The sequence below is a fragment of the Macrobrachium nipponense genome, chromosome 21, assembly GCF_015104395.2.
Source record: "Macrobrachium nipponense isolate FS-2020 chromosome 21, ASM1510439v2, whole genome shotgun sequence".
Lineage (NCBI taxonomy): Eukaryota > Metazoa > Arthropoda > Malacostraca > Decapoda > Palaemonidae > Macrobrachium > Macrobrachium nipponense.
In genome coordinates, this window is record NC_087212.1 from 58,968,009 (window position 1) to 59,029,564 (window position 61,556).

The 61,556-nt window shown below is 39.1% G+C and overlaps 1 protein-coding gene across 1 annotated transcript; it reads right to left on the minus strand.

Moving 5' to 3' along the window:
* Nucleotides 1-29,747: 29,747 nt before the first annotated feature.
* Nucleotides 29,748-58,069, minus strand: LOC135198054 (carboxypeptidase B1-like). Its single transcript, XM_064225448.1, has 13 exons — nt 57,913-58,069; nt 44,740-44,865; nt 39,306-39,436; nt 38,045-38,147; nt 37,618-37,705; nt 36,665-36,821; nt 35,706-35,851; nt 35,292-35,379; nt 34,588-34,703; nt 32,494-32,583; nt 31,976-32,060; nt 31,359-31,486; nt 29,748-30,501 (listed from the first exon to the last, which is right to left on the minus strand). Exons 1-13 carry the CDS (start codon nt 57,915-57,917, stop codon nt 29,980-29,982), a joined length of 1,785 nt encoding a protein of 594 aa, XP_064081518.1. The 5' UTR covers nt 57,918-58,069; the 3' UTR covers nt 29,748-29,979.
* Nucleotides 58,070-61,556: the final 3,487 nt, after the last annotated feature.

A 61,556-nucleotide genomic window follows, 5' to 3' on the forward strand; every position in this document is an offset into this window, starting at 1 on the left:
GAAAATTTACCTATTTGCATCATTTTTCACTGAGAAATATTCACAAATTACTGAATTTTCATATCGTTTTCACCTCTAAATACAGTTTTTGTGATAAAATATTAAAATACTCAAGTATAAGCATTTTTAGAAGGTTTTTTGTTTTCACTACCAAAATAGGTAGTTCTAAGCCTTTTAAGCGGGGTTTTAATTATTTGCCAATTTTAGCTATTCTCAGGGAGTTTAGTACCCACCCACCGCAAATGCAGGGGGGGAGGGGTTTTTTACTGTATTTAGGCAGCATTTCTGGTGCACATGCAAAGTCGATTACTGCTGAGGATGACATAATCATCAGTGTATCCGAAGTGTTTCGCGCCATTTAAAACCAGCGACGTCATCATTTTGACTCGTACCACTGTTTGAGAAAGATGGTTCTCTTGATAGGCAATGAATTTTCATCTTTTTCTGCAGTTGAGGGAGCTATGAAATTATTTGAGAAGCAGAAAAATGTCATATTTGCAAAGAGACACTAAAACACATGTAGCTCCCAAGAAGAGGGTGAAAAACTTGGTGGAAAATGATGACCTTCGATACTATGAAGTCAAAACGTTAACATTATTAAAACCCCCTGATTTTTTCAAAGATGGAAAGGCGTCCCTACAGGTCCCAAGGAACTGGCCAGAGACCAAATCAAAGGCAGTAGTATTTCATTTTTCGAAATTGTTATTCAGGCTTATTAGATCCAATAAGTCTGTGGCTAATTCTAAGTTCATGATGTGAGGCCTAGTAGCTAGTATACTCGCCATAATAGCTAGTACTGAAATACCTCTGCTGCACAGTGCCGAAAATAATCGACTGTGCATGTGCACCAGAAATACCGGTTAAATAGTCAAATACATAGCCTGTTGTTGACATGGAAAAATATCCACTGCCAAAAAACACTGTATTTGGAATGTGCAATCTCTAGAACACTTAAGTTAGCATTCTTAAGATATATGGAATAGACCAAGGTTTATCTGAATTTAGACAGAAGTTTCATGACTACAATATAACACTATATCAAAATGAATGATTAAAAAAATGATATTGTTATGATACAATAAAGTTTGTTCATACTTACCTGGCAGATATATATATAGCTGTATTCTCCGAAGTCCGACAGAATTTCAAAACTCCCGGCACACGCAGTGGTCGGCCAGGTGGTAGTACCCATTCCCGCCGCTGGGAGGCGGGCGTCAGGAACCATTCCCATTTTCTGTCAGATATTTCTAGTGCCACTGTCTCCTGAGGGGAGGTGGGTGGGCACTTTGATTATATATATCTGCCAGGTAAGTATGAACAAACTTTATTGTATCATAACAATATCATTTCTGGGCTCAGCTCGTGTCGGCCTATGAAAGTATCCTTAATATCATTCTTTCTAGGTAAAATTAGCCTAAAATTACCAGAGAAAAACAAAATTAAGAAAATATCAGTAAAACTGACTCGCTCACTCTTAAAAAGAAGTGTCGGTATGATATAGGGGCGAGTGTGGAACACTACCACGAGCCAAACACCAATTAGAACTTCCCTACCAGAAATCCCCCCAAGAGAGAGCTGATACCAACGGGCGATGCAGCTTCTACTACTACTACTAGAGGACGCCACGGACAGCAGCGCCCCTAGCGGTCATCCTTAATTTTTAGCACAGCGACAAGTCGCCATTTTTCTTGTGCTTGTGTTTTTTCCTTGCGATTTATCCGCATCTGTATCATGGAACGCTCTGCAATCGCCACGGCTAAGTTAAGTAACTCATAAGTAACATTTTACTGTATTTTTGTCTTCCGGGTACCAGTATTTTCCTTTTTTATAGGTCATATAACGGTTCCCGGTTGTCTCGTGGCGGCCATGCCGCCTCGTAGAATTCCCGGTCCTCCATACTGGGACTTCTTATGCTTATGGGCTTACTTTTTCACATTCATTGTTTATTTACATCGAGTTTTAGCTAGTTCAGCCCTCCTACCATTCTCTTAGCTTGGTATTTAGGGCTATCATTATTATTTTCGGCCCAGCATCCCGGCTCTTGCTCTACATCGGCTATCGCTGGCTCCGAGTAGGCTTCTGTTTCTCGGAACAGTCTGCCTCCTCCTGGGCTTCTTTCTCTTTTACTAAAAGGTGGTCTCTTCCCCCTTTTCGATGTATTTTATTTAGGGGGTGTTAGGCTAGCCTAGGTGCTTGTTCCACATGTTGGTACAGCTTGGTTCACGTGGCCCTAAAACCACGGTTGTTGTTGCCTCGCGGCCTAGGCCACTTGCGGTCACGTCCTACAGCACCTTACCTTGCCCCTCCCTCCCCCCTCTCTGATGTAGGGAGGAGCTGGGGGACCCCTTGGTTGTTATAACAACCTCATCGCCTTCTCTCACACTCTGCGGAGGTGACCGGGGGGTTCCGCCCAGCAGGGGGTATAGGGCGACCACTATGAGGTACGGGTCTCCATGCGGGTATTGGTGAGGCGGGGAGGAGTAGGCCATCCCTCCCCCCTTTTCTCGCTCCCGCCGTGTTTCGCCGGGACCTCCCCCCCTCCCCCCCTCCCCATTGCTCCAGCCACCTCCCTTACGGTACGAAAGGAACCTTCCGTCGCAGACCGGGGCCCCTTTGGTTATAGGATATTGGCTCCGCTAGCGGCAGGGTGGGCGCTATGGATGGTCGGTTGCTTGCCTACTATATCCTTATATCTCTCCCCCGCTACCGGAAGGGAGCTTACCCTTACCTACGCACTCTTCTAGTAGACGGGGTGGAGAGAAGTTGTTTTAATTTTGTTATTTTAAGGATTATACCCTATTATAAAGATATTTTACAATGAATTGTTGTGTTATTATATTTATTTTATCAACCATCCCCGCCATTGTCCGTCGTGGGTTTCCATTACCAACCACTCCTAGTTGGTTGATTCTTGTGCCTCCGCCATTGGCGGAGCCATAAGCTATCTTCCAACCTGGTTACCACACGTATTTTTAGCGGGGCTCTGGTTTTTATCTATCTTTATCGCTCCGGCACCACCGCAGGAGCATATGATAGGCTGTAAGTGTTTACTCTGTACTCATGTACTTTTTTTCACTTACAGGCTACCAACTGCCAGGTCCCGGCCTGTAATGCGACGCTCTATGACCCCTGTGGACATGACGAGTGCAGGTCCCACGCCCCGTGTGCCACGTCGTACAATGAGACGATCGTCTGGCACCGCCCCCCCCGCAAGCCTGCGCTATATGCTACGACCTGGTCGCTCAGCTGGGAGATGGGGTATGTCCATTATAAGCTTACTTATGATTTTACTAACAACTTCTAGTTCGTAAGTTTGTTAACCCACCGTCCACAATTGGTAGCTAATCCCGCCTTTCTTTCAGGCTAGCGGTGTGAGGGAAGTCGCCCTCGCCACCCTGAAAGCGTGGGTGGGCGGCTTTGGGAAAAACGCCGCCAAGGGCCAGCCCTACATATTAGATAGGAAGCTGGCCATCCAGATCTTCCCCGCGGGCAAGTCGACGGGCTACGTCGACCCCTTGTCCGCCGCCCCAGTGATAGCCTCCATCCAGCAAGAACTCCAGCATTCGTTTGGGGTCGTAGCCTCCCAGGAGTCAGTTCCGGACGTCGCTGCCCTGGACCTGAACCTCGAGCCGATGGCGGTAGTTAGCGAGGATTTGTTGGTTGAGGTAGGTTTGTCGGGCGACCCAAGGGTCTTTCCTGGGCGCTCCTGGATCTTCTCCTGTCCCTTCTTCTTCCGCCTCTTTCCAAGGCTTTGCGGGATCCGAGATGACCCTAGCCGCCCTCCCGCTCTCTCTGTACCTCCTAAGGAGAAGGGAAAGAGAGAACCGAAGACCATTGTCTAAGTCGACTTCTAGAAGTCGTCTTCGTCTTCTTCGGCCAGGAAGTCGTTCGACTTCATACGCCCGATGCGGTGAAGGCTAAGCCGAGCTCTTCCCAGTCGAAGAGCTCCAGAAGCAAGGCGTTCGCAAAGGAGAAGGCTCGCGCTACCACCGAGTTCGCTGCCTTTCACCCGCCCTCCACTGCCCCCCCTGCCCCCTCACTTCGCCGGCTATGGGCCGGCAGGGGGTGGCAAGCAAGCCAGCCAAAGCAACCTGCGTTCGCCTTCCCTTTCTGTCTCAACCAGGGATGATGGAACAGGTAGGAGTGTTGGTAGGTTCCCAAATTTCGGCATGGGGAACACGTTTTGAGCAGATGTTCGCGCAATTATCGAACAGTCTGTCTCAAACTGGACAGTCTATCCAGGACCTCTCTAATAGGATGAGAGAGAATGAGGACCGAGTAGCAGGGCTATCTCAGGCTCCTCCCCCAGTCTCCCCTGCATCTAGCACGGGGATTCTCCAACTTCCGCCTACGACTCCTTGCCAGCTTTCTCTATGGAGAATCCATGGAGAGTAGCGGCTTACGCTCCATTTTAAGGACGGGATGATTTCGATCCCGGAGTTTGGTACTCGAAGGATTGAGGACTTCGAGTTCTACCCTCCGGGTCTGACGCAGCCTTTCATCGGGTATGCTAGGCTGACGCCAACGGCTCTTACGAGAGAGGACAAGATCTCGAAGGAGTCAGTTCTCTACAGTAGGAGATCACGCCCAGCGAGAATGGGTTCACTGCCTTGAGGAACTGGGAGTGTACTAACACTAGACTCCAGGCCTACAAGAGTCCCTTCACTATTTTCGCGACGGAAGAGGAGGTCTCTCTTCCGTTCGCCCACGAAATTGGTGGAGAAGGCTCTTCAGGCAGTCCTCAAGGATGAACCCATTCCACAGTTGAGGGAGTCGGAGTCTACTTCTCCACTCTTCCCCCCCCGCCTTCGGAGAGTTATGGGAAAAAACCTGCCAGATACATTTCACGCTGGGTAAACTCAAGCCGTTTTTTTTTACTGCGCCATGGACCAGTTCGGTGAGAAAATTACCTAGGCTGTGCCGGATTCCCTAATCCAGGCAGAGTTCGATGCGCGAACTAGTTTGGGCAGGTCCCTCAACTCTCTTATCGTTACGGAAATGGCTGCCCTTTCCTACGCTAACGAACCGCTGTTCAAGATTCTGGCGAAAATCACAGTTTCAGACGGTTCTGTCAGACGCTTTTGACTTCTTCCAAGCCAGGAGGAAAACTGCCGAAGCATGTCCTTCAAGAGTGCACTATCAGGCATGAGCCTAATAGACTCTTGGCTGCGAGCATGTGGGGAGCGGATCTCTTCCCAGAGTCCGCAGTGAACGAAGTCCACCATGAAGCTGCTAGACTCAACCAGAGCCTTAGAGCTAGGTGGGGTATTTCCTCTAGAGGAAACAGGAATCCGTTCCCACTGCTGGCAAGAAACCAAAGAAGGCTGGTAAGAGGTTCCAGCCATATAAAAACTTCAGCATCAGCAGCAGTTGTGCAGGCAGTCCCAGTTACCCAACAGGGACAACCTGCCACATCTAAACAGACCCAGCCTTTCCTCCTGGTGCCCCAGCAATCTCAACCTTCTACTTCTACGCTATCTCGCCGGCCTTTAACCCTGCTTATGAGACTCAAGGCTACTCTCAACCGATAGGGTAGGGCGAGAGGTTACTTTCGTACCCCGTGGCGCAGGAAGGGGCACAAGGAGTAAGCAGTTCAGAGGAGGGCGTGGTGGCCAACCCGCCCATCAGCAATGAGGCTCCCCAGGCCCCAGGTAGGAGGGAGGCTGTTTCCTCTTCCGCCACAGGTGGGGGTTCAGCAATTGGGCACAGAGCATAGTGTCCAAAGGACTAGGCTGGAGTTGGATCAAGGATCCCCCTCCAATCAAATCATTCATCAGGTACCGTCAAAGGAATTGATAGATTACGCGCGGAAGAACTCTTCAGAAAGGAGCTATTGCGAGAGTCAAACATCTAAAATTTCAAGGGCGCTTATTCAGCGTGCCAAAGAAAGGCTCAACAAAAAGAAGGGTAATCTTAGACTTGTCAAAGCTAAACTCTTTCATTCGCTGCGACAAGTTCAAGATGCTTACCCTCTCTCAGTAAGGACCCTACTTCCGCGTGGAGCCGTCACATGCTCCATCGATCTTACAGAGCATACATCATATCCCTATAGCCAGGCACTTCCGCCCATTCCTAGGATTCAGGCTAGGAAATCAGACATTATCATTCAAAGTGATGCCCTTCGGTCTGAATATAGCCCCCAGGGTATTCACAAAGATAGCAGAAGTGGTTGTACAACAATTGAGAGCTCAGGGAATCATGGTAGCGGCATACCTCGACGATTGGTTGATCTGGGCATCAACAGTCGAGGAATGTCTCGAAGCTACCAAAAAGGTATTCACTTTCTGGAACATCTGGGTTCCAGATAAACAAAACGAAATCCAGACTTACTCCGGAATCTCATTTTCAGTGGCTAGGAATCCAATGGGATTTGTCTTCCCACAATCTATCAATTCCAGTGGCCAAACGGAAGGAAATAGCAAAATCTGTCAGGCAATTCCTCAAATGCAAACAGACATCAAGAAGAAACCAGGAGAGAATCCTAGGGTCTCTTCAGTTTGCTTCGGTGACAGATATCCTTCTGAAAGCAAGGCTGAAAGATATAAATCGATTTGGCGGTCAAGAGCAAACTCCAAATATCGAGACAAGTTGTCAGTAATTCCACAGATCCTCCGCAAACCAACTACGGCCTTGGTCAAAAGTAAAGAACTTAGCCAAGAAGGTACCCCTTCAATATCCCCTCCCAGTGTTAACCATTCACACGGATGCTTCCCTGTCCGGGTGGGGAGGATACTCTCAGTTCAAACAGGTTCAGGGGACTTGGTCAGTTCAATTTCGCCAGCTCCACATAAACGTGTTGGAAGCAATGGCAGTATTTCTTACTCTGGGGAAGAGACTGCTTCCAACCCCCCGAAGGAAAGTCTCATCTAAGGCTAGTTTGTTTTGGACAGTGCAGTAGTAGTTCACTGCATCAACAGAGGAGGGTCCCAAATCCAAGCATGTGAACCATGTCATGATAGCCATCTTTGCATTAGCAAACAAACACAAATGGCATCTGTCTGCCACTCACCTGGCAGGAGTAAGAAATGTGATAGCAGACGCCCTGTCCCGGTCAGTTCCTCTGGAATCAGAGTGGTCTCTGGACGTCGGGTCATTCCAGTGGGTAAGCCGAGAGTCCCAGGTCTCCAAGTGGATCTCTTCGCCTCACAAGCGAACCACAGCTCCCTTGCTATGTGGCCCCCAACCTGGACCCTCTGGCTTATTGCCACGGACGAGCCCTGTGTGGATTGGAATCAGTGGAGGAGAATTTATGTTTTTCCTCCAGTGAATCTTCTCTTGAAGGTCCTGGACAAACTAAGGTCTTTCAAAGGGATAGTAGCTCTGATTGCACCGGATTGGCCCAAGAGCAACTGGTATCCTCTTCTTTTGGAATTGGGGTCTCCGACCTCAACGGATCCCCAATCCCAAACTGTCACAATCAGTACAAATGAGGACTGTGTTCGCTTCCTCAAGAACTCTCCAGACCCTAACTTTATGGACTTCATGAAGTTTGCGGCTAATAAAGATGCTGACATTGATCCACAGAACATTCTCTTCCTAGAATCAGATAAGAGAGAGTCAACCATTAGACAATATGACTCAGCTGTTAAAAAATTAGCATCTTTCCTGAGAGAATCGAACACCACAACCATGACAGTTAATTTGGCTATATCCTTTTTCAGATCCTTGTTTGAAAAAGGTTTAGCAGCTAGCACGATTACCACTCACAAATCGGCTTTGAAGAAAATCTTTCAAGTAGGTTTTCAGATAGATTTGACTGAATCTTATTTCACATCTATCCCTAAAGCCTGTGCTAGACTTAGACCTTCTCAGAGGCCTACTACAGTTTCATGGTTCTTAAATGATGTCCTCAAACTAGCTTCAGATACTGACAACTCATCTTGTACGTTCATTATGCTCCTGAGGAAGACATTATTCTTACTAAGCCTAGCCTCAGGAGCTAGAATTTTCAGAACTGTCGGCTCTATCCAGGGATGCGTCATGTGGAATTCCTCCCATCAGGAGAAGTTCTACTTGCTCCGGATCGTAGCTTTTTAGCCAAAAATGAGATCTCTTGCCAAGGTGGGCTCCTTGGAAGGTTATCCCACTTCCACAGGATCCTTCTCTCTGCCCAGTATCAACTCTTAGAGCCTTTCTTTCTCGTACTTCTTCTAGATCCTCAGGTGCTCTCTTTATGAGAGAAAAAGGTGTACTTTATCAGTTAAAGGCATTAGACAGCAAATCCTTTACTTCATTAAACAAGCCAACCACCCTGAGTCATTCCCAAAAGCACATGATATCAGGGATAGCCACCTCAATTAATTATTTCCAACATATGAACTTTGAGGATCTTAGGAAGTATACTGGATGGAAATCCCCGACAGTCTTTAAACGGCATTATTTAAAGTCCTTGGAATCTTTAAAAGTTTCAGCAGTAGCAGCGGGAAACATAGTTTCCCCTGATACTGTTTAGTAGTTGTAGTATTGATCCAGGTCTCCTTTCTACCTACTTCAACCAAACATGCCTCAACCTATCGTCAGGCTACTCAACATCATAGCCTTAGCCTGTGGTATCTATATAGTGGATTGTCCCTTATTTTTTTTGCTAGGGACAACCACCCTTGTACTGATATGTACTCCCAGTTGTTTCCTACCCTTATTTTTATGCTAGGGTAGGACACAATATGTTTGTATATTCACCATTTTGTGTTTGTGATGATCTTCAGTTACAATGTGTTTGTATATGTTTGGAATTAATTGTATTAATGATGGATTTGAGTGTACCTATCCTTATTTTTATGCTAGGGTAGGACACATGTATGTATATATTTTGTAATTATATATTCTTAAAGTAATTATAAAATCCCAAATTTACCTTATTTTACATGCATATCTGTAATTTTATTTATTTACCATTTAAGTACTTTTTAGTTTACTAACATTCTGTTATTTATTATTATAATAGTTAGTTTAAGTTGCGTAATTTGTATGCTGTATTTGATTTACTTATATTATATCCATCATTTTAAACTGTTTTTCATTATTTCCTTTTCCATCTTGTCTGTTTCTCTGGTACTCTTTCATAGGCCGACACGAGCTGAGCCCAGAAAAGGATTTTGACGAAGGAAAAATCTATTTCTGGGTGATTGGCTCGTGTCGCCCTATGAAACCCCCCCTTTTTTATGGTTTGTTTTCCCCCCCTTGCAGGACAAGATGTATTTAGTTTTAATTAAGGATGACCGCTAGGGGCGCTGCTGTCCGTGGCGTCCTCTAGTAGTAGTAGTAGAAGCTGCATCGCCCGTTGGTATCAGCTCTCTCTTGGGGGGATTCTGGTAGGGAAGTTCTAATTGGTGTTTGGCTCGTGGTAGTGTTCCACACGCGCCCCTATTCATACCGACACTTCTTTTTAAGAGTGAGCGAGTCAGTTTTACTGATATTTTCTTAATTTTGTTTTTCTCTGGTAATAATAGGCTAATTTTACCTAGAAAGAATGATATTAAGGATACTTTCATAGGGCGACACGAGGCCAATCACCCAGAAATAGATTTTTCCTTCGTCAAAATCCCTTTTGTTCATGAACCTTACCTGCCAGAGATATATATAGCTGAATCCCACCTTCCCCCTTTGGAGGAAGGGGGAGACAGACTCGGATTTTGGAAACAATTCCATTTACATGATTGATATCTTGGTTCCTTACCTGTTAGCATAGCTGACTTCGTGAGTACCGTCACCCAAGTCTGCTTCTGCTTTACTAGAGACTCCAGCAAGGTAGTGACCTGCGATGCTGTTGAGTTCTAGAGGATCTCGTCAACGGGGGCGTGCCCACAAAACAACTAGATCCTACATTATAGACCTCCAATTTTTTTTGGGTAATGCATTCCTAGAGGTGCCAGCAAGGACGTGACCTGTGTAGCTGGTGCGCTCTAATGAACTGCCACGGGGAGCGTGACCACAATGTGACAGATCATATAGGTGTTGATTAGACACCGAATGCTGTTAATGCTTCACTGGAGGTGCCAGCAAGGACGTGACCTATATAGCTGGTGCGCTCCAGATGATTTGTCAACGGGTGCATGACCACAATGTGACAAAAACATTTTACCCATATTATGAGGGCGAAGCAAAAACATTACCACCTGACCTAGCCTATCTGGTTAAACTTCGTATAACCAAGGCTAATGGAGGGAAGTCCGCCTAAGGCGGCCGACCCAAGACCACAATAAACAAACACCTAAATAAGAATAATAAACTAAAAATAAAAAATAAAAAGAAATAAAATTAAAAAGTCCAAACTAACATATTATTTCCTAAATGATAGGAAGAGAGCTACTCTCTGTACCAATATAGTGTTCTGCTGCGACATAATGGGGCCCAAAGAGCAACAGTTTCTCGTAGGTAGTCCTCACTCCCGAGGGTAGTGAGAGGCAACATGAATTACTACGCCAAAATGTGGCATTCAAGATGTCATTAAGTGCCATGTTCTTTTGAAAGGCTACCGACGTAGAAATAGCCCTCACTTCATGCGCATCACCTTCAACATTTTCATATCATTTCTTGACAGGATGAATGCGCTTCCTTGATGGTGTCCCTCAAGAAAAAAGCCAAAGCATTCTTCGACATTGGTAAATTTGGCTTCCTTACCGAACACCACAAGTTATCCGAAAGACCTCTACCATCCTTAGTCTTCTTTAGGTAGAATTTAGAGCCCTGACAGGGCACAAAAACTCTCTCTGGCTCACGCCCAATGATTTTCGGGCCATCCCCTTTAATTTCGAAGGTCCTAGGCCAAGGGTTGGACGGATTTTCATTTTTTTGCCAGGAACGTTGGGCTCAAGAACAAACCGCGTTATAACCTTTAAAGCCCACGTATTTGCTAATCGCTTTGTACCTCGCTGACTCTCTCGCCGTCGCCAAAGCAGTCAGGAAGATAGCTTTTCTAGTAACATCCTTCAGGGAAGCTGTATGCATAGGTTCGAATGACTGGACATGAGGAACTTCAGAAACTACATCCAAGTTCCAAGACGGCAACCTGGGTTGTTGAACCTTTCGTTGTTTCAAAAGATCTCAAGAGATCGTGAAGGTCTCTGTTGTCCGCCAAATCCAGGCCTCTGTGCCTAAAGACAACTGAAAGCACACTCCTATACCCCTTGATTGTAGAGACTGCAAGTTTTTGATCCCTTCTCAGATACAAAAGGAAGTCAGCAATCTGGCTCACAGAGGTCGTGGTGGAGGAAATGCGTTCTTCTTGCACCAACTCCTGAAGACTGCCCACTTCGATTGGTACACTGCATTGGATGAAGCTCTTCTTGCACTGGCGATAGCTTTCGCCACTGACCTAGAAAAGCCTCTCGCTCTGGCCAACTTTGGATAGTCTGAATGCAGTCAGACTCAGAGCGGAGAGATTTCTGTGGTACCTCTCGAAGTGGGGCTGTCTGAGTAGATCTGTCCTTACTGGAAGCGTCCTCGGGAAGTCTACTACGAAGGCCATGACCTCTGTGAACCAGTCTCTCGCCGGCCAGAACGGGGCGATCAAAGTCATTCTCGTCCCTTCCGACGCCGCAAACTTCCTCATGACTTCCCCTAGGATCTTGAACAAGGGGAAAGGCATACAGGTCCATCCCCGTCCAGTCCCAGAGAAGTGCGTCTATCGCCACTGCCGCTGGGGTCTAGTACTGGGGAGGGGCAGTACAGTGGAAGCCTCTTCGTTCTGGACGTCGCAAAGATGTCCACTAGGCGGACGTCCCCATAACACCCCCCACAGCTCTTGGCATACCTCCTGATGCAGAGTCCACTCGTTGGCAGAAGTTGACCTCGTCTGCTGAGGAGATCTGCCCGGGACGTTCTCTACTCCTGCTACAAACCTTGTAAGGATCGTGAACGTCCAGTGCCCTTGCCCACAGCAAGATCTCCTTTGCCAGTGCAAAAAGGGACGAGACTGTTCCTCCTGCTTCTTCAAGTACGCCAGAGCTGTGGTGTTGTCTGAGTTGACTTGGACTATTCGATGAGAGACTTTTTCTTGGAAAAACTGGAGAGCTAAAAAGATGGCTGCCATTTCCTTTAGGTTTATGTGCCAGGACACCTGTTCCCCTCTCCAGGTGCCTGACACTTGCTTCCCCCCATAATGTTGCTCCCCACCCCGTGGTGGACGCGTCAGAGAACAACACTAGGTCGGGGCTCTGATCTTTGAGAGACACACCCCTCCGACAACTTTACTGGATCTAGCCACCATTTTAAGTGATGTTTTACCTCTCTTGAAATTTTTAAGCTCATATCCAGATTCTTGCTTTCTTTCCAATTTTCCTTGAGAAAAATTGTAGCGGTCTGAGGTGCGTCTCCCAAGGAAACAAACTTCTCCAGCGAGGAAATGGTCCCCAGCAGGCTCATCCATTCCCTCACCGAGCACGAATCTTTCCTTAGGAAGGCTGTCACTTTGTCTAAACATTGCTGCTGACGTCCCTGGGACGGAAAAAGCTCGAAAAGCCACTGAATCCATCTGAATCCCCAGACACAAGATGGATTGGGTTGGGATCAGATGTGACTTTTCGAAATTCACCAGTAGTCCCAGGGACTTCACCAACGATAAAGTTGTTTGAAGATCCTTCAGACACCGCGTTTGAGTGGAGGCACGAATGAGCCAGTCGTCCAGGTACATAGAGACTCTGATATTTGCAAGATGAAGCCACCTCGCCAACGTTCTTCATTTAAGTCGTGAAGATCATAGGGGCAAGTGCTCAATCCGAAGCAAAGCGCCCTGAATTGATAAACTGTCCCTTTTAGGCACAAAACCGAAGATACTTCATCGACTGTGGATGGATGGGGACGTGGAAATACGCGTCTTGAAGGTCTAATGAAACCATCCAATCGTTTGGTCTTAAGGTCCCAAGAACTGACTGAGGTGTCTCCATCTTGAATTTCTGCTTCTGTACGAACCGATTCAGACTGCTCACATCTAAGACTGGTCGCCAACCTCCTGACTGTTTCGGCACCAGGAATATCCTGTTGTAGAAGCCTGGAGATTCCAGGTCTACGACCTGTTCCACCGCTCTCTTTTCCAACCATCTGCTCGAGCAGATCGAAAAGTATTTGTTGCTTCTCCTGATGGTAAATAGGGGATAAATCCTTGGGTGTCGTGCACAGTGGGGGAGGTTTCAAGAAAGGAATCTTGTACCCCCGCTTGATGACGTTGAGCGACCAGCTGTCCGCCTTCCTTTCTATCCAAGCTTTTGAGAGTCGAAGCCTGGCTCCTACTGGTGGCTGAAGGATATCTGGTTCATTTCTTTCCTCTGATCTTAGCCGAGACTCTGCCTCTGGAACGTGTACTTCCTCGAGAAGATGTTCTCGAGGAAACTCCACCTCGAAAGGGCTTCTACTTCTTGAAACGGTTGCGCCCGTGCCGACGTAGAAGAAACAACCGTACGCTTTGCCGACTGAGCTAGGAGGTCTTGGGTAGCCTTCTCTTGTAGACTGACAGCCAGATCTTTGACCATAGCCTGAGGAAAAAAGATGGCTCGAAAGAGGCGCATACAACAATTCTGCCTTTTGAGAGATAGAGACCGCCTTTGCAGTAAAACCACAATAGGCCGCTCTCTTCTTCAAAATCGAAGTGCAGAAAATGCGAAGCCAACTCCTCCGACCCATCCCTGACGGCCTTGTCCATGCACAGCAACAGCACGCTGGACAGCTCCTCGAGGCTAAGCGAATCAGGACTACGGACCGGTTTTTTATCCAAGACCCCTAAACACCAATCCAAAAAGTTGAAAACTTCTATCGTACGGAAGAGTCCCTTCATATGATGGTCCATCTCAGAAAGGGTCCAGGGCACTTTCGTCGTCGACAAAAGGGATCTCTTCGGTGCATCTACCAAGGTAGCGAAGTCACCTTGGGACGACGAGGGGGCTCTAAAACCTGATCTCCTCCCCTGTCTCATACCAAAGACCTGCCTTCCCTGTCAGTCTTGAAGGGGGGTAGGGCGAAAGCGTTCTTTGTTTCGGGCTTTTCTTGACTCCATCCAATTCTGCATTTTCTTAAAAGCCCTTTTTGTTGATAATGAAGTAGCCATCTTCAACAATCCTGGAGTCTTGATAGCCTTAGACGATAGCAATTGTGAAGGAGGCGACTGCGGGGCTTCAGGTTTTTAAACTTCTCTTCAAAGGAGGTTCGAAGCAATTGAACCAAAACCTGGTAATCTGAAGATACTGCTGATGATTGTTCTTCAGTTAATTCCTCCTTTTCGTCAAGTTTTCTTCTTCGATTCATTACTATCCTCCGAATCTCGGCGAATGTCTGAAGAAACATTACGTCGTTGCGTCCAGCTGCGCGCCATGGCCTGGCGTCAAGCCGAGCGTCCAGCCGAGAATCCTGCCGAGCGTCACGCTTGGCATCCAGCCGAGCGTCCCGCGGCGTCGAGGCCGAGCGCCCAGTCGAACGTCAGGGCCTGGCGTCAAGTCTCGCTGCCGCCTTAACGTCGTGCTCTTGCAGACCCTCGTGCACCGAACCTTCTGGAACGGCGACCGGTAACAGTTGGAGAAAAAGCTGAGGCGATGAGAAGGAGGACTGCCTGGATCTCTTGACTGGCGATTTATCATCCTTCCTCCTGTTGACGTGAATTATCCTCTTTCTTTGCAACTAATAAGCAATTTGATGTTGCAAATTCTCAATCTTCTTCGAATTAGGGCTGATCCTGTGAGAAAGACGAGGGCGAGGGGGAAAGCCCTCCTCCTTCTCACATGGACCGCCACAGGTATATCCTTAGCGCAACCAGGGCGCTCAAAAGCATTGTCGTCAAAAGACATCCTCTCCGGCGACGATCGCAACACAGAAGAAGAGAAAGGACGTGAAGCGTCTTTCTCCCTTAGACCAAAGTGCCGGTCGCCTGTGCAACATCTTGCACCTTTGCTTTCTTTTTTCGGTGGAGAGTCTTTCGAATTGTTTCTGGAGACGACCGCAAAACAGAAAGGGGCTAAGGGATGTGCAGCGTCCTCCTCTGAGGAATCAAAGGCGGCGGCCGCTTGTGCGACATCTATCGTCTTTGTCCTCTTCAAAGGGCGCGATTGCTTCCGAAAGCTCCAACAGCCGCGCGGGGAGGACGATTCTGATGACGAAAAGACACTCTTTCACGATCCGTTTACGAACTTTGGTAAGCCTGGGAAACGCCCCAGGTCTTGCCGAAGGAACGTCAGATCGTTTGTCCGACCCCCCTTCCGCAACACTCGGAGCATTATCACTACACACTGCTATTAACACCTTCTAATGCTTGCACTTTTTGATTCCAGGCTACGCAAAGATTCAAGAATCATTGATAGGGTATTACCCTCCACAGACACTAATGTAGGGCCCGAAGGCATCACAGGTTTAGGAGGGATAAATTCCACTGGATGTGTAACTGGTGTTACACTCCTTCTTACCCTATCTCTTTCTATTTAGACACATATGATTCATACGCCTTCCACGCAGAATCAGACATACTCTCACATTCATTGCAGCGCTCATCAGACACACAAACATGTTTCCGACAATAGCGCACACTGTATGAGGGTCTACCGAAGATTTCGGTAGCCTCACCTTGCATTCTTCACCACCCACATTACTCTGGCACTAGTCGAACTAGATCCAGACATCTCAAGTTAAAGGAAAAATCAAGCCAAATTCAAAATCAATCCACAATTAGCGTATGCCTAACCACCGGATCAAATCAAATAACCAAAAATCAATCGGGATACTCAAGTGACCAAAAGAGTTCCAAAATCCAATGACGGAGGTGCAGAAAACACTTGTTGGCTGCACCGGCGACAGAAAATATCTGACAGAAAATGGGAATGGTTCCTGACGCCCCCGCCTCCCAGCGGCGGGAATGGAAAGGTACTACCACCTGGCCGACCACTGCGTGTGCCGGGAGTTTTGAAATTCTGTCGGACTTCGGAGAATACAGCTATATATATATCTGGCAGGTAAGGTTCATGAACAAAACATTGCTTAGCCTACTTAGGGTATAAGGGATTGGAAAAATGAATAGGGTTTTTCCGAGTGATTCGGACAAATCTGACAGATTTCCACTGGAAATGGGTGGTTAACTAATTCCACACATCTGAGATAAGTTATCACGCCGGATAACTCACAATCAATCAATCAATCCTTCAAAGTACCCAAATTAATGCTTACAGTGCACCACATGATGCACACTGATGGCCATACCCCAACCCCCTCCCCCAAAAGGGGTTGGGGAAAGAGGATCAAAGAGAACAAATTACCAAGGTGTTTAAGCATGCAAATATTGTTTCTTTATCATCTACGGTATCCTAAGTCATGTTTGGTGGAGGGCCCGAGATATAGACTAAATGACCGACCAGCAACCAATCCCGGAATGCGGCCACCTTCCCGAAAAAGTATACTTGAATTCGCTGCCATGAGCATCACAGGCCTGTAACAAGGGGGGAGTCAAGGGGCGGGTCAAATGACCACCCCCTCAAAATTTCTGGAAGTCCATATTTTCTGTTAACCAAACTCAGTACTTTGAATAACATCTAATCAGGTAGAAGTGCATAGACCACATACCAAATTTTTCTTCTTAACAGGTATAACTATAAAAACATTTTCAAGTATTTCATCTTATATATACCTATAAATGCAATGACATTTATAGGTAGTAGAAAAGGTCCAGTTTTGGGAAAAACGAACCCACCCATAAAAAAACTCTGGGTACAGGCCTGAGTCAAGAGTTGTGGCCCATCCAGGAGCAAACCGAGACCTGTACTAGGCTCCTCTCGAAGTAATAGGCTAAGTGTTTTCTCCTAAATTACAAAATAATAGCATAATTCAAGCGCTTTTTCAGGAAGTGGCCGTATTCCAAGAGGGGTGGCCGTTATGTAGCTGCTCGATCGTTCACCCTATAACACTAAAAAGGTGCGACCCTAAAAGTGCATTAGGTTAAGTTGCATAGCCTAAAGGTTATATTGCATCCCTATATTTCACTAATAGGGGGAACAACCGACTGGACTAGCGGACCCAGTTTCCACCGCGTGTGGATCTACCCTCCGAAAAAGTACTTTAACATGTCCTGACACCAGAGATGGGCACCAATCATGAGTTGTTGGTGGTGAGAGCAAGAGCTCGAGACCTCTACTTGCCTTTTGAAGTAATTATTTTCTCCAAAGTTGGAAATTAAGGTCATATTTTAAGATTAAAGAGGTTAATGAAAGTCTGGCTCTACGCAGTGCACACATACCTCCATGACGCTTTCTAAATTTTTACTTACAACTCCGAATATTTAGAAGATTGACGCCATCTCGATGTTTGCGGAGTCGCTTGTGTCAATAGGCTTCCCATTCCATGTGCTAAACCTGCACACTACTTGTACCCATACATGCTGGGGCACTTCACAAAAATCGTAAACAAAAACACCAACCACTGCTTATCAAGGAAACTATGATTTTTTGGTAGAAGAAGAAGAAGCGTGCACTAGATAATATTATTTAAATAAATAGTTAAACGGCAGTATAAGGTCATGAATTGCATAAATTTTTTACATATTCATGATTATTAATTTGAAAATATTCGTTGTTGAAAAAGTAAATAGATTCCTGACTCAAATATCAACAGTTTTGCTGTGAACAGTACCTACAGCATTGTTCGCGCTCTTCTATTTTTTATCAGTGTTGCCAATTGGTATGTGTTTACCCTCCAAACTGGGTATAAGACTTACACAAAAACGGGGAAATAAGTGAAATTAGCATATCTATTTGTAGTATATATACATATTAGAGCAATTTTATCATTATTGCATAACTATGACAACTAGAATTCATGGAGACAGCTTGTAAATCCATCGGCATATGTGTGAAGCTCCACTAAATTGGCAACAATGAGTCATTTTGCCGTCTGCTCATATCTACTTTAGAAATATCTGTAATTTTTCAGGGTTAATTTGGTTGCTAAAAAGGGATAATAGACATGAATTAAATAAACATTTTGAAGTAAAGTAAAGTTAAACTAAATAATATTGAGTAAAGTAAACAATTAAGAGAATGAAGCTTTGCACCTCATAAACTGTGTAGTCGTGTGCTGCCCGCAACTGTGTTTGTGGAGTAAGCGCTTAGGAACCAGGAACCACAATGTAGTTCAAGTGCAATTTGGAGTGAATTAAGACCAAAACATGTATAATTACAATCTAATAAGCACTGTGGAGTTTCAGTTGTGATGGCAGTAAGGATAAAACCACCGATTACAAGGTAAAAATGAATTTCGGTTCAAACCACGACCCCGGGAATAAGAAGTTTCATACTTTCACTAATATAGGCAATATGTTGTTTTATTGTGCTGATTACAACTGTAATCTTGAGTAAGATCAATAAACGTTACATATGTACGCTAACATTGTTCAAATGAAGGCTGAGAAGGCTGGAAAGATGTTGGATCCTTTGCGGTTACAAACGGCACCTCAGTTGGTGGACGCCATATTGGATTTAAAACCTGCCTTGAAAACATATTTTACGAAGACCTCACATGTCTATTTTAGTTCGTAGGGCCATTTCATATATCACATTATGTTGACAAAACTTCAATCTTTTGAATAGTATGCTTAAAGATGTAATTGTATTCTTGTTTCACCAATCAAATATCGAGTGAATAAGGCTGATCAACGCCGATGAAGATGGATCCACTGCGTTGTTTCCCCTAGACTTACAGTTACAAAGTTTAGGTGGAAAGGTAGGCTATTTACTATGGTCTTGTATTCCACCATTTTAGAACCCCAACATCTGACTGCAGCTCCGATTAATGTTAGACTTGGGGTGGGAATTATATGCCTAAGGCCTAGGCCTAATGGTTAACCACCCATTTGCAATGGACTCGCGAAACTCTACTTTGCTTTTTTCCTCAATTAGGCTTTATAGCAGCCTTCACCTTACTTTTGAAGCAATACAATAGCCCAGACAACGGGATGTTACCATGAATATTATAATCATAAATGAATAGTTAGGTATAGGCTAACTGCCGGAAAGCTAAAGTTCCATAACTTCCATGGGGTCTGGTACCGAGTGCAGTTACCAACTAATGCTATTGCTACCTACGGTAGTTGTAGATTAGGCTAGCCTTATTCCAGCACGGGTTTTAGGTAGTGGCCGTATGCCAGCACGGGTTATAGTGGCTTTATGCCGGCACACCGTCAGAGTCCTGGGGCGTCAAATAGACACACAAATCGCGGAACAACAATCACATACACTAAACATTAGTCTCAACCTTGATTGAGAAAGAGAGAAACCTAAAATAATCTGGGGTAACAATGGCTATGTGTAGATTCTAGATATTGATAAGAAGCGTTTTTGAAGAATTGCTGATAAATGTACGACAAAGATTTGACATTATATCGTCATCATTGTCTCCAGCGTCATTCATGGTTATCTTGTGCTCTGTCTTCCACAAATTCCCAATCATCCTCAGCCAGGGCTTCCAAGAGAGAAAAGTGGAAAGTTGCTTGAAACTACGTCTGAACTAAATTACCATAAATCGACGTTGACTACCCTAAATTGCTGAAGCGTTTATATATATATATATATATATATATATAGATATATATATATAATATATATATATATATATATATATATATTCTTCCATCTTTCCACCCTCATCCTAAACTGCGAGATTTTTTTATCCTGCTACATCTTTCAAATATTTTTACTGGCAATTTCCGTTTCATCGCTAAATGACCTCATAGGTCCTAAGGCGCTTGGTCTTTGGGCTAAAGTGGGAAATTCCCGGCACAACAATCTTTTCATGATGTTTGTGTACTAATATATTTTCGTATGTTTTCCTAAGAAAATTACTGATATTTTTTTTCAAATTGTGATTTGCTTTCTATCAGGTAACCGACAGGCTTTTTAGCGGTATTTGACCAAACCTTATATACATACATACATACATACACACACACATATATATATATATATATATATATATATATATATATATATATATATATATATATATATATATATATATATATATTACATCTTGTGATCTATATAGTACATTTCTTGTATATGACAATTTGCTATACTTGTCCCGTCAGAATTAACGATAGGTTAGAAAACATTGTATAATTGCTTTATAATCATATAGCAAATACGTTATGTTGCTCTGCATTCTCTAACAGCACTTAGTGATAAGATGTGTATTTCATTACTAATAGACCCTGGATAATACAGGAAAATGTGGCGGCGCCTTACATTTTATACAGAAGTAATGTTTAGTAAATTTAAAATTTGGCAAAGATTAGTGCCTTAGAGTGGGTTTCAAAATGATAAATGATTACAAATTCGATTACTGAATATGTAAATTTAAAAGAAATAAGATTTAAGTTACTGGTATTCTGTTGCAATTTGTAACTACGCATATACATAAAATTCATGAACTATCTGTACAAATGTGCATACTATATGAGACCATATTCTTCTGAAATTGGAAACTACCAATTAAAAATTCTATTGTTACTGAAAATAAACAGCGTATAAAGAATATAAAAGATTTCAGTCTGTTTTGCAAATTGTTGCTTTATATACAAGTAAATTCAGTTTTCTGTGACATCAGGAATCAACAGAGCAGGAATAGCATTAAAAGTAACAATTGATTCTCTAATTCGTATTTAATGAGAGAAATGCTGATGTCGCTAGGAAAAGGAAGAGATAGACATGCATGCTGAAATTCATTTACCAAACTAGATGTGTCGAAAGGATAAATTGAAAATATGAAGGAAGTAAAACAAAATTCCGGAACCACAGAGACAATAAACTTAAACACAAAGGAGAAATAGACAGGCAAGGGAACCGTTTCGTAGGAAAACCAATCTACTAGTATAAGGTACTATCTATTGAAGGTGACAAAGTTAATCTGAGGTAATGTTTATTTTGGCTATCAAGTTCAACGACGCTGTCAAGTTGTCAACTGAGTTTACCGATAGTGTTTTCGTTTCGTGGTAATCACCAGCATAATATATGTATCACAAAATGGACAGCGGTTAAGTAAGTGTCGTTGAACATGTGTTTGTCAGCAGGATGCTGAAGATAAATTCATAAGATATCAAAGCTAAGTTCTGCCGTATTGTTACTTGAAGTTCGTGAGCTAAGGATTAGGCCTAGCGTAGCTAGTTGTACTACCTAGGTAGTACCTATCCAGCACAGCCTAACAGTTCCCAACAATCGGTAGTTTGTATATTTACTCCTAGGCTAATTAGCCTATGATACTAGTACTACTAGGTACCTAACTCTGGTCTGGTGTTGAATGTAACAGAGAGCTAGACGACGTAGGTAACTAGGTACTAGCCTAGTACCTACTCAGTTTCTGCAGTACAGTTGTCCAGTCTGATGGGCTAAAGTTCGTTTACGGTCCGAACTCCAGCCCCACGTGACACATTTTTTTCCGAGATTTCACCCTGTTTAGCTAGTTCTAGTCCCGAGGGCGTCAACTGTATTTTGCCTTGTTTAGCACTAGCCTCTGGGAGATCAACTGTATTTCGCCATGTTTAGTACTAGCCCCTGGGGGATCAACTGTGTTTTGCCGTTTAATACTAGCCCCTGGGGGATCAACTGTACTATTTTGCCTCTTTTATAATACTAGCCCCTGGGGGATCAACTGCCTTTTACCATGCCCCAGCCCCCCTGGGGGATCAAATGCAATTGGTTTTTGTAGTATATTTAATGAATCTGTTATGTGGAATTGGAGTTCAGACTGGAAATGAATATTATTCTCCAGATATTTTAATTTTTATAAAGCTTAGAGCTACATTGGTATATGACATTATGGTACCATGCATTCCAAAACTGATGAAAGCCAGTGTGGTTTTACTGGTACTTTTTTTATGAGATTCTGACTGAAATGATTGAAAAACATAAATATGCAGCAATGTAAACTAGGAATTCCACAGAAATGCTCTGGGGTGCTGTTTTTAGTACCCAGTAGCTTCTCAGGGAGGAATATAAAAACAAAGACTAAATTTTTCAAGTTGTCTCTGTAAATTTCGCAAATTATCTCACCAGTACTGCAGTGTATGCACCCTTTTCTGTATAGTTCAGCAAAAAAATTTCATTGATAAATGATATCTTCGTGCAAAACTTTCGAAGAATTACCTTGTGAACTTCCTAACCTAGCCTCACTTACAGTGTCAGCCCCCTGCCTTATTTAACCAGACCTTAAAGCAGGGCTTTTCAACTTTTTTTTTTTTTCACCACATCCTTCCTAGTTTTGTAATGTCTGTGATGTAGGCTACCCCGTCCACTTCATATAAAGGAAGCAAATCAATGTCAGAAAAAAATTCCATTGTGTATATTTGACAGTACTACTACTGTACTGAAGGGAAGTAAGTACCTACATAACTCATCCTGAACATAACCAGTATTATTGTAAACAAAGATTTCCATAAAAGATAAAGAATTTATATTATAATATATATTATAATAATATTTAATAATTTAAATAATAATTAATAAAAATTTATTTATTTTTTAATATTAAATTTAAAATATTTTTATAAAATAATTAATATTATAATTAATATTATATTAAATAAAATTATATTATAATGGGTATTGTTTAATGGTAATATACATATATCATATTTATATTGTTTTTTAATATAAAATAAAATTATAACAAATTATAATAATAATTTTAATTTTTTTTTAACAAAATATTTCTATGCGGTAAATTTTCAAGGTTATAATATTAAGCTGCAAAAACAAAATATATTACCATTACATCAGCAGCAAAAGGAGTTAATGAGATTGCTGAAACTGTCTTTCATCAACTAGCCAAGTCAGCCAGAAAGCAGTTTTTGCTAAAGCACATCAAAGGCCGGCTTCCACATTCATTCGAGACCTTGGTTATGATTTTATGACAAGTAAGCTGGAAACCTCAGTTTAATATAGATACTATGTTGATGGGAAAAGCAACTGAGAATGTAGAGGTTCCTCTGCAACATATGGATATGATTTGGATATTTTACATCAGAACCTGACTAAAGACTTTTCTCAAATATATCACAAGCACTGGAGCTATTAACAAGTTCAATAAACTCTTCCTTAATAACATCATTAACAAGAGCAACATCTGTATGGAAAGGGTCTCTAATTAGCTTTAAGTTTCCTTCAGACACTCCTGAGTCAGGAAAGTTTCTTGTCCATTTCATTTTGCAGTGTGGAAAGGCAATCCACTCTAATAAGCTTAGAATCTGAAATACAGTAGAGGTGTCCTGTCCTGTCAGCAAGTGGGCGGCCAGGCCCCTAACGCTAACAACCTGTGGATAGCACGTACCCCCTGACAGACTCTGCCAAAGAGGTATGGCTTATTACTGGGGTTCCCCCCATTTGGTAGACATGGTTGATAGTAATAGGTTAATCAAGCATTTATATTAGAAATGAATATCATAATTGCAAAAATAATTAAAACTCATCAAATTACCGTATTTCACCAGATTTAGAATGAATGCATTGTTGTTTGCATTGTTGCATTTAAGCAAATAAAGAAGTCAGTTTGTGAGATGGGTAAGTAACATCATTTCTCAGCTTCAGTTGTGCAGAAATAGTAATACCCATTCACTAAAGGGTAAGTGTAATTCAGAACTAAATGAAAGTGTCATGACTCCATAGTTAACACAGGAATGAAAAAGTGTACTTTTTATAAAAGATGAAAAAATAATGTAAATTTAGCAACTACTACATCCGGAAACAAGGAGGAATTCATTCTTTCACACTATATCAGACAGCAAACAACCTGCTTCTCTGGGCAGAACGGAACCAAGTAACACTCCTCACTCGTTTCGTTCAGGGAAGGATGAACGTCCTTGCAGACAAACTAAGCCAAAGAAATCAGGTCCAGATGACGGAGTGTATGTTGAATTCTCATGTCTGCGAAGCCCTGTGGAGACGGGAAAATCATCGGTGGATCTGTTCACTACAGTGAAAAATCACTGCCTGCCCATATTTCGCTCTCCATGGGCGACGGATGCGATATTGTTAGACTGGTTGAGACTGGACGTATATGCGTTCCCTCCTTTTACAATGATCGGGGAGGTGTTCAATAATTTTACGGCTCATGAAAATACCTCCATGAGTTACAAGTTCAGTTGATTATGGGTTATCTTGAAGGTCAAAATGTATTGGACTGGAGTTGGATTGACAGTCTGGTGTGGGTGTCTGGGGAGGCTTGATTGGCTTTCAAGTGAATCAAGCCTTTCAAGTGGATTTGCCTCTATATCCGTACCATGTTGAAACCAGTAGTGTGACATGGTGGATATTGATTATAAACTTTGGTAAATTGGGGATTTTTCCTTATATATCTGGCCATCAGTTATACAACGTTCTCAGAAAAAAAGCAGACAGCCATGATATATGACAAAAAGTAAGGAAATTGAGTAGAATAAATACTCTCGTAAAAAAAACTTTATTGAGAATGTGAAAAAATATATAAAATTCATTACGTGAGGGAACTGTGTAGTTTTCTCCTAATACTCCTTAAGCTTGAGTTACTTAGTGGTTCCATAAGTTATCTCGAAACAATAAAAGAAACCTCTTCACCCACAATTAAGGTTCATATAAACAGCAGGTAGTCACAATGTAGCGTATTTTAAATGTCTGTAGTTTTTTCATTTAATAATGTGGTTTTAGGATGGTTGTAATCCACGACAAAGCGTGGTGTAAATTAATTCACTACCTTACTGTAACAATTGCAGTAGATATGAATAATCTAACACAAGGAAATATTTTTCGTTGAAAGTGACTTGGGCGAAGGTGAGCAGGCTCTGTAATAAATCTTTTGTGACAGTGAATTAGGTGCCTGAGAACTAGAAGATTCACACCTACTGTAAACGCTAATGGTGGCAAAATTACATATAGTATATATATATATATATATATATATATTAAATGTGCTATATGTTGCATATTTGTTCTTTTATAATATGCTCATAGCATTAATCAAGGTTAGGTCTCAATGTGTTATTATCTATTAAATTCTCATAATATCATATGATATGATAGTCAATTATTTTGAAATTGGTTATTCATACGAAATTGTGAGTTTTTTTTAATAAGTAGAAGCAAAAATCATTCCCTGGAGATAACCAGCTAACATTTTTTTTTCTTATTTTCAAGTAATGTTGTTCTTGGTGTTAAGGTACGTGGGAAGTAGAAATGCTGCATAGACGCTGTTAATATTTGAGGAGCTGTATGTAGTGTATGAATTAAAATTAATTGTTGATATGTTCATTCTTTATTTGCACACTGGACATTTTTGACCAGTGAAATGTAAAACTTGCAGTATTTTAGGAATGATAATGTCATCATCAAATTTAGTAATTCGTTGGTAAAGTCCAATTTGTGCTGGCGGCTGAAATACAAGAGCTCGAAACTCAGCTTTGTTATTTTACCTGCATTGTGCGTATATAAATCGGATTTTATACTCCAGCATAACCATTAATCCATGTCAAGTTGCATTCACCTTCGATAAGAGTAGCGTTGGAAATTTCGTGGTCCGTGAATTATTGTCTTTGGTGGGCGGCACGTATAGATCTGTCTAAATACTGTGCATATATGTGCAGAATGTAATAAGCTTGTATATTCTCACTTATCTCCATTGTTATATGCAACCCTTGCTATCTTGAAAGAGCGTTATCTGTTGATTTTTGCTAAAGGTCGTCCAATGCCTTGAAATCCGTGCATGGTACGTACGGGTGATTTAATGAAAACTTTGGTTGTAGTTACTGGCCAACCGTTGTTGATACAGGGTAGTTTGTCCACTAACAGTAAAAGCAAATTACATTGTTCGATGAATAGACTTTATGCCAAATTATGTAAGTAAATTCTTGTATGTCCCGATTTTATTGATAACTTAAAAGGCGAAAAGGGTCGGACAATCGCTAATATTAAATTTTGGCCAGGAAGGCGATGACTTAAGAAAACGTCGTGCTTGCACATAAGACTACTCGGGAAACAGTTTAGTGAACGGGTGTGTCACTGGTTAGCTTCAGCCATTTAGATGAGAAAATGGATCTAGGTTTCTTTATATATATATATATATATATATATATAATATATATTATATATATATATATATATATGTGTGTGTGTGTGTGTGTGTGTGTGTGTGTGTGTGTGTGTGTGTGTGTATGTATGTATATTATTTTTATTTCGTTTATTTGTATATTCTTATAATCTATTGTCACTTACCGGATTTCTGGTACTCTCAATTTCTTCATGTAAGTCAGTTTGTCCTGCTAAGTAAAGACGTTGAGTCCGAAAGATCTTTGCAGAAATCCATTGTTTATATTTCTTCGTGGCTTAAACCTTTATTTATGGAATTTATCACGTTCCATGAACTGATTTAACTGAATCACGAAAGTTTGGAACGTGATAAATCCATAAATAAAGGTATAAGCCACGAAGGAAATATAAACAATGGAGTTTCTGCAAGATCTTTCGACTCAACGTCCTTTACTTAGCAGACAAACTGACTTACATGAGAAATTGCGAGTTCAGGAAAGGTCGTATAAGTGACAGATAGGGATTATAAGGAGATTAGTACCTAGAATCCAACACACCTGGAGAATGAGTAACCTTTCCAAACAAGCATAAACATGTGTACAATTTAAGAACAAAAAGATTAAAGTCCAACTGCTCAGACACAGGAACAAGACAATTAAAGGGCGACAGCTGACCACATTCAGATCTTTGGTGAACAAGAACTTAATTCACAAAACATATTAAGCATACATATATATATACAAAGAAAATATCTCTAAGGCAACTAATTTGTATTTAAGTCTGTAATTATATCTTTGAGGTCATTCATAAACATGTTACAAATACAAGGGTCTAAATGAAACAGGCCACGACTAATATTAAAATTACAATGGGAAGTAAGTTGCATTATGGCAGACTCTAAAACATTCCTTTTAGTGTGTTATTATAGGAAAAACAAGGTTGACCTTGTTTAATGATTTAATGGCAAACTGAGAATATTTAATATATGTGAAGGATAACATAAATCTTTCCCTATTTTTCTTGAGTATTCAATTTCTTGATCCAAATATTGGGGACTAACAAAGCACAATGCTCGTAAAAACATAGAAGAAAAAAATTATATTTTGATGTTAAGATGGTGGCCTGAATATAAATGAACATAAGTTAGGTTGTTGGTTGGTTTCCTTTAAATACTGAATTTACATTGAAATGGTTCTCTATGTATCAAAACATCTAAGAAAGGGAGGCAATTATCTTTTTCCAATTCTAGAGTAAACTTAATCGATGGTCCCTGGTTATTTAATTTAGAGAGTAAATCATTTACATCAATACCAGCAAGCAGAACAGCTAAAATATCATCATATCTATACCACTTTACAGGAATATAAATTATATTAGGTAAAAAGCGTTTTTCACAGAATTCCATGTACAAGTTTGAGAGGAGTGGTAATAAAGGGTTGCCCATTCCCATGCCGAATATTTGTTGATAAAATTCACCATTGAATGTAAACTTACAATCAGAAATGCACAACCTAGAGATATTTTCTTTGTAGTATATGTATGTTTAATATGTTTTGTGAATAAGTTTTTTGTTTACCAAAGATCTGAGTGTGGTCAGCTGTCGCCCTGTATAATCCTTTAATTGTCTTGTCCCTGTGTCTGAGCAGTTGGACTTAATCTTTTTGTTCTTAAATTGTAAAATTGTACCCACGTTTATACTTGTTTGGAAAGGTTACTCATTCTCCAGGTGTGATGGATTCTAGGTACTAATCTCCTTATAATCACTATCTGTCACTTATACGACCTTTCTTGTACTCTCAATTTCTCATGTAAGTCATTTTGTCTGCTATGTAAAGGACGTTGAGTCGAAAGATCTTGCAGAAACACTGTTGTTTATCTTTCCTTTGTGGCATATACCTTTATATATATATATATATAATTATATATATATAGTATATATATATATATATATGTATGTCATATCACATTACCGTAATTCATATACATACATCGAGCTACAAATGTCGTTTAATATTCTAATTTACTCTACCTCGGAATTAATATATTTTCATATATGCTTAACCGAAGGGGAATTTTATTAGGACACCATACAAATCCAGGATGTCAGTGAAGCTATTTACCCACTCCACTTCACTGACGTCCTGGATTTGTATGGTGTCCTGGGTTTGCACCCGGGCGCCGACAATTCTATTATCGCCTAATAAAATTCCCCTTCGGTTAAGCATATATGAAAATATATTAATCCGAGGTAGAGTGAATTAGATATTAAAGGACATTTGTAGCTCGATGTATATATATATATAAATATTCATAACTTTTTATTTTAGATTAGTTTTCTCCTTATGTTTATATTAGCTTTTAGTTTTCCGTAGAAGAAAACCATTGAGGTGACTATTTGTCTGTCTGTCTGTCCACACTTTTTATGTCCGGCCTCATATCTTAAAAACTACTGAGGCTAGAGGGCTGCAAATTGGCATGTTAATAAGCCATTCTCCAATCACAAAACATGCCAAATTGCAGCCCTCTAGCTTCAGTAATTTTTATATTTTTTAAGGTTAATACTAACAATGATCGTGCGTCTGGCACCGTTATAGGTACCAAAAACTCAGGCCACCCTCGGGCCGTGGCTGAAAGTTTCACGGGCTGTGGCTGAGGGCCTCTTACAGCAGTGTATGCTGTACAGAAAATGTGATTGTGCGGAAGAAACTTTGGCTTATTTTTTACTTGTTTATTGTAGTCTATAATAGATTTCATTTCTTAGTGAGAGTGTGCCTTTTGATTTTTTTTTAAAATAGCTGTTATTTAATTGTAAAGATTTTGGATTCTAGTTTAATAATAGCTTTTTGTCCCTGGGAAGAGTTATATTTCTACACGAATGTAATTACATCATTATTTTAAAAGTTACATTTGTTTTCCCGTATGGTTATATTAGCTTTTTATTGTATTCTATAATAGATTTCTTTTGCTTATTTTTTATTTATTTATTTATTTTATAGATTCCATTACTGTAACAATGCCATTGCCTAGAAGATCATATATATATATATCATATACTCATATATCTATATATATATATATATATATATATATATCTTATATATAGTATATATATATATATATATATATATATATATTATATATATATATATATATACACACACACATATATATATATATATATATATATATATATATATATATATATATATATATAATATCTACGTACATGCATGCATACACATATAAGTACGTATGTATATGTGTGTGTGCATGTTTGTTAGAAACTGGGTATCACATGAGAGGGATAAATCCAACAGTAAATGACCCCATATTAACCCAAGACCCTAGGAAAATGCTCGTGGCTTATCAGTAAGAGAGGAGTAATAGAACTTGAGGAATATGAACATGAGGGAGGGTATGAAACAGAGACGGAAATCTATGAGAGGGAGGGGGAAGGAGTTAAATTTGGAAAAATCAAAAATACAATGAATAGTGTCTTAATTTTTCTTGAATGGCAATAATTTTTATATTACGGTGTCACCATCGTCATAAAACCTTGCGCACTAAGTCGGAAGTTCTTGCTCAGCCACAAAGGCCCTTTCGTGAATATTTAAAAACAAGGACCCTGTAAACATGAATATACAAGACCAAAATCCAGCTGACTCAGTGAAGATCAGCCTTCAGTTAAACAAAGCAAAGTATTATTTGAAGAGTCAAAGGAATGGTTTGGAAAGAAACGTATCGAATAAAATATATATATTTCAGTTATGTTGGGAAGAAATCTAATGCAAAGTACTCTTGCCATATAATAATGAATCATTCACGTAGTACAGCATTTTAAACTAACATAAATAATTTTTTCACATCGTCATGCTGTTTCCACATCTCCAGTGCCAAGTTATACGAAAATTCAAAAAGTAAGTGCATTCATTGGCCATCTTAAACGAAAACTTCGCAGGACCGAACGCAAGTTTTACTTTTTATCTTCGTCACTCTCTTCGCTGCTTTCTTCAGAGCTACTGCCCTCTTCACTGCTCCGGTAACGTTTTCTGTGAACTGGTCTGATGAGGGGCGTTTGCGCTGGTCTTGTTAACGCAGTTGCAGCGACGGAAGCAGATCCAGTCGGCGACAAAGGTACTCGATTAACAGGGATAATTTGGAAGCTGCTTCCAGATTCGCCTGACTCTGTGGCGACGGAAGCAGACCCAGTCGGCGACAAAGGTACTCGATTAACAGGTATAATTTGGAAGCTGCTTCCAGATTCGCCTGGTTCCGCTGGCAGCTGTCCGATCGTCTCCACAAATTTTGATTCTTCGGATTGACCCTCAGTCGTAGACTCTACTGATTCTTCTGGTTTCTCCTCGGTTGAATCTTGTGTTGTTTGAGGTTGTGTGTTCTTTGGCAAATGTGGCTTCCTTGTTGAGTCTAGTTTCACTCCCTCTTTTCTCAGTGTCTCTTTGCTCAAATAGTTGAGAGCCAACCAGGCGTCTGTTACCTAATAACGAAAAATTACTTACTCTGCACTTGCCAAAGTGAACGACAACAATATATTTCTCTTTCTCTAATACGCAAAAAAAAAAAAAAAAAAAAAAAAAAAAACTCAGAAAACCAAAGGTGGTATTTGCAAAATACAAAAATCATACATGTCAGCCTCTCTGCTGCTTGATGTTATTCACATGAGCCTAAGAATTTGATTTCCTTTCCGTTACTGGTTATCGTTAATTATGCAACATGATTTATGAAAGAGGGCAAAAACTTTTGGTATCATTCCATCCCGACTGGCAATTAAATCCCTCAACCCTCAATACGAGACTTTCATGAAGTTACTCAAACCAACTAAATGACTGAAGATAAAAAGAAACTTGAGTGAATGCTGAATTGACAAAGCTAACAACTAAATAAGGCAAACTTTAGCAATATATTTGCAATTTTTATCACTAATAACACTTGTTATTTCTGCCACAGAGGTACTTAACGTCTCATAATCTTTTTGATAAAATTCAGATACCTACAGTAGATTCACATCAACCGTGCAATTGATGTCTATAGGCCCGTCCCTTACGACGCTCTTGATTGGCTGTTGATAAGCCAGTCACAGGGCTGGAAACTCTCAGTCTCTCTCGAGAGTTCACATGGGCAGGATGTGTGTTCCACTTCTCCTGAAGTATACGTTTGAAAGACGTATCCCTCAGGAGAGGAGGCACACACATCTGCCTATGTGAACTTTCTTGAGAAACTGAGAGTTTCCAGCCCTGTGACTGGCTTATCAACAGCCAATCAAGAGCGTCGTAAGGGACTAGCCTAGACATGAAATGCACGGTTGATGTGAATCTACTATAGTACAATACTTACTGCTGGGATGATTAGGTTTTCAGGCAAAATAAAGCCGCCAACGCCTTCGTCCCTCAATTCGAGGGTGTAGACTAAAGGAATCTTCAGTTCACCGGCAGCCCAATCGTCAGAGGCTCCTGCCGCCGGATCTAAGGCCATCGGCAAGGAACACGATGAATTATTTTCATAATTTGAATTTTTTTTCATTTTTTCAAAACTATTCTTGAGGTTTTTCCTTTGCACGCCTTGAAATATTGTCCATTATTTTACAGTTTTTCACCTAAATTTTCTTTTAAACTTTTTCGGTTTTTTAACCTATGTACCTCTTTTTCTAGGTTCCCCGAAAGTCCTAGTTATTATTAAAATCTAAACATCTTGGTAACTAGCTTAAATTATGCTTGAAAGCGTTAACATTTCCCCATTAAAATTGTGTGGATAACATAAAGACGAAGAGCCTCATGATAGTGAATAGATAAATTGGGGGTGTGGGTGGGGTGGCTGGCCGTAAATTAAGCCCTGTTATTAATACTAGCTCAATTAGAATAGGATACCATAATCACTACAATGTCAAGATGTTAGATATCCGCTCCCCGTGAAAGGTCTCCAAAGAGAGGTGACTGACGTCAGAGCTTACTTACACAAAAGTTTGGCAGCTGTTCCAACGCTGAAGATCGTCCCGTCGTTGTTCTTGATTGCTCGAGCCATGCCTTCGCCACTTTTTTGCTTGGAAGCAGAAGAGACAGAATAAGTCAGAGCTCACGGAAATGAGCTTAATATTAAGACAACAATATATTTACCCTTCTCTGAGTGGACCTTGTATTAACTTCCTTCAAAGAGAATTGCAGTAGGAGGTTAAAATCTAATGTGACATAAAAAATATACTGGGAAGTCTTAGAGAACGAAAGAAATTATAATCCACGCATTTCAGAAAAATCACTTTTTCATTTATCATGTATAATTCCCCTTTGATGATGTTCCCGAAGTAATGCGAATTAGATATTAAACGACATTTGTAGCTTAATGTCTATACATAAAATGTTATGGTGATGTGATAAACACACACACACATATATATTTGTACATGTGTGTAAACAGAACGTTATAATAAAATGTAAAGATAAACTGTAGTCAATAAAAAAAATCGCAGGAATCATACCAATTGTGGTTCGTTGAATCTGTCCCGAACTGTGGTGTATCCCCAAGGGTAGAGGATATATTGTCCGTAAGAATGTATAGTTATGTAAGCCTGGTAAAGGAAAATAACAGGACATTACTGCCTACCCTGATAATAAAAATAGTAATAATAATTGAAAAAGAAACCCACAAAATCACTGTGTAACGTGTTTACTTCTAAGTATTTACATTTAATTTTACTCCACACTTGAGTAATTTCAGGCCCTATCTGTGGCCCATTTTCAAGAGATGAAAATGGACCACAGATAGGGCCTGAAAGTACTCGAGTGTGGAGTAAAATTAAATGTAAATACTTAGAAGTAAACACGTTACACAGTGATTTTGTGGGTTTCATTTTCAGTCTTCAGAAGAAAACTGAAAGAAGTTTTTGTTTGATTCAATAATAATAATAATAACAATAGTAATAGTAATAATAAGAAGAAGAAGCAAAGATGGCAGGGCTGTACTTACCAGGAAGCAAATGTGGAAGAGGTGAGTGGTTGATAACAGCTTGTAATGAAATGTTCGATTATGTCGACGAAGAGCTTATACAAGTGTAACAAAAGGGCCACAAACCAATGGAAAGAAAAATGGGAACACGAAGAAACGCGTGGTCAGTACCAGAGGTGCATACACTCAAGATGTACTGTAGCTGGAGATGGCAGTTGGCAATGCAATGGAATGGCTTACTAAAGAAAACTCAAGGTGTGATGATGGTAGCACAAGACCAAGTACTGCAATGCCTCGCATGTAAAAGATAAAACCAACGGCCATAAATGCGAACAGAATATGGAAGCCATTAACCACATCACGAGTAAATATCCAGCACTTACTCAGATTGAATGCAAAAGAAGGCATGACGTTGGCAGATCTACAAAGAAGACAGCATAATTGTCATATACAAACTAATGGACTCACCATTTACAAGAAAAGTGAAAAAAAAAAAAAGAGATACTCTGGGATTATGGTGCAAAGACTGACCATGTGAAAAGAAACCCAGAAAGAGTCTTGACAGATGTAGCCTTGCCAGTGACAAGAGCGAAAAACAAAAGCAGATAAAAAATATATAAGTATATCAAGATCTAAAGACGGGAATCAGGTGATATTAACAAGCTGAAGTGGAAGTAGTACTTATCGTCCTAGGAGCACTAAGACTAATCCCAGAGGACCTATGAAGAATTCTGGATAGGACTGGAAGAACACATCTCGAACCAAACTTGCTTGAGGAATTCTGCAGCTGACTGTGCACTAGAAGGCTACCTTGGAATGTGTTGGAATCCTAAGAAATAGAGTAGTGGGGTCAAACCCACAGACGGTAGTTTGCAGTCCAGATCCACACTGGGAGATAAAAATTCTCAAGGTTGTAAAGAGTAAAAGAAAATCTAGCGTGGTTGGGTAAAAGTAATATTTACACACACACAAATACACGTATCAAAATGACCACGCGAAGTTCAGGGAAAATTTGAGAGAAAATGACAGGAAAAAAAAAATTTCAAATAAAACTGCAAATCACATAAGCAAGAGAATGGAAACAAACTGAAATGTAAAGATAATAAAAACAACTGGTTATTTGTAATGATGCGAAACGTTCCGTATAATTCCATTCCTCATTGGAAGTATAAACTTGAATCATAAAAACTTTCCATAAGGCTATAAATGAATCTTGGCAAAACAATCATGGTAACAACATTAGGAGGAAGTGTAAAAGAGGGAACAGTTCACGAAATAAACAATAGTATATAAAATTTATACAATATGACAGCTTCTCAGTTATCGAAACAGAATAATGAGATTCGAAAACTTAAGAAAACGAAAGCCAAATAATCCTAAAATGAGAACACAGGATAAAAATGCGCATTTCCAAGAGGACAAGACGAAGTTCAAGAAAGCTACTCATCTCATATCGACCTCTTTATTGCTCAAGACAAATGATTTAGCGAAATAAAAACCTTATGAAAAATAAATAGATGAACAGATATAATGACAGTAATTCGTGCATTACGGCAATAAATAGAATTTATAATACTTATGATCAATCCGATAGATATAAAGGGACGTAGCATTTCAAAAACCTTACGTGTATGCGATCCTTCACGGCAACCATGGCTTCTCTCAGAGCTCTGCTCTCCGGTTCGCTGAATGGCTGCCTCCCCTTGTAGATGGACGAACAGGGAGAATTGCTCGATCCGGATTCTTTGAAGAAGCGCAGGAAAGAGAATGGCGATTAGGCAAACCAAGTTGAAATTGAGGGAGGCCGAAGCAGAATTATCAGCAGCGTGTACGTAGAGAAAAGAACTTTGAGTAGCCTAACATTATAAGAGTGGACTAAATATGGGAAATAACAATTGTCAATAGGTTATGTATTTCTACTTTCATTTATTGATGCTTTCTTGTATACCTAGGGAAAAAAGCAGGAAGCAGACCTTGAAATGGCCTTTTTTTATAGCCTAAACTTTTCTAAACACCTCAATCGTACCGACTTATAAAAAAAATCCAGTTACCTTTCAACTTTTTTTTACATTAAACTGTAAAACAGGTAAACAAATACAAGCAACAACTATTTCTATATTGTGTACAACCAGTGTACATCAGTGAAATTAGGACTTAAAGAACGAGGCTTCTAATGTATGAGATCGCTCAGCGGACCTCAGCATATCGAAATGCGAGGTGCAAGACACTGGAATCTGCCAGGAAACTGACGCTGGTTCTTACACCTCTCATCTGATATCTCATGTCTTACGAACACTCGCTACGATAAGCACCACAGCATGTTGTTCTCACCTCCCCAGTGGTATCCGAAATTCCTGTTGAGGTCAGTCCCTGAGCAAGACCGGGTTATTTGGGCTCTATTTTTTCGCCACAATCGATCCTGAAATGGAAGCCTTTGTGAAAATAAAGATGACTGGATTTCGATGAACGGGACAACCGAACGTTCAGTCATTCAACAGGCGTCGCCGTTATCAAGGTGTCGAACATGGTTTGTTATTGATGATTCTTATCATGGTGTGAAAATTGTGCCCTAGGTGATCACAGTCGCCCGCCTCTTCTTGCAAAGAATATAGAGCAATATGTTTAAGGGAGTTATTGTGCCCACAGTTTGACATAAGGAGTTTAGACCAACTATCAAGAAAGAATTACTAATGAACACCGTAGGGCCTTTTCGCTCTTTAGTTGGGCTGGAAAAGAGTAACTTACGTGCGTCCAAGTGTAAGCATATCCGTCAGGATTGAGTAGAGGCATAATCTGCCACTCGATGCCTCTGGTCAGGTTAGGTGACTCTGACAGCCTCTCAATCAGGTACATGGCAGCAGCGGGGCTGATCCATTCGCGGGCGTGGATGCCTGAGAAAAAGGACATAAAAGCCAAGATTATATATATATATATATATAATCCTATCACATTTCCGTGATTCATATACATATATCGAGCTACAATGTCCTTTAATATCTAATTCGCTCTACCTCGGAATTAATATATTTTCATATATGCTTAACCGAAGGGGAATTTTTTTCTCGATAATAGACTTGCCTGGACCAGGGCGCGAACCCATGATCCTTACAAATCCAGAACGTCAGTGAAGCTTTTCCTACTACACCACCTCTCGCGTGGTGTAGTAGGATAAAGCTTCACTGACGTTCCTGGATTTGTAAGGATCATGGGTTCGCGCCCTGGTCCAGGCAAGTCTATTATCGAGAAAAAAATTCCCCTTCGGTTAAGCATATATGAAAATATATTAATTCCGAGGTAGAGCGAATTAGATATTAAAGGACATTGTAGCTCGATATATGTATATATATATATATATATATATATATATATATATATAATACACCACACACACAGATATATATATATATATATATATATATATATATATATATATAAATGTGTTTGTGTCTCTGCCTGCGTCCAAGAAACTATGATTTTAAAATTTTGGAAATAACTAGCTGAATATTCAAATATGCATATCAATAATTCCGTGCTTCTTTAAATAATCTCATGGCCAAAAAGGCTATGAAATCAAGACCATCATTTTCAGAGAGAGATTTGAAATGAATGTAGCATTTTTGAAGAAATACCGACACAAATAAATATTCGCCACTGAACTTAGCACAATAGCAAAATTGCAAAATTTTGAACCAGTCGATACTAACCCCCATCGATGAAGATAATGGGCTTGTTGCCATTCGTCCTAATGTTTCTTGTCATGGTGACGAGGTAAATGGGTCTGTTTTCAATGCTGGTGCCAATTTTCTTCAGATTCACAAGATCCGGATACTTGTTGGGCAGATCCTCTATGTAGGCTAGTATCTGGACAGGAAGAAAATATAAAAGAAAAGCTGGTTTTCACAGTTATCTCCTCCTCCAAATATATCTGTCTATCTATCTCTTTCTCTGTATGTCTAGCTATCTGTCTGTCAATCTATTAATCTACTGGTTTATTCTTCTTTAGAGAGTGGTTCCAGATTGTCCGATTGGACAAAGCGGATTGCCAAATACTAGAAAAAGCTTCATTACACACACACACACATATTATTATATATATATATATATATATATATATATATATATATATATATATATATATGTTTAATGTTTAATTGCGATTATTCTGAAAATAATTGTATAGTGCTTATAGCAGTGATACAAGCCTCACATGAGCTAACCAAATAAGAGTTTTTCTTAAAATTGAATCTACTCTTTTAGACCGCTGGCGCATATTTAATGACTTTGAAACTAATTCCAGTGATTCTCTATAGTGGAAACAAGACGGCTTTCTAAGGCAGATGGCTATGAATCCTATTGTTGACATTTGAACCAGTCGTTGGGATAGTTGGTGACATCTTCGATCTGCAAAAAGACACGTTTTCACACATCACGACATATTCGTGTTAGGGCAAAATGGCAAAAAAAAAAAAAAAAAAAAAGCTATAAAGCTCTGATAGGTCAATTCCGACATACCGAAGGAGCAAAGAAATGATTCAGAGAAAATTTCCCAAATTTCGAAGCCACCCAATAACAGTGTGGGAAGGGGACAACCATTATCTGGTTCCCCTGCCTCCCGTCACCTTTCCTTGAAGATGAGCACCTTGAGGAAAATGCTCACCTCATCGACGTCCATGTAACGATCAAAAGTGACTTCACCATCCGGTAGAGCTTGGGCTCGCAGGGAAGGCAGCTCCATTTCAAGTTTCCTGAAAAGTTGAAATAAATTCTCACTTGATGAAGTGGATGGAAGCAGAAAAGAGATAAACATTAGTTAGATGCCGGGGCTGTGATATTCTTTATATATATATATATATATATATATATATATATATATATATATATATATATATATATATATATATATATATATATATATATACTATATATTATATAATATATATATTTGTGTGTATTGTTAGCATATATATATATATTATGTATATATATATGTGTGTGTGTGTGTGTGTGTTGTATGTCTTGTGTGTAGCTGTCGGTTCAAATCGCCTGAAAAACTTATTTAAGATTCTTTATGACTTTGTACTCACTTTCCAAGGTCCTGGAAGGTTGTTGAAAATCTTAAAGTGTTTTCTTTGTGCTTTTTTCTGAGCTCTTCTAAGGCCTCGGGCGATGCTGCTACTTCCGCTACGCCTGTTGGAATGGAGGAAACCGAACTCTTAGAGAACAGAACAAACCAGAGAGAGTGCATTTAGTCTCTCTAAGTCTTTAGTTTCTTTTTCTGTCTAATAAAGTGAAACTAATTTTGCTATATCAACAGGAAAGGCATTTTCTTTACCGGTGCTAACCCTTAGTGGCTTAGCATACCCGTGTAAAAAAGCAAAGGCCGTTTAAAAAAGCAAAGGCCGTTGTCAGAAATCTTGTAACTCCATATCAGGGTCAAAATAAAGTTTCGTCTGGTAAAGCAGCCATTTTCAAGAAGAGAGAGTGAGTCATAATTAGCACTGCTGATCTTGTTTCTCAAGATGCTGAAACTTCCCTGCCCAGCTATCATTGAGGTCAATCTCTCTCTCTCTCTCTCTCTCTCTCTCTTTTCTTGGAAATGGCTCCTTTACCAGACGAAACTTTATTTTGACCCTGATATGGAGTTACAAGATTTCTGACAACGGCCTTTGTTTCTGTACACGCGTATGCTAAGCCACTAGGGTTAGCACCTGCAAAGAAAATGCCTTTCCTGTTGATTGGAAAAAGATAATTTAGCATATATATATATATATATATATATATATATATATATATATATATAATATACGTACATACATACATACATTCACATTCTTACATACATATGGCTGAATTCTTTAGGCATATGTATAACAGAGTCGATAACAATTATTATATATATATATATATATATATATATATATATATATATATATATATATATATATATATATATATATATATAATGTGTGTGTATCTTGATTTGCCACATTGTCAAAGTCACTGTCAGTCATTATTTCTAATCCAGGCCGGTGTTCAAACCCTCTTACCGAAGAAGCACCCTTGGGTGTAAGACATTCCTAAGATTTAGTGGATTCGATATATACAGATTAGTTTCACCAAACACCTAAAGATCTTTGTTCAGCACAATAAACTTTCCTTCTGAAACCGATTAAGTCCTCTTGCAACAATCTGAATCACTATCACAAATCCCTAAGAAATACGCTCCACTTCTACGGCATTTTGAATTTTCTGTCATAAGAAGAATCAGGTCAGTCTCGGGCAACAGACTTATCTGAGTCAGCCAACTGACAGAAAGGGAGAACTGTAGGAGAAAAACGTGAATACCTTTGTCTCTCCGCGTCCTGAGGATTTCTAGATAAGCAGGCGCCTCCATTTCTTCCAGTTTCTTCAAAATGTCGACGGCAGCGTTGTCATCACCGCCATCTCTGTCGAGCAGCACTTCGATGATGCGCCATCTACAAAAGGATGACCGAGACGAGCTCTCCATTATATTGCAGTAAGACAGTTCAAATGGGAAATTTTAATTGTTATTTCCATTCAGAAAGGATCAATGAATTGTATGCGACCATACAATCAACAACACCAATAGTGATAAACATTAATTATCATAATGATATGAATAAGTGAAGCATGACAAGAGGAAATAGAAGATAATATACATTAACTGAAGTCAAAAGAAAACAAACAAACTGGTCTGTCTTGGTTCACATGAATTACCCTCCAAGTCTTGCTCACCATACCCCCACCATCAGTGACTTAGTGATGAATGTCAATTACTCATGCGAATTGGACTGATGGGGAGACCGCCGAAAGTTTCTCTTCCTTCTTTGTGCACGATGAGAGGTGAACATTCTTACACACACACTAACATATATATATATATATATATATATATATATATATATATATATATATATATATATATTTGTGTGTGTAATTTATTCAGTGGGGAGGTTACCTACAATGGGTTTACCCATAGCGTGCTATGATTGTATACCATTAATGTATTTTTATACAGCAACTTATCATTTGTTACCATATTGTATCACCATACACGAGATACAAAATGTTTTGTGTAAGCTATTGACCCAAGGTGGGTGTTACAAGTACAATATCCATCTGCATAGGTCAAATAGGCTAATACAGCTGTATTTAAGATGAAGGTAATGGTAATGAAACTGATATTTTACTACTTGAATCCATTTTTACTGCATTATTATGAAGGTATTATCGTCGTCATATAAAAAAGACTGGTTATTCTTTATTTTCTTTTAAGATTACATTCTGAGAATCAGCTGATTGAGGAATACTACTGATATAATTAGGAGAATCTTTGTTAATTACTAAAAGAAACTGGTTATTACTGGAATTATTATTTTTAATTTTGTACGTAAATATTAAATGGGTATACAAAGGTAAGCTAACATTCCTTATGTAATAGTAAATCCCTCAAAATTGCAAAACAGCTGGTTTCCGATTCCTTTGTTTAAGTTTAATCGATGTTTACGTCAGTTTTTGGTGAGCGGTGTTCAAGCAATATACTGAGCATGTTTTGTTAAAGATAGGGGTGAAAAGGTAGATAATTGCTTTTTGCATAAAGTTGTCAGTTTAAAGTGTGTTGGTTATTGTTTATAAGGATATTTAGTGTTTGCAGTTAGGGCCTTGCCTCTATTAATCCTGGTAACAGGGAGATTAATACACACACACACATATATACATATTATGTGTGTCATTTTATATTTTCTCCTCCCAAGTGGCTGACCTTACTGATTGCCAACTAATCCACACACGTCACTAAACAACTTTACACAAGGGATATGTTGTGACACGCGACAGTTGACAAGATCGTCCGTCACCTTCCTGACCAGTTCATGATTTTCTTACTTGGAAAGCCAAGACTGTGAATACGTGAAATCGGGATGACTGTGGCCGTAGACTTTTACAGAACAAGAGCCTGACCTATAAAAATATGTATCTGGTCTTTTTGTCTAGATTTAATTCTGTTTTTTACCGATCTCGAAATGTTCTTTAAACGGGAAACTAAATTAAACATTCAACGTTAAACAGTGCGCCTTCATGTTTTTGTTTACCATTGATTTCAAAAATAGTCTTAAAAGAATGATCTGTATTAAAAGATGACAATTTTAATGTTGAATAATAATTCAAAAAAGGAAAATTTTTCGGTTTCTCTAAACCTTGTCTCCTTATTTGATGTGTATGAATAATTTATTTACCATCGACACAACTACATATCAGATATACTCTCCATAATACAACCTTTCATGAGGAATACCATTCTAAACATCGGTGCTTTAGGAAAATAATAAAATAAATCTTCAATGTTCAGTCAAATCGTATTCCTCATGAAAGTTTGTCTTACGGAGGTATATCTAATATGTAGTTGTGTCAATGATTCATATATACCAAATAAGGAAACAAGGTTTAGAGAAACAGAACATTTTTATTTGAGCTTCCTCGGGGAGTAACCTTACAAACTACACTGGTGTTGCTGTTGTTCTCGTTCTGGGGGGGTGGGGGCTGGGTTTAGGAAAGCCTTGTGAAAAAGCCTAAAAAGGTTTGATAAAAGTGTTTCGCGTTGAGTTAAAACAGGAATTTTAGAATAGGATGTTTATTATATAGAGTGAAAAAATAAAGAATAAATAATGTGCATGTTAAACATTACAGAACAATTATTTCTAATAGGATATAATGTGTTTATTTTAATATTTGTGAAACAACGGGTTATTTGACCGTAGATTTTAGCATGCACTTCGAGTAAGCTGGAGGTCGGATCACGCTTTAATGGAATTATTATTCAACATTTCACCTGTTAATACAGATCATTCTTTAAAGTTAACAGCAGTACAGAAAGTTTATTTGTCTTCATTAGTAAACATTTGACTTATTCAGTAAGCAGAAAGGCTGAAGTCTATTGGCGTCCATTTTCGTAAAGGATATATATATATATATATATATATATATATATATATATATATATATATATATATGTGTGTGTGTGTGTGTGTGTGTGTGTGTGTGTATGTACACACACACACACACACACACACATATATATATATATATATATATATATATATATATATATATATATATATATATAAATATATTACATGTGTGTGTATGTTTGTGTATGTGTATGCATCTGTACTTGCGTGTGGATGTATAGCTAGAACGAGATCCTATCAGAGAATGGACGCCAATAGTTTGCAGCCTTTCTTTTTACTGAATATGTCAAAAGTGTACTATTGATGACAAACAAATTTTTTGTACTGCTGTTAATGTGCATCACAACATCAAAGGTCAACAGCGAATATCAAATGAAAAACTCGCACTAAATGGATACACTATGAAAAATATAGTTTTGTTGTTGTTGTTGTTGTTGTTGTACATTTTACTATGTTTTCTGTTTACTTTGAAACTCAAGTGAATTATTATAAGAATTACCTAACCCTCAAAAACAAGTTTCTTCGCCCTTGAAAATATACTAGCGCTACAAGGTGCACAAAAAGTAGTCATAAATATGTTGCATCAGTTACGTCTGTCTTTGAGTTGTTTGGCTTTACTGGACCGCCCGAATGATAGAATTTACTGAGTTATTGACATCAAATCGTATGAACACTCCTCAACGGTACTTTCGGAAAAGTTTCTGGCGTGCATATCATGGTATACATTCCTTTGTGCTTGAAAGACTTTGGGACTTCTTGGTTCTTTGCGTTTGAAAGACTTTAGAAGTTCGTTCTTTGTGTTTGAAAGACTTTAGGACTTCGTTCTTTGAGTTTGAAAGACTTTAGGACTTCGTTCTTTGTGTTTGAGAGACTTTAGGACTTCGTTCTTTGTGTTTGAGAGACTTTAGGACTTCGTTCTTTAGGACTTCGTTCTTTGTGTTTGAAAGACTTTAGGACTTCGTTCTTTGAGTTTGAAAGACTTTAGGACTTCATTCTTTGTGTTTGAATGACTTTAGGACTTCGTTCTTTGAGTTTGAAAGACTTTAGGACTTCGTTCTTTGTGTTTGAAAGACTTTAGGACTTCATTCTTTGTGTTTGAAAGACTTTAGGACTTCGTTCTTTGAGTTTGAAAGACTTTAGGACTTCGTTCTTTGTGTTTGAGAGACTTTAGGACTTTGTTCTTTGTGTTTGAGAGACTTTAGGACTTCATTCTTTAGGACTTCGTTCTTTGTGTTTGAAAGACTTTAGGACTTCGTTCTTTGAGTTTGAAAGACTTTAGGACTTCATTCTTTGTGTTTGAAAGACTTTAGGACTTCGTTCTTTGTTTTTGAAAGACTTTAGGACTTCGTTCTTTGTGTTTGAAAGACTAGGACTTCGTTCTTTTGAGTTTGAAAGACTTTAGGACTTCGTTCTTTGTGTTTGAGAGACTTTAGGACTTCGTTCTTTGTGTTTGAGAGACTTTAGGACTTCGTTCTTTAGGACTTCGTTCTTTAGGACTTCGTTCTTTGTGTTTGAAAGACTTTAGGACTTCATTCTTTGTGTTTGAAAGACTTTAGGACTTCGTTCTTTGTTTTTGAAAGACTTTAGGACTTCGTTCTTTGTGTTTGAAAGACTAGAACTTCATTCTTTGAGTTTGAAAGACTTTAGGACTTCGTTCTTTGTGTTTGAAAGACTTTAGGACTTCATTCTTTGTGTTTGAAAGACTTTAGGACTTCGTTCTTTGAGTTTGAAAGACTTTAGGACTTCATTCTTTGTGTTTGAAAGACTTTAGGACTTCGTTCTTTGAGTTTGAAAGACTTTAGGACTTCGTTCTTTGTGTTTGAAAGACTTTAGAACTTCATTCTTTGAGTTTGAAAGACTTTAGGACTTCAATTTTTTGTGTTTGAAAGACTTTTTAACTTCATTCTTTGAGTTTGAAAGGATCTGGGACATCATGCTTTGTGTGTGAAAGACTTTGCGAATTAGTTCTTTGAGTCTGAAAGACTTTGGGACTCCTTTTTTTGTGTGTGAAAGACTTTGTGACTTCATTCTCTGTGTTTGAAAGACTTTGGGACCTCAATCACTAAACGACTCTCTCTCATTTGTGTAATGCTGAATGGCTGTGGATCCCAACGTTGAAGAAATTCGTGCTTTGCAAAATGTCTGAGAGGAGAACGAATCAATATCAATAGTAAGTGTAGGGTACTTAATAAACAACTCTACATTAGCACTACATATCCTTGCTTGAATATAGGAAACTTACTCTCAGTGGGCTATCTTTATTCATCTGTCTTTGTCTAAATCCCATGAAAGATTTAGTTGATAAAAAACTGTTTGCAGACACTTTCAGACATTGCGTTGAGTATCGAATAAAAAAATCTACTGCTTTTAGCATTGTTAGACTGATCAAATTGGTAGGAAGACGTATTTATATGCTCCTCATTCCGTTAGTTTATTCTTCTCTCAAACCAGATGAGGCTTGTCTTTGAAAGTGGCCAAAATCCGTTTACTCTCAACTCGATAGTTACTGACCAAACGGACTTGGGAAGAATCTTTGTAATAAGAATACTTATATATTTCAGAGATCAAAACTGAGAAACGAAGGAAAAGCATCAGTTAATTACTGTAGGCCATCGTAAGAACAAATATCAAATGATATACATAAAAGCTCCTACGAAGCCTTGTAGATAGAAAGAAAAATATGTGAAAGAAAGAAGCACGATTACACATCTGGACGTAATCGCATAGAGAAGTTGAATTAAGGCACCAGAGAGACGAAGTGTCACGAACTGATCTAAAAACCAGGAACAAACCCATTATAATTAGCCCGAGGCTCGACATTCACTGCCAATGACGCGGTGACAGACGTCAACATCAACATGGCGAAGATCACAGTTCTTGCTCTGGGCGCCCCCGTTCGTCTTCCTCTTCCTTCCATGCTGTCAAGATAAAGAATTACAAAATTAGCTATGTATGTCGTCGTTGATTTAATGATTAAATGATAAGCGACGCAATACATTAATAGGGAGTTTTGTAGATTTTTTTATATTGCAGGTTTAATGTTCATATCCGAATAACAATATCAGTTATACAATTGTACACTCGGCAAGGAAAGTTAAGATACAGTTTTTTTAAATAATAATGCCACACCTGGCAACTCTAGAAAGGGGGCGGAGCTTCAAAATCATAGCGTTTGTTGCTTTCTAGATTTCCATTAACTTTACACCATAAAGATTCTGTAGAGGTCCTATAATCATTTATACTTGAATGTAAAAACAGGCTCTATATTATTCATTAATGTTAGTATGGTAACGTCAGTTCAGGGTAGAATATCGATCATCCATTTTTAAAACCTACTGTGAAACCTTATTTATAGGTAATGTTTGACACTAAACTGACGTAAAATTCATAAACAATTGAAGACGGATCTTAAACAATGAGAAAAAGTGTTTTAAAATTTTGGGCAGTACTTGTGGAAATCGTGAGGAACAATACAGTAAAGAATGAAATATTATGACGATAGAGAGAGAGCGCGCAAGCATAGGACTATCGATATAGATACTTAATTCATTACATTTACTTTGAGAGATTAAGTGATAATATTTTTTCAAATGTTTCAAAAGTTGGGGGAGAGAGAGAGAGAGAGAAACTTGGAAGAGAGAGGGATAGAGAGAGAGTGCAAGCATAGGTCTATCTATAGAGAAACTTAATTCATTATATTTACTTTGAGAGATTGAGTGATAATATTATTTCAAATGTGTTTTTAAAGTGGGGAGAGAGAGAGAATTATAGCATTGGTGACGGACTTGTGACTGGGAAAGGCAGAAGAAAGTAGCAGTGAATCGGTGCACAGATACCTGGGAAACAGGTTGATATGACTGCCAAGATCTTGCTACACTCTGCTAGATGAAATTTGAAGGATCATATTATTCAAGTTAATTTTCTTAGAAATTCATACCCTAATCTTGATTTCATTCGACAGTTGCCGTAACATTCAAAGATTGTAAAAAGACGTGGAAAATTTTAGACACAGGCTGCGGTCATTCGTATTTTCGAAAATCGGGTTTCATCCACAAATCATTCACAAAAAAAGCTGTGTTAAGTAGAAATATTTATTACCACAAATAACTCAATATGTATTGCACAGGCAATTAAAGTTTTATATCGTGCAAAAAATGCTGATGTGTTGGGAGATCTTTCAGCCTCGCGGCAAAGAAATGCAGTCGTGTAGGGCTGTAGGATACTACGAACTGCTTTGTAATGGGAGCATATAGCCAGAAAACCTTTGAGCTGACATGCTATTTTAACCTTGATAAAGATTTATGTTTAAAGACAACAGCTTTGTAAACAGCAACTAGCATTCGATCCATGTCAACGTCAAAGTGGGAAATCTGTTACGTAAGCCAGTATCCAGTGACTTGCGCTTTCCCGCTCGGAGTTCTAGGGCTCCTCCTTACATCATAGAAAACGCTCTTGCAGATGCAACTAGATTTGCTCAACATACCTTAGCCGTCGCAACATTGACTGCCATTGATGTCAGCTAACTTTAATCGTGTTGCAATACAAACATGAGTTTGTAGAAACTAAAATAATTGCATTCACCACTTACGATGATGCAATAATATCCCTGTTCATGAAGGGAAATGAGTAAATATTGTCGTCGTGATACATAGTACTACAATCAGAACTTCACATTCTATCTATCAGATCTCTGTGAACGAATCCATCTGAGAAATTCCAATTACTTCGGACATATATCGTGTTTTTAAGTATCTGGACGGTTTTGTTTTGCAGTTTTAACTTATATGATATAATTTGCAGTGTATTTTGATATTCTAGAGTAAATTTAGCAATATTATGTCTTTTCAGTAAAAACAAATGGGAAATCCGATGAACTAATGAAAACTGTATCTTCACTTTTCTTGTCGAGTGTACAACACCTTCCCCCACTCCCATCCTACCTTCTTACTGCACAGAAGCTAACTTAAGCAGAGTTTGAAACCGTAAAAAAATATATATGTTTTTACTATCTTTAATTTTATTACCGCTTAATCATTAACATTAGAATTTTAAGTATCAGGGCAAAAATGTCCTATACAACTGTTGCAGTATTTCAGAAAATTACTGATAAACCTAAATTTGGGTAAGTCCTAAAATTCTAAGAATATCAATGGGTACCCGACCGAAAACCTGTAAATAATTGGGTTAATACTTTTTTCTGACGTGCTTTGGTAATGTCAATCTGTCGGGTCATGCAAAGTCAGAATAATGAGTAAATACATCTAAAATGCATGATGACTGTAACCATGGTTTAGAGAGGGGCTTCGACCATAACCTTTCGTTTTTCAAGAGACGAAGAGACAGTTCCTTGTTGAATCAGGCCCCATTCTTCCATATTCTTCGCCCTTCTCTTCCCTTTTCTCTGACGTCTCGATTAAAATTATTTCCAAACTAACATGCAATAACTTAGGCATATAAAAAATAGAATAATGAAAATCAAACAGGCTCCGACTCAATAGCCCATGCATTGCACAAAACAGTACAAGAGCGAAATCTCAGACCTCAGAGGAAAATCTTTTAGAAAAGAAAACAAAAGATAAAAGAGACTAAAACTAGATGCCATAAACCTTACGAACGATGCCTCGAAGAACAGGATAAGATAATAACCAATACTCAAATTATAAGCCGGTTTCAACATCGAACGAAATTCCCATGGCTTGACAACCTATGAGGATCCCCCCCCCCCCACCCCCCCTCAGAGAAGAAAGCATGAACGTCAAAATATTCGGAGCTAAGTCAATTCAACAACGCACTTAAAAAAAAATATAAGTACAAAACCATGAAAGGTTAACCAGAAGTCTGTAAGGTGGCGCTAATGTTCGATGTTCCCCGCAATGCTGAAATGAAAAGTGATTCTTTCGTAATCGATGGTGGGGAAGTTCCTGGTTCACCAATACGGAGACGTTTAAAGAAACGGATGTTTAAACTTATTTTACTTTACTTATTAATATTCCGTCTTTGCTTTTCTTAGAATGATTTTTTAATCTATTTATTATATATCTGTTTGTGGGATGATAATAGAAACTAAGACGTTTTGAAAATGACTCAAGGCTGGCTTTACTCCACAAGATAAGCCAAACGTTAGACGTACCCCCATATCCGTACATTGCCACTACAAAAGGCATGAGGAATTTGCAGTAGATAGGAGATTAAGAAATCCAGGTCTTAAGTGTGAAAGGTCTAGGCAATATGATCTATCATGTTAAGAGGAGTTCATTCCCATATAGTTTTTTCATCTTGAATATTAAAGTAAATATAAAAAGAAAGGTAACAGTTTCCTTGCTCTACTAATGGTCTTCGTTGACCAATTATGCAGTAAGGTGTCGCATAGAGCCAAGGTTGCTAGCCTTAAAACCCAGTTCCCGCATTCTTACGTCTAATATAAAGGCAAACCATTTTCTAAAATTCTGAAGATACGTTTTATTTCAGAGATAGTTGCATGACTACATACATATGAGTTATTGTAATAAATCTTAACAAGAAATTGTAAATTTACTTGAATTACATCATTCACGTGATGACATAGTGGGGAAATTGTCTCTGGTTCAAGCTTAGCCTCAGCCACGTGACCTGTGATCTTTCCTAAGCATATTCAGGGCCAGGAAAGAAACTTGCTCGCTGCGGGAAAGAAATGTGTCCCGTTGACCTTGAAGGGGGAAAAAATACCAACTTCTTCTACCTCTCAAGTGACCTTTACAAGGGAGCGACGGACATCTTATCTTGCACCGCTTACGGGGATTGAAATAAGACTCCAGCTTGAGGTGGTTAGAATTCGTGGATTTTTTGGGGCTTTTTAATCTCTTTCGGCTTCACCTGGAGCACCAGGGGATTTTACCCAGTGATTGCAAGACACACGTCTTTTGCAATACGCGACAGGTTGCCGTTGCCTTAATTCATTCCAGAAAGGTTGAGACCTTAGATGCTTTAGACTCCAATTTTATAGATATTGACAGGAATTAAGTACCAAGTCAGTGGCAGATGTGCAAATGGAATGGATAGAGTGAAAATGTTCATCAAGGGCACACGAGCATCTAGGCTTGTCTTATATCTTCGGTTGCCTTAGAGTTATACCTCAGACTTTTTTAACAGAAGAGACCTTGAGTAAAACTTCTACACAAGGTTTGTTCTATTAAGAACTTCTACGCAAGGTTTTTTCTGTTTCTGTTAGAACTTCTACGCAAGGCTTCTCCTGTTAGAAGGCATATTAAGAGATGGACAAATAGACTTTAATATATATATATATATATATATATATATATATATATATATATATATATATATATATATATATATATATATATATATATATATATATATATATATATATATATATATATATATATATATATATATATATATATATATATATATATATATATATATATATATATATATATATATGTATATAGATATATATATATATATATATATATATATATATATATATATATATATATATATATATATGCGATCGAGTGATCATGAGAAACCCTCTTGCTTGTATGCTTTGTATACTTTCCAAGATATTTGATAACGCCTTTCGTACAGCACTTCGAGACATCGAGAACTTATGATGAAAACTGTTGAGTCTTCCAGCATACGGAAACATCCAAACACTTAACCTGCGTGTAAATTCCAGATGTAAATTATGAGTGGAAACATATATAATCAAAGTTCTAGTTACCCCAAAAAATAGTTATAGGTAAATTTTTTTTGCTAATCGGTGTGTGGTGGTTTCATATAGCCGGACCATCTAGAGGCAAGGCGATAATACTTCAATCGTATCTATGTCACTTTTGAAAAATGCCTTATTTTTTTAAGGGTTCATGCGTACAATATTTTGCTAGCTAATTCATGTTAATTCTCATTTTAAGTCATATTAGCTACCATCGGCCATAGGACAGTTAGTTGAGTGAAACATGTAGGGAACTTGTTCTTTATCCAAGATGTTAGATATTCTTGTTGGGTTAATATCTGCACATTTGACTAAATGAAATTAGTACCAAAAACCAGATGCTGCTTCCAAGAAACATTCTCAAACAGAGCACTGTCGTTGCAGCTTAAGAATATCCCATTTATGTTACTGAAGCCTCGATTTAACAAAAAAGGATCTCAAAGTCTCTAAAACTGGTTTGCATCATCCAGAAGGATAAACTAGTAACTTTTAGTATCTCCGTGTGACACTGAACAGGAACTTTCAAGGTATACGGGCGTGCGCACTGGCCTTGCAGGCAAGTAGCCTACGACGATATCAGTCATAACCTGAGGACGCGAGAACGAGGATAATGGTAGATTATTTAACAACATAAAGTCTGGACTTTGGATCCAGAGCCTCTGAACGATGTATCGTCCCTTTCCCGAAGCTTCTTTCCGAACACTTGAAAGGAAAACAACCTTTAGCTGCAGTCTTCCTTTATCTAGAAATCTCCAATTTCGTTAGTGCTTGTTTTAAGCAAATGAATGACTTCGAAACAAAGAGAGGCCAAGAATGTCTACCAGCAACGTTTCGTCAAAATTGACTTTAGTACCAAGTACATGTTTAGTGGAGTATATATTATCAGTGCCTTTTCATGCCATGAAGTTGAATACTAACAGATGGACCCAACCAGAAACAAATAAGATGACTATCGGTCTCGCAACGAAGCCATCGCTTAAACGGTAATTTCCCCATAGCACTCATACAATTGCGCATTCTATCATCTCATAATTGACAACCACTTATCAACAAACGGACATAAACAACATCGAGTACAACGTGAACAAACGAATCGGGAAACAGCTGTTATGTGGTTTTGAGGATTTTATTGTAACATAAAATATGTTAGTTTACCTTCGTATACCCACTTTTCATTTATGTCCAAAAATAAAAATAATAATTTCAGTAATTATGTTTGTTAGAAACTAAAAAATGTTCCTCATAATTCTCTCGATAGTAGGCTTAAATCAGCTGATTCTGAGACCGTGAACATTATCCTAGCTTAAACAAATGCATATGACAAGTAGCTTTTTTTATGCACAATTCAGTGATAATATATCATGACAAAAATACAATATAAATGGATTCAGTGAGTAAAATATCAGTTTTATTTACCTTAAATACTCGTAATAGATTATTTGACTTATTCAATGAATACTGTAAGTGTAACACCTAGCCTTAGGTCAATGGTTCACACAATACACATTTTATATCTCGTGTATGGTAATACAATATGGTAACAACTGACAAGCAAGTTACTATATTAAAAATGCATTAATGGTCATAAAACCATGGCACCTTGTGGTAAAGACAATTGGGCTACTTACCCAACTGTCATTTACTAGAGAGAGAGAGGGGGCGGGTTGCCTTTTTTTCTGTGTAATTTTACAGTATATTTTGTTACAAGTATTGGGAAAAAGGTAGATAATTGCCTTTTGCATAAAGTTTTCAGTTTAAAGTGTGATGGTTGTTGTTTATAAGCATACAGAGTGTTTGTAGATATGTTGTAATGACAAGATTAGGTAAGGAAAGGTTCGGAGGTGCCCTTCACCAATTGTAGATTTTTATTACTTGCCCTTATGCGGATTTCGCCCTTCTCTAACAGGGGCTTGGCTCTATTAATCTTGGCAATCGAGAGATTGCTCCTTCAATTTGAGCCTTATTTCATTTGGGTTGGGAGTCTTCCATGAATCCAATAGTTTGTGAATAATTCTATAAGAAATGAGATGGAAATAACCAGAATGTCTTCAACCATGTAGTATATAATATCGGCTATCTTATGTGTGAAGGGATAAATCAAAGCACCCATAGTGTAACCAAATGCGCGTTATCATTCGAGCAGGTGCCAACTGATCTGTTGTTTAAGGGAAAGATCCATCCCTGCCTTCCCTTCCCGCTTCTTTGCCCTTCATAGCATATTTAACAAAATAATACGACATTCATACTTTTGTAGTCATCGTTTCTCTTTCCAAGCAAAGAGCGATAAACTTCCAGTCACATATCATCCATAGAAAATAGTTTGGAGATGCAAAAGTGAATTTCTTGTAATTTACATTTTAATCCTGGATTGAGGATTATGAGTTTGCACTTAATAAACTATCATTAAAACAGTCGATTTAATACTGTAGAGTATGCTACGAGGAAAATCTCTGCTTCTTATATTTTAAGAATTTCTCAAGTAATAGAAGCATAAAACGCGTATCTTATTTGAGGCTAGAATACACTTGATTTTATACCTGATGGTGAACATATGCTTCATAATCAGGATCAACATAGTTTGGTTTTAAAAAGCTGCTCAATTTTTACACAAAACAGTTGTAGCTCTACAAAATCAAAAGATCTCAGAAGCTCAAAATCCAATCTGCCCTGAAATATAAAGACAAGCAGTCACTCGGTTTTAGAAACAAAATAGCAGTAAAATCACAACCTGTTATTTTGAGGAAGAATAGGTCTAACGAAATTAAGAAGATGAAGAAGAAAGAAGGAAGAGGGCGAGACCTTTCCTTCCCATTTCACCCAAGTGCGTCTAGTTTTTGCAACAGCGGTCGTAACTGTCGCTTTTTATGGCGAACTATCCCTTTTCACCAGGCGTTGGTCCGCGAGTGTTGGAGGGGTACCACATTTCTTTGGCGTTGCTAAGATGGTTACGTGTGACAAAAGAAAAAAATGTCTTGTCCTGCCTGGAAGGTCAGCCGACGACCTTCGAACAGATTATGCCGATTATTGAGGCAAGCCAACTGTGTTGTGTTGTGAGGAAAGTGAACTTTTTCCTGACAAGTCTTCATTTTTATTTTTTTATTTTTGCGAAGCGATAAAAAAAATAATCAGATTTTTCATTCATCATTGTATATCCACAATTTACTCAACTGCTTAGTATTAGCAAGCAATTTGACATACTGAAAAATCATAATCTTGACAACATAAAATTCTTAACTTAGGCAATTAATGATTCGAAATACATAATAGCTATGGTGAAGTAGTCGACAGCAAGGGAAAACATTTCTCAAAACTGCATAGCCCTGTACACAGGCAGAACCGCGGATACACAATGAAAAGTTCAGACAGCACGACAGACAGACAGACATAAGTAACAGCAACAGCTGCCATATTAAGAGAAGCAGACAAGGAGGACGAGAGAATGCATAACGGGAGAATATAAAGTATTCCAATTTCTTCGCAAAGGGCCACCGACAGAGAGAAAAACACGACTATGTTCCAGTGTTTGCAAATAACAAAGGAATAAAAAAGAAATTATCCAAGACTTGTAATCCGGTTTTACAAAACAAAAATGACCATAAGGGAAACTCGAATCAGGAAGAGCCCATATTCCTAAAAGCTAACTGCATCGCCCCGGCTTCTGAAAAGCAAAAAGGATAATGATTTCGACATGCGTTCCGTCTCCCACTTTGATTACACACACAGAATATAATATAGATATTTATATATATATATATATATATATATATATATATATATATATATATATATATATATATATATATATATATATATATAATGTATACATAAAAGCTTATCTCACCAACCCCACAAGGAAAAAAGATTTGATTAGTTTTATGCAAAATTTGTTGCGCCCTGGTTTAGCTGGTTGAGGTGAGTAAAGCAGCACATACTCGTAGAGCTGAGAACGATACCCCCCGAAAGTATTTCCTGAGAACTAGGATGAAAGTGAAATCTGAAGCCACCCCTCCAGATAGGAAAAAGGAATACTGTGTGTGCATATATATCTAATTAGGCCAGTCAAGTATAACGACTGTGGTGGTAAGCATTACTACTTGGACGATGTTTCCTTAGGAAGTGCCGGTGGCTAGGGATTCTAATGTATCTTGCCCCTCGATGAGCCTCTTTTGAGCCCAATTACAGTCACATCGTCAGGTCAGTCTATTTACCGAGGATAACCTAGATTCCTACACATTGCTGTCCTGGGAAGTGACATTGGTTTGAGGTATGTTGCCCCTCGAGGCAGAAGAACGCTTAGGAAAGAGTTTCCTTGGACTGAGGAAACACCCCGAATGGGCGATAAACCTCCTCTCTTGAGGTCAGTGACAAATCATGTTTATCCTGTGGGCTTGTAGTGGGAAGGTCAACAAATGACCAGGTACATGAGGTGTGCTGATTCATCCCCTTTCTTGTTTAGAAAAAATACCAAAATGAATAAAATAAAAATTGCTGGAATTTTGATTGCACTTAGACATGGTGCAAATAAACGAATAATAGCTTATCTATTTAGGGAAAGAAATCAGGATGTTTCATGGAAGTGTTAGGCGAAAAAGGTGGTGGATTATGGTGGGGTGGGAGAAGAGGCGCATCAGAACAGGGAGGCAAGAAATGTAGAGGGGCGAGAGCAAAAGACTGGGAACAGACTTGAACTGTCTCTGGAAGGCTGGAAGCCTATGCTGGAATACAAGAGGGAATTTTTCAGCAAATTCCCCTTTATGGAAGTGAAATGTGGTTGTTGAATGTGGTGAAGATGAACTGTGTTTGAATTATATGTAGTGTAAGTGGGAAATATTAAAATATGTCGAAATGATACAAAGGTTAGTGTAGGTGAAAGGAAGGGTCAGAGTATTTTGAGATGATGTCGATCATTCAGAAATAATTATTGCTAATGGGTTGGTGAGCGCCTCAGTGGCATGATCGGTATGGTGTTGGCGTGCCACCTCGGTGGCCGCGAGTTCGCTTCCCGGGCATTCCATTGAGGGGTTAGAGTTGTGTATTTCTGGTGACAGAAGTTCACTCTCGACGTGGTTCGGAAGTCACGTAAAGCCGTTGGTCCCGTTGCTGAATAACCACTGGTTCCATGCAACGTGAAAACACCATACAAACAAAGCTAATGGGTTGGTCGACACTGTATGTAAATCAGAAGTGGCAGGAGGGAGGGGAGGAAAGGAGGAGAGGAATTTTGACAGACGTCGAGGAAATGGTAATGGAAAGGATGGCCTTAATGTCCAGAAAGTGTGAGAATATGTGCAAGACACCGGTAAATAGTGTCTTGTAGTGTGCGCGTTTGTATAGGGAGCTTGACGTGCTCTTGATGAGTCTTCAGTGTGCGGATGTGATGCAACTAATGTCGTGGGAGTTTTTCTGCACGATTCACCGTTTTCCAAAGCATGGAATTTTGTAACCTGATTGTCATGTTCTGTTTTTTTTCTTTTTAAAGGAAACGTTAAAGGAAAACAGCTTAACGCTGAAAAAGTAATATATATATATATAATATATATATACTATATTATATATATCATATATATATATATATATATGTATAATATATGTATATATATACTATGTGTTTGTGTTGTGGGTGTGGCGCGCGCATACAGTATATATATATATATATTATATATATATATATATATATATATATATATATTTATATATATATATATATATTATATATATATATATAATATATATATATATATATATATATATATATTGTGTTTAAATAACACCATTCAGTTTTCAACCATTTTGAAAATCAGAGAATATCATTGCTTTAGACGAGTCTGTCGGGGATTGGACAAGTTCTTGGTTGCTGTCAGCGAACGATAAAAACATGGATACAAAAACATGACGATCAGGACACAGGTAACCAACCTACCTTGATCCTCGGCACAACGATTGTGGATTGGGAGTTGAGCACAAATACTCACTGTTTCTTTTAACCTCCTCTAGCTTTGTTTTTTTTCTTCTTCACTTTTTCGTTGGATGTGAGGCTCAGCGGTGTTATGAGGTCAATGCACAAGAGGTAGCGTCGCCTTCTACTTGAATTAAAGACGCGTTTCCTCCATAAGCAGTTAGTTGCCCATTGCCTTTGAGAGGGGTGCAGCGGGAGATGCTGTTCTTTCGATTCTCAGGAAGTATTCTGGGATGAGGTTGCTACCCAGTGCCCATCTCTATCCAGGGCGTGACCCGCTACGTCTGACTTGCAACTAGGTTTATGATTCACTGCATAGGTCCACAGAGGCAAAATGGCTTTGACTGGATAGTACTTACATCACATTATGCTTGGCAAAAAGTCAAATGTACTGGTTCTCAGCCTGAGACAGAGATAGACATAGGGCTAGCAACCTCATCCCAAATTACTAGTTGTCGAAATTCGTTTGAAGCCAAAAATGACTACTAAGTGAAACGTGTCAATAAAATTGAAATGGAAAATAAAACTGCTGGTTTTGCATTGACACCATAAAATCGCCGAGCCTAACATCAAAGGAAAAGTGGAGGAGAAGAGGAAACGTTAATTAGGAGGGTGGGCCATTAGGTCCAGAGGGCAAGGGAGCATATGCAAGGTAGTGGTGAATGATGAAATGTGTGCAGGGAGTTTACTGAAAGGCTGCTGATGAGCCTTTTGTAGAGGTGTATGAAGCAATAAGGTTGTGGAAGTTTTCTTCATGTGGCGTTCACCCAAGATTCAAGTGGAAGTAACAGTGTGGCAGCCACTGGCTCTGAGAAAAACCCTTCTACTGTAATATTTACATATATATATTATGTGTGTACACATTATATATATATATTATTATTATTATTATTATTATTATTATTATTATTATTATTATTATTATTATTATTACTCTCGTCAAGTTATCTTGTGCACCATATAGTCTCACAATTCTCTGCATTTCATATCAGTCTTAATAAGCTTTCTCTAACCCCATATATAGACCTTACAGCGGTTTCCTTTATCACCACACCTGCCACCCTGCTTCATGACAGACTCTGGCCCTACACAACTTTATTATCCAAAACTACACAGCTATTCCTTTATCAGGCTTAGTCAATTGTCTTTGATCAAAATTCTGGCATACACCTCTCTGATATACAAATTGTTAGTCTCCCGTATCAAGCTTCCTCGTTTACAAAGGCGCCTTTCCCTCACTTAGAATGCCTAAAGCACCCTGGTGAAACATCCATTCACGCTTTTACCTCTTATTTGTCCCTCTGACATCCTCAGTAGTCACCCCCACAAATGTTTCGACCTTTCAATAACTCCTTCCTCTTTTGCTTTGTTTCTCCTCCCCTCTTCTCTCTCCCACATTCAGCAAATCTTCATTTATATAACAGTATGTCATTTCCAGTCAGCATCGAATCTGCATGCAAGACAGAAAATGTCAGCAAGTTTAATCAACTGGTATTTGCATTTCCTTTTCACAAAGGAAATGATATTACGCAGGTCTTCCTGAACAGCAATTCACAAATCCCTCAGATTGTTGGGCGGTTCACCTGAAGGCCGAAGCGGAGTTCGAAGGTCATGGAACAACAACAAATTTTGGCAAGTGAAAAGTCACCGAAAATAAGCTAAAAGCCATCGACGCGAGGAAGAGAAAGAAAGAAAGCCAAACATTCTACTTATACCTCTAACCTGGAATATTGGCTTCTTTCTTTTTACCGTTAGAAAAAACCGTGGCAGCCAGAGGTTTACGGCGTACCCTAAAGAAACCGGAAAAAAATTAGCACAGTTGGAGTAGAAAATGGTAGTGGTGGAGTTGCGGGTGGAGGAGGTTTGAAAGTAGAATAGGGGAGGGAGGGGATGAGGAGAAGGAAGGGAAAGCTACGATGTCAGTCTTTAGAAACTCTCTCTCTCTCTCTCTCTCTCTCTCTCTCTCTCTCTCTCTCTCTCTCTCTCGAGTCACGCTTTCCATCTCGTTTCTCACCTTGTCTAGTAAACCTAAATAACTTCCGTAACATGCAGTGTATGATACGCTACAGGTTTTTGTGTCACGCGGAAAATAAGACTACGTAGATTTGTATAATTAAGGAATAGTCGAATATACTCAGCATTGAATAAATACCACACTATAAGATCCTGTGAGACTGAGTGGGCTGAGCTTTCTCTCATCGTCAGTTTCTAATACTAGATAATTTATAAATGTAAACACAGCAGGCATATCAACCGTTCACTAATGCACAAGTATTACTAAAAGCAAAAACTTACGTCATTTCTTGTTAACCGCTAGCACAACAAAAGCACAAACACTAAAAAAAAAATCTCAGCTCCTAGATGTGACGCACAGAAGCGTTCACACGCTCCCCCCGTTAACAGAGAAATGAGCCGAATTCAAGGAGGGCACCCAAGAGCATAGGTGGCTTTGGTATAGTCCACAATGGTAGAGGGAGGGAGACACAGAGAGAGAGAGAGAGAGAGAGGGGTGGGGATGGTGGTGGGGGCTGCAGGTATATCTTCCCTCTGCAAGAAAGCGGCCAACCCCAACAGAGGGCGTGCTCCACAGGGCTAGTGCCTAGTAGGTCAACCAGACAAATGAGTGTCATCTTTCCAGGGAGGAGCAATACTCGTTTCATTTCACGTCGTACAACAACGGCAGTCTGATTTAGAGATGTTGGCCCTGCCATCCTGGATTTCTTGGAATTTGGGAGAGCATCGCCGGGTGTCATACTTGACGTTCCTTTCAGAATTGTATTGAGTTATGTCGCTAGCGCTCTCCTTACGCTTTCCAATTCTGGTTCCGAATTTCTGGATTTCTTCACTTCCTCGTTGTTCTCGTTTCAGGTCATTTGGATTTGAATTTCGTTGGCTATTATTGAATGAATCAACTGAGAACGATATTAATAGATACTGATATAACGTATCCATACGGAATTACAAGTCAAGCTTTATCATTCAAACAAGGAAGGCAAAACTGTCTCGTCGAATGACAATGTGAGGTTCTTCAGGATTCTTTCTCATTCCAGAGCTTTGAAGCGAAAGCAAACTGCGTTGAAAATTAATCATCTTGGGAAAAAGACGTCTATATTTTTTTTTGGTGCATATATATAAAAATAAATATATTTTATCATAAATATATATCTATATATATAAAATATATATATAATATATGATATATATATAGTATATGGATTGATATATATATGTGTGTGCGTGTGTGTGTAGAGAGAGAGAGAGAGAGAGAGTCTGGAGTTAGTCAGGTTGCAGAAAATAAACCAGCTTACTGGGTATTCTACGCAAGCTTAAATCGGTGACGAAAATGAGAGTGATTATGAAAAATAATATTTAAAGCTTTTCTGAGATATTTGCTGATGTCTTTTATTCATTTAATCTCTGCTGGACTTAGGACTCGAAATTCAATAGTCTCCTGAAGCAAGTAGATGAAGATGTTCTCAGAAAGTTATTTGTTGTCGTTGTTGTTGCTGTTGTGTGTGTGTGTTTGTTTGTTTGTTTATTTGTTTGTTTTCAAGATCAAGATATTTCCACACTGCCGGAGCCAGTCAGAATTATTAAACTTCTGCCGAGATGTATGACAGGGAGTAGGCTAGAATGATCAAGTGAAGGCTGAATTCACCATTTATACATACATACATAATATATATATACATATATATATATATATATATATATATATATATATATATATATATATACATAAATGGAGAGCATATAATTTCATTGTCAGCTGATAGGGGAGAGCCGTTAAAATCTGGAAAGAAGAACAGAAGTAAAAACATAACCTCCGCTAGATCACTCTGCTGAAAAGTAAAAACTAATTTGGAAGAGAACTGTGAGTAATTTCGATATTATTATTATTATTATTATTATTATTATTATTATTTTTTTTTTTTTTTTTTTTTTGTCTACCACAGTCCTCCGATTCGACTGGGTGGTAATTATAGTGTGGGGTTCCGGGTTGCATCCTGCCTCCTTAGGAGTCCATCACTTTTCTTACTATGTGCGCCGTTTCTAGGATCACACTCTCCTGCATGAGTCCTGGAGCTACTTCAGCCTCTAGTTTTCCTAGATTCCTTTTCAGAGATCTTGGGATCGTGCCTAGTGTTCCTATGAGTATGGGTACAATTTCCACTGGCATATCCCATATCCTTATTTCTATTTTCAGGTCTTGATACATATCCATTTTCTCCTTCTCTTTCTCTTCAACTCTGGTGTCCCATGGTTTTGCGGCATCAATGAGTGATACTTTCTTCTTGATTTTGTCAATCAACGTCACGTCTGGTCTATTTGCACGTATCACCTATCTGTTCTGAAACCATAGTCCCAAAGGATATTTGCCTGATCGGTTTCTGTCACTCCTTCAGGTTGGTGCTCGTACCACTTATTACTGCAAGGTACTTGATGTTTCTTGCACAGGCTCCAGTGAAGGGTTTTGCCACTGAATCATGCCTCTTTTTGTACTGGTTCTGTCCAAGTGCCGGACATTCCCTTGCCATGTGGTTTATGGTTTCATTTTTCGTAATGCACTTCCTACATATGGGAGAGATGTTATTTCCATCTATCGTTCTTTGAACATATCTAGTTCTTAGGGCCTGATCTTGTGCCGCTGTTATCATTCCTTCCGTTTACTTCTTGAGCTCTCCCCTCTGTAGCCATTGCCATGTGTCATCGCTGGCTAGTTTTTTAGTCTCTCATGTATTGTCCGTGTATTGGTTTGTTGTGCCAGTCCTTTGTTCTGTTTATTATTATTATTATTATTATTATTATTATTATTATTATTATTATTATTATATTTTGTAAATTTTACTCAGGCTGTTTCAGAAAGCCATTATGCCACTCCCTACCATGAACCATATGTACACTTATACCACACATTTTCTGACATTATTTGGTGACCTAGCGGAAAAATACTTAGTGGAAGTGATTTGGTGTGTTTGTGCGTTGTTGTTGTCGTTGGTTAGTCTACAAAGTGAGTGGCAGAAAAAGGGAAATTGCAACACAGTTTCAAGAACTCATTGAATTAAGCCAGGTGATGAACCTAGGAGATTAATTGAAGCAGGTTGCGACTGATCGGCAAAATGTATCCCGTGATGAGCAACGAAGAGAGAAAGGGGCAGCCCTACAAGATGCAGAGAGGCCAAGAGTTTACAAAGAAAGATTAAGAGAAACAGCAAGTCAGGATTCTGAACGATAACACGGACATGAACATCAAGTAGTAAGATTCAAGGCTGAAGTTGATATTGCAAAGAGACAGATAAGCAACAATAGCAACCCTACAGTTACCGCGAACCCGTAGTTGTCTGGGTTAGATAAAAACACGTGACGATATGGACACTTTCATTGAAAGCCCTGAGAGATTTTCAGAGCCAATGGTGGCCTAAGGATGAGTGGGCTTTTCTTTGTCTAGGTCCATTACTAGCAAATAAAGGTCTGCGAACTTTTTTCTAGCAGCCCTCCCGATGAAGCACTGCATCATGATAACATGAAAATAAAGTCTGGTCGAAGTGATATGATATGATGGAGTAGGAGTTCAGGAAAAAAATTCCAGATTACGCATGGACAGGGTGGGACTGCATGACAGTTTGTAGCTTGGCTACCCAGATATTTCAAAAGCGGGATTGAAATAGCTGAATGTAGCAGAGTTTAATGATTTAGCAGATTCACTCCACAGGGAACAGTTTATCTGCATTGTCCGACAGAGATGAAATTATTCCTCCGAGAATGAGAAACGAGAGACATTGATGAGGTGGTAAAGCTTGCAGTAGGCTATGGCATACTTGGGGTCTCACAGGTTAAGCCTAGTGGAACACCGGAAGTCAATGAAGAAGTCTAGTGGACGTATCCGGAGACCCAAGTACTAAAAGACAGAGAGTAAAAGTGGACTAACAGAACTGAAG

What these genes read in the sequence shown, in the direction of transcription:
- LOC135198054 (XM_064225448.1), bottom strand. An exon ending in ACCTTCCAGGACCTTGGAAA is followed by an intron (nt 37,706 to 38,044) that starts GTGAGTACAAAG and finishes TCAACTTTTCAG; the next exon opens with GAAACTTGAAATGGAGCTGC. An exon ending in TTTCGGATACCACTGGGGAG is followed by an intron (nt 34,704 to 35,291) that starts GTGAGAACAACA and finishes GCTTCTTCAAAG; the next exon opens with AATCCGGATCGAGCAATTCT.